The 56,038-nt window shown below is 56.1% G+C and overlaps 2 protein-coding genes and 1 long non-coding RNA gene across 3 annotated transcripts; all 3 read left to right on the forward strand.

Annotated features, from left to right (window-relative positions):
* Positions 1 to 720: 720 nt before the first annotated feature.
* Positions 721 to 2,487, forward strand: LOC142066816 (uncharacterized). The gene is made up of 4 exons (XR_012663793.1): positions 721 to 793; positions 1,476 to 1,597; positions 2,126 to 2,239; positions 2,344 to 2,487. It is a non-coding gene; the product is annotated as an uncharacterized LOC142066816 (long non-coding RNA).
* A 5,025-nt stretch (positions 2,488 to 7,512) lies between these two features.
* On the forward strand, positions 7,513 to 38,730 carry SLC9A1 (solute carrier family 9 member A1). Its single transcript, XM_075114635.1, has 12 exons — positions 7,513 to 7,980; positions 29,657 to 30,117; positions 31,854 to 32,104; positions 32,600 to 32,817; positions 33,192 to 33,394; positions 33,655 to 33,744; positions 34,144 to 34,214; positions 34,661 to 34,834; positions 34,955 to 35,069; positions 35,501 to 35,602; positions 35,945 to 36,017; positions 36,869 to 38,730. The coding sequence occupies exons 1-12, from the start codon at positions 7,641 to 7,643 to the stop codon at positions 37,189 to 37,191; spliced, it is 2,421 nt and encodes an 806-aa protein (XP_074970736.1). The 5' UTR covers positions 7,513 to 7,640; the 3' UTR covers positions 37,192 to 38,730.
* Positions 38,731 to 45,068: 6,338 nt separating this feature from the next.
* Positions 45,069 to 52,137, forward strand: TENT5B (terminal nucleotidyltransferase 5B). The gene is made up of 3 exons (XM_075114505.1): positions 45,069 to 45,536; positions 49,410 to 50,461; positions 50,944 to 52,137. Exons 1-2 carry the CDS (start codon positions 45,363 to 45,365, stop codon positions 50,427 to 50,429), a joined length of 1,194 nt encoding a protein of 397 aa, XP_074970606.1. The 5' UTR covers positions 45,069 to 45,362; the 3' UTR covers positions 50,430 to 50,461; positions 50,944 to 52,137.
* The last annotated feature ends 3,901 nt before the right edge of the window (positions 52,138 to 56,038 follow it).

Raw genomic sequence — 56,038 nt, forward strand, 5'->3', positions numbered from 1 at the left:
ACCCAGGACCCAATCGAGCAGGTTTCTTTAACCTCACAACTTATTTTCCCTATCGCCTTTACCTTGACTTTCAAAGAGGTCACAGATCAAAATAAAATATATACACATAAATAGGCAGATTTTTTTTAACAAACCTAGAGAAACAAGAGGAAATGACCTGGTTAGCAGCACACACCATGTAAAAAGAAGGTTTTGCTACAGCTGAAGGAGTTGCCAGGAGCAGCAGTCGCTCCCCAGGACAGATGGCTCAGAACCCGGAGCCAGCCAACAACAGAGGAAGGAACTGCTTACAACAGGGGTGGACAGGAGAAGAGGTAGGATCTGAGACCTGACAGATCCAGCGCAAGGGGACAGTAGCATCAGGGAAACTTTTGATATGCCCAGTTCCGGTTATAGCTCAGGCAGCAGCTGGCATCCTACCTCTACCCTTCATCCTCCAGCTGACACGGCCATCCACAGGAAGAAAGGGAAGATGCAAGGCAACACCTCAGCCCAGCACAAGTAACAGCCTGATGCCAAGACTCACATGGCCCAGTAGCTCCAGGAAGGAGTTTAACCAGCAGACTCTGGCAGAGGTGGAAAGGCTTATTTCTCCAAGGGAAGGGGCTACAGGACACCCACCAGGGCAGGGGAAAGTTTCATGTGAAGGCTTTAGTAGGGGAAAGGTGAGCAGGAAAGGGAGCAGGGTAGTGTCAGCCCTTGGGAAAGGGGAAAAGAAAGTGAGGAGAGGGCAGTGCCAGCTGTGGGAAGGGGGAAGAGAAGTCAAAAAGCAGGGGCCGAACCTGGCGGGGGGGTAGGTACCAGGCAGAGGATGCAGGTATCAACAGGGCTGGGGGGAAAGAGGTGTGGGGGCACAGACAGAGGGATGGGGAAAATGGGGGATGAGGGGCTGGATAAAGGAGGGCTTCTTAGGAGGGATAGGATCAGGCTCCTGGCAAAGAGGCGGAGGCGGGGTGCCTGGCAGGGCGATAGTGGGGGGGGGGGGCGGGACGGTAGTGGGGTACACACTTGACAGGGCCTGGGGTGGGAGTAACTGACAGAGAAGAGGGGGATAGAAGTGTGGGGGGGGGGGGAACTGTCAGGAGAGGGAGGTAAGGGGCGAGGGGAGGAAGCTGACAGGAAAGGGGGTGCCGGGGGAAAGGGGGTGCCGGGGGAAAGGGCTGACAGGAAAGGGGGTGCCGGGGGGAAGGGCTGACAGGGAGGAGGGGCTGTGGGGGCGGGCGGGGCCCGGCCGGCCGGCGGGACCGTTACCTGTCAGGCCTCCCGGGTGCGGGCGCAGCGGGTACTGGAAGTTGCGAGGCTTCATCCATGCGGGGGGGAGGGATGGGGGAGAGCGGGACCGAGCAGCGTGGGGTGCCAGAGGGGCCCCACAGGCACTGGGCACTGTCCCCGGGGCGCGGGGAGGGCCCTCAGGTGCGGCCCGGCCTAGGCCCCGGCCGTACCCCCCCGCCCCCTCCCCTGTTTACCCCCTCCAGCTGTCCGGGGCTCAGCAGCACCCCCCGCCGCCGCTCTCCCCGCGCAGCTCTGCGCATGCGCCACGCCAACTGCGCCACCACCCCCTTCGCACCCGGAGCAACCCCAACCCCGCGCAAACGGCGTAAGTCGCTTTCGAGAATACTTCTCCCTCCCGCCCTCCCGGCCGTCACCATCTTGTGATTGACAGCTCTCACAGCCAAGGGGAAGGGGCAGAGTGCTGCGTCAGGGCCGGGCAACCGCCGCGAAGGGGATGCTGGGAGTTGTAGTCGATGGAGGGAGGGATGGCCGCCATGCTGGTGGCCTCAGGGCCCGGCCACAGCCCTCTGTCCCTCCCGCCAAGCCGTTCCGCGGCTCCGCTTCCTCCTTCACCAAACCCAGGGGCTGCTTAAAGCAAAGCCTGGCTAGGCCTGGATACCCTCAGCTTGCAGGCCGCAGCGAGGCCTGGGCCCCAGCTGCCTCACGCACTCGCCCTAGGGTGCCCGGGCTGCCCCGCACCGGCCCTCAGACACGGCCTCCATGGGGGGCTTGGGCTTCACGGCCTCCTCTCCTGCGGTCCTCACTGCGGCCGGGAAGCCATCGCGCACGGCTCGCCCCACCGCCGGGGAAGCCTGTGCATCTGCAGGCGTCTCATGGCGTGAAGTCCCCACAGGCAGCGAGTCGTGACTGAGTCCCAGCGGAAAAGCTAATCCCAGCCCGCCAAAGCCTGGTCTTTCCACGAGCAAGTCGTAGAAATGAAGTGCACAGCTCCGCCAGGCAGCACAAAGTTAGGGTTTTTTTTTTTGGGGGGGTGGGGTGGAAATAACTCTGTAGAAAGAGCCAGGGGGTGGCAGTGTTTGCAAAAACCTTCCCTTCTCCTTGTCCTTCCAGCTGCCCCACAGGGCCACCCTGGGGACACTGCCACCAGACCCTGGGGCGAAGGCAAGGCTGGGATCTCTGCTAGTCCTAATTATCTTAACGCACCCGCCTGACAAGGGCGGGGTGGTGTGTGTGTGTGAAATAAATCAAAAGTTATTAATTCATCTCTCTATAATTTATTTCCACAATTAAACATTCCTAGGTCTATTAATAAAGTGTAATGAATAGTTTAAATGTTCATCTAGAACCTAATTCCATGGCTCCTAGATAATCCCAGCTGCACAACAGAAGAAAATTGCTACTTGCCTATTCTGTGTTAGCAGAAGGAGCAAAAAGCCCCTTAAATCAGACGTTATGTGGAAGCATGAGGACTCTCCCATACACCTTCCTACTTATAAACAACAGACCAACCATCAGCTGTAATGATTTGTCTTCATCTCATAACCCATTAACTTATTCAGCAGTTGTAAAAGTTCTTTACGGAAGATAATTGTTAATTGTTGCCTCTGTATCTGTCCAGACTCTTTTAATTAAACAAATAATAATCAGGATCCATCACTATCATCCTTACAACAGGGATTTATCTTCTTTTCTCAGATGCTGTCCTTATGGGGATCTAAAGCCCTACACAGAACTCAGGCAGGCTTCAAATGTCCTTGACATATAAGTATTACTTGCTGACAGAGAGAAAATTGGGGCACAGGAGCTTGATTTTTTTCTGAGCTGGTGACAGACAGACATAACAGTGGCTGAAGCCAAGGAGGACCAGGGGTACTTGCTGCTTCTGACTGTCAGAGCTGAAGTTTCCAGTTCTCAAAGGGAACTGGAGGCACGTTGGGGAATGTAAACAAGGCATTCTCCTCCCAGCACCCAACCTCCTGCAGGATAAACACCTTTGAGAGTATCCTCGTGAAACAGGGCTGGTGGGTTTTCTGTCCAAAGAAAGGTACAGGGAGCACAGAATTAAACTGCCTGGGAGCCGGACTTGCCTGTCTTACAATGTTTGAGAGAAAACAACTCAAGTCATACAGAAGGCATTTTTTAATGCTTTCAGTAAATACCTGTCTCCTATTCTGTCCTCAGTCTATGCTGCGCACAGGGGGAAAAAAAAAGGCAGTTCAGTGTAAAAGAACCACAACATGCACACAGAAGTTGAATTTTACACCCTGTGCCATAGTTTCGAAGTCACAGTGCACAGCAGGTTCAGAGGTACGGAGCTTCAGAGACATAGATCTTAGTCTGCAAGAGAGAAGCAACATGGTTTGTCCTGCAGACACCCGGCCAGTGAGCGCTGGACGTGGACTAGGATTTGTTTGCAGGTTGAAATGGTTAGGCTAGAGCAGTTAAAATAAAATTTAAAGTCATGCATACTTTCCACTTGCCTGTGCTGTTTATTGGGGCAGACCAGAGAAAAATAATTTGACTGAAAGAGAAAGCCTGACCTGCACCCACTTTGCTCAGGCAATTGTGAATTGCAAGTGGGGATGGAGGAACAGGCACAAGGTGTAAACATAGAGAGAGGCGGTGGTGTGAAGTTCATCTTTATCAAATCAATGCACAGAGATTAAGAAGGAAAGAGCTGGGACTAATATAGAAATGGACTATAAACATACAGAAACATTCTTGTAGCCAGCGTGGGCTGCAGCCAGTATGTACAGCAAGGTCTGCGCTCCTGGTTTCTTCAAGGAAATCTGCTGCTGATTCCGTGCACAACTTCAGAAAACACTTCCCTTTTGGCATCTACCTGCGTTTAGCTCCCTTGCAATGTAAATTATATTTACCTTTTGACAATTAACATTTACTGGAAAAATATTTAGACCCTCCGATCAAAGCTACTACAGAATAGCAAAGCTTTGTGGAGAACTTTCTCAATACGAGGGCTGAATTCTGCATGATTTAGATGGGAACACAACTCCGGACATTTGCTGGGTACTGTATTAGTGTGTGCTGGGTTATGAAGTTCTGTGCACGGGCTGGAGGAGCAGGGGGAACGCCGGTGTCTGGGTCAGAGAAGGTGCCCAGCTGCACGGCTGCTCAAAGGCAGGAGCTGTGAAGGATTTCGAGGGGCCAGGAAGATCATTATGAACATAGATACATACACAGGGTCTGATTTTGCTCTCCAAGATACAACAGATAAGCTCTGGTGTATTATAACTTATGTAATTTGTTTGATGGGACATTTTTAATGCTCCATCTGCCCATTCATATGGTTGTATTGCTCTCTCTTTGCAGGCCAAGCAGCTTAATCCTAGTTATTCTCCCACCTGGTGCAAGAGTGGTGGAAGTTCCAGGGATCACAGCGAGCATCTTGGCTGGGCAATGAAAAGCTGGAGGTGACTAGACTACTCTCCTACCACAGGAGACACAAATAACTGAAGAAAGCCCCAAGGCCCTGATGGGGATATTTGCCACTGTCAGAGTGCTGCAGTGCTGATGGATTAACTCGGGAACACAGATTTATTGGATGTCTCCAGGTCTTCGCCTCCCAATCCGGAGGAAGCTGGAATATCTTTCCACTTTGTCAACGATTTGCACCAACTGAAATCCTTCACAGAGTTCCATATGTTGAAAGGCCCTTGACCAGCTGGTATCATTCAGCCTAGCAGGTTGGGAACGTACGCTACTGAAGTAGGAAGAAGTTAATCTGATGCTGCATCCCGCTCTGGCAAATGTACAATAGCCAGGTACTCAGCAGTTCAGTCCCACCCACCACGGCTGCCGACTGATCCAGGCAGGAGGAGGTGGAAAAATCTGACCCAGTTATTTCACGGGAACATTGTACCAGTTTTAGCTTCTCGGAACGGTTTCTGAACTGAAACAGCTCCAGTCTGTTTTCTCCTGAACAAGTCTCTAGTCGTCTGTGTGCTGCCAGCGCACAGTTCTGCTACAGCTGAAACGCGTACCAACTGCCGTCGTCTAGGATCAGACTCCTCACCCAGATATGACTAAGCTCTTTCAAAACGAGGAACGCTCAGGATTTCTTGCTTAATTGCAAAAACAGATTAATTTGACTATCCAGAACATAATCAAGCGGAAGAGAGGAATTGACACACCTAGCTGGTTCCTGCTCAGGCTCATGATTCACTTTAATTGATGGGTCACGTTTGCTGTTGATGACTTCCACCCAGTAGCTGCAGCAAGGCTGCAGTGCTGCCCTCCTGTCTGCCAGGAAGGTGAAGGGCCGCATTCCCTGCAGCCTTCCCCAAGCACGTCCAACCGCCAGCGCTTTGGGAGCTGATGCCATCTTAAAACAAGAATGTAACTGATGCCAAGAGCAAGCGTAACCTTCAAAGCTCAAGTTTTAGCGGCCACACGTCATGTCAAGGGCCCATGCCTTCCCCACACCGAGTGGCCCCCAAGGATTAGGGACTGCATCTTTACCGAAACGCTCATTTGCCCCTGAAGTTGAGCTCATAAATCAGTTCAAAACTCCCGCTGGTTTCAATAGCTCCGGTCACACACGTTACACTCAGGAAGTCGGCAGCTGAGCCAAGAAGTCAGGGTGGCTGAGCCCACGGTGCCAAGCAACCCCTCCCCATGCTACTCCAGTGGTTTTATTAGAGCCTTATCAGATTTCCTGGTGACTGAGACTACACTGGTGACCCAGGCGAGGGGCACAGCCGTACCAACAAGCACAGAAGGAGTTACAGCACCATGTTGGTCCAGAATAGCTGCCAATGCCCACCAGGCCTGTGTCCCTGGAAGTCATCGTCCCCCTCAAAGTCATCGTCCCCCTCAAAGTCATCGCTTTGCAATTCCCACCACCCCAGAGCTCTCCCCAAAGTGGTGCCTCGATGCTGAAGCTAAGCAGACCATGGCTGTCCATCTCCACGCAGCAAACAGAGGAGGCAGGTGGCTGCTCCACTCTCCCCAGCGGCCCAGGGTGCTTTGCCAGTTCTGTGAGCCCCTGCTGCCCCCCTGCCCGGTGCCTGGGCTGTGCACCCACAGTCTCCCTGCCACCCCCACGCTGCTGGGCACAGTGTAGTGCTGCGACACCCCACTGCACCCCTCCAGCAGCAGGCCAGTCCACAGATCCCATTTCCCTCCCTTTCTTTTGCACCCCCATGCCCTTGCATTAGGGCCCCTTTGACCCCTTGCACCCCCCTTGTCTCTCTGCACCCCTCCTTGCATTTTCCCCCCTGTGCCTCTTTGTGCCCCGCCTTGCGTTAGCACCCTCTGCCTCCATGCACGTCCTCTTTGCATGGCACCCCTTGTCTCCCTGCACCCTGCCTTGCATTGAACTTCTGAGCCCTGCACCCTCGTCCATTGCTTGCCTCTCCTCTGTGCACCCCCTTTTCAGTTGGATCCCACCATCCTCCCACTTCTCTGCTCCCCCCTTTGCATTGCACCCCACTTTGCGCTGGTACCCCTCCACCTCCAGGCACCCACTTTGCCATCACACCCGCTTTACCTTGTTCCTTCCTCCCCTCTTTGCGCCCCCACCTTGCTTTGCCCCTCCCACCCCCATGCACCCCTTTTGCCCTGCACCCCCTCTCGCACTAGCACCCCCAGCTCCCACACTCCCCCTTTCCTTCTCCCACCCCGCTCTGCAGCAGCTTTGCAACACACCCTGTCTTCCACTAGCACTCCCCTGCTCCTATGCTCCCCCCTTTGCGCTGCATCCCCCCTCCGTGCACCCCTCCTGCACTAGCACCCCCCAGGCACCCCCTTTCACCCCCCCCACCTGCACCCCCCTTCACACGCCCCCCCCACGCACCCCTCCTTGCAATACACCCCCCCGGCAACCCCTTTACCCCCCCTCCATTCACCCCTCCTGGCAACCCCACACACACCCCCTTTCACCCCCCTCCACGCGCCTCCTTTGCACCTCACCCCTCCACGCACCCCCTTTGCTTCACCCCCAATTCACCCCCCTTCTCCTTCCTCCATGCACCCCTCCTTGCACCGCACCCCCCCAGGCACCCCCTTTGCTTCGCAGCCCCCGCACCTCACCCCCCCGGCACTAGCCCCCCCGCACTATCACCCCCCCGGCACTAGCCCCCCCCGCACTATCACACCCCCCCCCCCCCGCACTATCACCCCCCGCACTAGCCCCTCCGCTCCGCAGCCCCCCCCTCGGCAGAGCACCCCCCCGGCCCCCCCGCCCTCCGCCGCCGCCGCAGGCGCTGCCTCCGCCCCTGCCTCCTCCCCGCGCCGCCCCGGCCGCTCGGTGGGATGTGCCCCGGCGCCGCGGCCGCCCCAGCTCCGCTCCGGCTGTCGGCGGGGCGGCTCCAGCCCCACGCCGCCGGCGGGCCCCGCCGCCCGCCCGAGCCCCCCCCCGGCCCCCGCCGCCCCCCGCGCCCGCCGCCATGGGCGCCGCGGCCCTGCGCGTCCTACCCTGGGCCTTGCTGCTGCTGCTGGGGCCGCTGCTGCCCGGGCAGGGCTTGCAGGCCAACCCCATGCTGGCCTCCGATCCCTCGAAGGGACAGCCGGCCCAGCTGCTGGGGGGCGAGATCGGGGGCTTCACCCCCGCGCCGCCCGCCTCCGCCCAGGAGATCCAGCCGCTGAACAAGCAGCCGGCCAACGGCTCGGGCGAGGGGCACGCCAAGCCCCGCAAAGCCTTCCCCGTCCTGGGCATCGACTATGACCACATCCGCATCCCCTTCGAGATCTCCCTCTGGATCCTCTTGGCCTGCCTCATGAAGCTGGGTAGGTTGGCGGCATCGTGGCGGGGTCCCAGGGGAAGGGGCGCCAGGGAGGGACCCCCGGTTTCATGGGGCAGACCCCCTGAGCACCCCAAGGAGGCACCCCCTGAGCATCCCAGGGTGGGACCCCCCAGCTGAGCAGGACAGGCACCCCTGAGCATCCCCATGTGGGGCCCCCTCGAGTATCCCCAGAAGGGACCTCCTGAGCATCCCAAGGATGGCCCCTGTGGAGCGTCCCAGGGACGGACCCCCCCAGGCAAACGAGGGCAAATTCCCCTGCACATCCTGCGTAACGCCCCCAGGCCAGCCTGGGAGAGGGGTGGGCACCGCTCTCCCCACGACCTTGTGTCTCTGCCGTAGGCCTGGCAGGCAGGCAGCGGCACCCCAGCCCCTCTGCTCAGCGTGGGCTTTCTCATCTCACTGCCCGGGAGCGGGGCTGATGATGCTGCCTGACCCCTGACAGTCCCCTTTTCGGACCAAGTTTGCTTTCTTCCCTTTGGCACTCAGGCAGCAGCAGAAAGGAAGTGTCCAGTTTCTTTCTTTGCTTCCTTTCTCAACCACAGATGCCTTTTGTAACCTTGGAGAAGTCACTTAAAAATATCCCAGTGCTTTAGCCTCCCCTTCCTCTCCTTCCGCAGCAAACCAGGGTGGGCAGCTGCCTCTTGGTGCAAAGCGTTCAGAGGATTCTGCGTTAAAGATAATGAGCATCAGGGCCATAGGGCTGGGAAAAGTCACCCGCTATGATGACCCGCTCTGGGAAAGCATCAGTCTGCCAGGGCGGGGGTTGTTGACAAAGTGGTTTGAAAACTTCTGCAGCTGGGTCGATATCGCCTGAATTACCCCCAAAGCGTGTGACGTGATGTAACTGCTCTGCACCCACCGGCACCGGCGTGCCGGACCTGGCCTCCAGCAGTGCCGAGGTCAAGCTGGCCCTGGTCCCGCTGGTGGTGATAAAGCCAAGAGGTCAGGTGAAATGTTTGCCTCTTCCTGCCTTAGAGCAGGTGACGGGAGGGAGGGGAGCTTTGCGTTTCCTTCATTTTGCTCCTCAGTTACCATCGACGATTTAATAACACTAACAGCAGTGCTCCTCATGGAGCACTCCAGCTTGCTGATTGATAGCTTGCTTTGGGAGCTTTTTTGAGCTGGAAACTGTGCCCTGGCCTGGCCTGGAGGTCCGAGAGACCCCCAGGAGCTCACATACTCCCTGCCCAGCTTTTCCTAAAAATACCTCATCCCTTTCCAAGCCTGCGTGAGCGTGCGTAGCCAGGCAAAGCCCTATTTTCACAATCCCTCCTCAGTGTTTTATTTACGTGTAGGCACAGGAGTGCAAACACTTCAGATCCGGAGGCTTCCTGCCTGGCTGGGAGGCGAGCAGTCGGGGCAGAGTGGAACCAGGCGTGATCCGTGGGGTTTATCCCTTCCCAGCTTTGCCCAAAATGATTTAAGCTAGAAGGTGCCTTGCCATAGGCAACGCGGCTGCAAAATCTCCTTTCCCAGGGCTCACCCAACACACGTTAAGCGACCTCTGCTAGCTGTTCGGGGCTATTGCACTGCATTTTCAGTCCTGTCTCAGAGAGCAAAGAGTGATTAAATCAGAAGTATCTGTACGGAAGCTGGTGGAGAAAGGAGGGGCTAACGGCGCTGGCCTGCCGCCCTGCTCGGGGCGTGCTTGGAGAAACTGCCGCTGGAAAGCACCAGAATGGGTAGTGGAAAACGGTTCCCTGGGGACGTTCGCAGCGGGGGGCACAGGGGCATCGCTGCCCCCCTCCCATGGGCACCCTCCATCACCGGCGCCGCGTTTGGTCACTGCGCAAAGCTGCTCCTGCCGCTCTTGCCTGAAGTTAGGGCTTGTTTTGTGCTGCAGGAAAAGTTATTTCTGGCGGTGCGCTGAGCCCCGTCGGTTCTTACGTGTTAAAAGTATTATGCAAGCCTGCCTATTTAAGGGGTATATTTTAGGAGGAGCCGCCTTGCAAATTTGGCAAGGGCCCTTTGGAGATGGCAGGTGATCTGCAGAGCTCCGGGGATGCTGATTGTGCCAAAACCCATACCTTAGGTTACCTACACCTCTAACAGGGGCTTCAACAGCAGAGCAGTCCTGGGGCATCCTTTTCCTTGGCCTCCTCTCCAGGGTTTTGAAGGGGATAGCGTTGCTTGTTCATGTTGTTGTCTTGGTACATAGTCCCCAGGTTGCTGGTGCAGCTGAATATTCAGGCTTCCTCCACTCACGACCTGCAAAAATGTCTCGCTGCTCAGTGTCTAAATACTGGCCCAGTTGATCCCGCCTTGGATCAGAGAATGTTGTTCAGGAGCAGCAAAATATGCTTTTTTTCACCCAGGGATAGCTCTTACACAATGGGAGCCGCTGCACGCCTGTGCAGTGCAGCCTGTGATGGCAGGATGAGGCACACACACCTCCGGGCTCCCTAAACCGGACAGGGTTTGGAGCATCCAGTTTCCACGTAGAGGGGAAGGGGGATGATGAACAGAACAGGAATTTACAGTGCTTCCTCTCTCCCTCCTCTCCTGTTGGCGTGCATTTATCGATGCATCGGTGTAACCCCGCAAAACCCCGAGGTGCAGGGGACAAACATCTTTTCTCCAAGAGGGGGAATTTGTGCAGCGTAGGCTGTGTGTGACAGCTTGGCATCTCCTGACTTCCCTTCCCTAGCTTCTCCTCCAGCTCTGGATGCCCCTTTGCTGGGTTAGCACTCCTGACTGAGCCACATGTTGCTGCAAAACAGAGTTTTCAACCCTGTGAATGATTTCTGGGTGTCATCCACTGGCGTAGTGCACGGTGACCACGTAAAGGAGCTCAGAAGTGCTTTCAGGGCTCTGCTTTGGGCCAGGAAATACAACCTGACCCTTGTCCTGTTGCTCAGTTTCCCCTCATCGCCCTTGATGCTTCAGACAGATATTCAGGCTTAAATGCGTCGCAGTGTTGTCCCTTCCAGGCAATTTATCCTCTCTCCAGGAGCTCTAACTGTGGATGTGTTTGGAGAATCAAAGATGTGAGCTGAGCCCTTCCCCTCTTGATGCAGTTTTTGTAAAATGACTTAAAGGAGGTTGGATCCCAGTGGGTTCATCTCCAAGGAGGAGATGTCCTCCTTGAGGACAGGTCCCCGCAGGGACTTGTCACCCCAGCGTGTCCTGCAGGCGTGGGCTGTTTCTGCTTTGCTAATCCCAGAAGAGAAGGGGAAGGCTAGTACTGGCTGCTTTACTTAATACTCACATGGTATTTTAAGACTGTGTAGGAGAAGAGGGGGTGAGGGACAGCTCCAGCCATGCCTTTCCGAAGCTCCACCAGCTACGTGCAGACCACATCTGGTGACGGCTTGACTTTGCCGGTAAAAGTGGAGAAGCCTTTGCTGCTTGAGGGTTGCAACTAGACTTTGTCTTAACCTGTTGCGTTGCTGCAGAAGGTCAGACCTTCGTAAAACATCCAAATCAGAGGCCTTCTGTGCCCATCTCCAAGGTTTTGCAAGGATATTGTAGGGGTTTCCTTCGCGCCGTGCCCAAGGAGTGGTAGCGAAGGGCTGGGGGGTCTCTCAGCACAAGAACCTGGTTTCCTGGCTCTGAGGACTGACCTTTTGGCTCACGTGGCTCCAGGAGATGTTTAGGGCAACTCAGGTTCGACTGTAGATATTTTTCTGTTTCAGGGGAAAGGGAAGGAGTGAGTCAGGAATGTAAATAACAGCTTGTGCTTAGTGGTCCCTTTGCTGACTGTGCAGACACAGGCTGGGGCCCGGTGGTCAGAGCTTATTGCAAACCACCAGCTCTTACCCACCTCGGAGAGAGTTAGGGTTACCTGTGTCTCCAAAGCACATCTCAGCCCTGCAGAAAAGCACAGCAGTTGTATTTCCATCTTGCATTAGGAGCCACCTTCAATCGAGGCACGCCCTGTCGTCTGTCTGCAGGGCTGTCTGTCTGCACCAAACGGCTCTTCAGCATCTGAGAGCTTCCCAGCCTCCTTGGAGCATCCTGGCCATTCCACCTCACAGCTCAAGTGCGTAGTGAGGACTTGATTTCCTATATGTCCATGCTGGAGGCTGCTGCGGAGGGTCCCTGTGAAGCACTACCTCAAGGCTGAGCTCTCTTATCCTGCTTTTGTTCGCTGGTGCACGCTAGACGCTAGCTCACTGCCTGATGCGGCGCTCTGGTTGGGGTTGGAGCCTGTAGCAATCACTGAGTCATTGTTCTGTCTCTTCTTCCCCCTTCACAGCACTCGGGTTTTATGTGTGACTGGGTCTGGGGTGTTCCTCCTCCCTCCAGACCGTCTGACAGCAGCCAGCGCCAACCTGGTACTTGCAGAAAAATCACCACTGTATGATTGTCAGGCTGGTGTAAAGTGAGCCGGGGAGAGAGTCTGTGCTAAGCAGGCAGAAAGGGAGCCCAGAGTGTTGTGTGGGGACACTCTGCTGCTTGGGGGTTGTTTGGTGACCCATTTCAGCCCAGTTTACCGGGCATGGGGCACCCCGGCGTCAGGCTCTGGAGTTCAGTGCCGCTCCTGTGGCAGTGGTTGCCTTTGGCTAGTACCAACTGTCCTCATCGCTGCTGGAGTCTCGGGCAGAACAAGATTAAGGAAGTTCCCAGTGCCTGCAGGCTGGTGATTAGGAGCTGAGAAAAGAAGAGCAAAACGTGATGGATACAAGCGGGGCCGTGGAGCCTCACAGGGGCTCTGGGCATGGTGGGGTGGCTTCTGCATAAGAAGCAGCAAGGACAATTTCAAAATTGCCAGAGGAACGTTTTTAGAGGCTGGCAGCTGGTGGCTGGCAGTGAGATTTGGGTGCTAAAACACTTGGGTGCTTTTCAAATGCTTTTAGCAGCCCACATCCCTTCCCTGAAACTGGGGCTTTTGGAGCGGCCATAGAGACCTGTGAATCAGGGACTTGAGGATTTGCCTGGGTGAGGGGTGATAAGTGGGGTAAGAAACCTGTTGCGGTGGTGGCACAGGGTGCAGGGGCTGGATCTGGAGACCAGAAACACCCTGGAGCAAAGCCGCTGGTGTGGGGACACGAGTGCCACCTGCAAGGCTTGAAAAGGGGACAGCAAAGAAGCGTTTGAAGAGGTGCGTCACCCCAGCCTTCGTCATTGTGTTGGAAATACGTGTGTCTGACGTATGGGGTGAGCGTGCTGGAGGTTATCTCTGTTCCCCTTCTGCCGCCACGAGGTTGGTTTCTCCTGGGTGCCGGGCAGGGCTGGGCCAGGCAGGATTCGCTGTGACACCCATCGGCAAAGCCAGTGGGAAGGGCTTCCAGAGGTTTCGTGGGATGTTTCAGCTGGATCTGTGGGACTGGTTGATGCGGATTCCCTCGCTGAGCCGGAGGGAAATGTTTATCTTAAAACCTGCACGCTCACAAGCAGCAGCCCCGGCTTATTTCATGTGTGGGCTGCAGAAACCAAGGTGGTGTGTAGTCTGAGATCACCCCAAGTGTTCCCCCTTTTGTACAGGTGAGCTGGTCGCTGTTCTTCAGGGGAATTGAGGCTTGATGAATAACTGTCAAGAAAGGATTTTGAAATACTGGTGCAGCTGGTGCCACAGTGTAAATTGTCATGATAATGAATTTAAACAGCTTCTTCTAACACAGACTTGTTGCATTCCCACTTCTTTGTTGGGGAATGATCCCAATGAATGGTGTTGTTTCCTCTCTCTCTGCTTTGCCATCTCAGAAAGAACAGCCATGGCATTTTTATTCCTCCCTGGTCTGCCCGTTACTGGTGTCTGAGCTAAAAAACATCCAAACAGTTCCCTCCACAGATCTGAGAAAACCATTAGATTAATTAGGGCTGGAAGATTGAAAGGTTCCCGCTGTGAAATATGGGATGGTGATGGAGCGGGAAAAGCTGGACCTGCCTGTAATCACAGCCCATACCTCCCCGGTGAGCCCAATGTCCATTAAAGCAGAATTACGCTCGGTTTGCAGTCATGGCTTTGCCCCCCGCAGGGACCCTGTCACCCGCAGCGGTGCCCGGTCACCTCTCTGCTTTCCAGACCTTGAGGCCATTCAGGAACCGAAGCTGTTGTGTCATCCCATTTATTAATGAAGGTTTGGACACCTCATGCTGGGGTTGGGGGTGGCTGGCTTCCCTCACAGTCTGCAGGTGGAATTTGGGATGTGAGTGTTGACTCGCTGAGTCCTGCAATGGCCAGAGCCCAGACGGGTGCTGACCCAGCTTTTGGGGAGATGCCATGAAGTTGTTGTTCCCCTGAGACCTCCAACAGAGCTGGGGTGGTTTTGGGGGTAGGAGCAGAATGTGCCAATATTCGGCCTATTTGGTTCATGTCCTCCATCCCAAATTGCCCAGGCACCCAGCCGTGGCTTATCCACAATACCCAAAGGTTCTGGAGTTGTCTTGGGAGTTAGTGGGATGGAGAGCAAGTCTTTTCCCCGCAATTAGCATGGCTAAATAGAGCCTTTCGTGGTTTGAGAATTACATGTGGGAGAAGGGGAAACCGGGCAGTGATGGAGGGAAGGCAAGAGGATCGTTCTTTGGGTTATGAGCTTATAAACATGTGGCACCGAGGGACTGGAGCCCCTCTTCCACAGAAGAGAGACAGACATCTCAATGACACTTGTATAAACCAGAAGCTCACTAGGAGTATTTCGTTAACATAATCCTTTCCCTTTTCCTTCCTGCAAGACCTGGGTTTTGGCTGTAGACTGCAGAGATGATGGGGGCCGTAGAGACTGTCCCAGGGTCATGCAGGAGCATCGTTGGAGCCATTGGTACCGAGAGGGGAAACTTTAAAAGCAAGCAATAATGAGGATGAATTACTGCAGCTGCCTCATAAACATTTTATTTCTTTTTCTTTTTCCTCTTTTGAGTCCCCAAGGCTTAATTTGTTCAGATAAAAACTGAAATCCATCTGGAATACTCTGTGAAAACACAGCCTTGCTGAGCGGAGGTGGAGCTGGGTTACACTTCTCCCCTGCACTGGCCTCGCTGGGCTGTCTGGGTCATCAGTGGTTTCTTCTCGCTCGTCGGGGCTCAAAGCTGCCAGTGTAGGTTTGATAACACCCGAGGCTTGATAACAGCGTCGGTGTTTTGAAATCTCGGCTGGCCGGCTTCAAAGGGAACAGCAGAGGAGCAGGGAGGTTGTTGGGATGGCTTGACTTGGACCGAGTATCGACGCTTGATCCTCTTGCTTCCCGGTGCCGGCCGATACGCCACCTTAGGCAAGCTGTATGATCGCCACCTATTCTACATAGCGCTTGATATCTTGCTTATCTCTCTAATTTTCCAATGTCATCCAGTTGTCTGTGAATTGAGGGATGGCTATCTTGTCATGTTTTGTTCTGCTCTTTCCTCAGGCAGAAGAACATGTATGTTTCTGCTTGGGAAGGAAAAAATCAAATTAAAAGCTCTACAGGCGGGCATGCACACACACGTTGCTGTGTGTTTGTCAGAAAAGGCGAGATCAAAGACTGATCATTGCTTGGAGTGGCGTAGTGAGAACAAATATGGTGGTGTGTCACCTTTGGTGGTGTGTCACCCCACGGCTTGGGGTTCCTTCCCAAGGGAGCTTGACCCACGTGCGTGATAGATTTGATAGGGATGGGAGTGACCAAAGGCTTCTTTGAAGTTGGGGTGACGTTTCGAGATCTCTGAGCAGAAAGTTGGAGAATGCAAAGTACTTCTTGTAATCAGAAGAGAACAAATGCGTTTCCTTACGTTGCCCAGGAGTGACTCATAAACATCACAGTATCAATGGGTTTTGTCTCCAGAAAGTCGCAATACAATCAACCTCGAGGGACAGCTCTTAAATTCCGCTTAACAGAGGGTGCTGCTAAGGAAATTCCCTCTCTCTGTCAAGCCTGCAGGATGCACTTTGGCAGAAGCAGACTCCCTTTTGCAGATTGGCAGTGGGGATTTTTTCAGTGCTTGAAATTATTCTGCATTTTGGAGTCACAACATGCTAAATCTTAATGATGTATTTGGAGAGAAGGCAGCTTCTCACCTTGGTGCTGGAGTTTTTAACAGCACAAATGCCACAGGCACAGACTTCAGTACGTACAGGCCTTTAAAGAGAAGAGCTGGCGTATCCAGCCCTGCTAGTGCCTCGGTCTCCTTTGGGAGCGCTTTTCCCACAGCAGTCTCAGTCCCTGGGGGCTGTGTTTTGCAACATACGGACCCCTCTCATGTCTGTGAAGTGCCACGTAGAGGAGAGAGCATCTGCTCCCAGGAGCGCTTCTGTTAGCTTGGTTGGGTGTGAAATAACATCGCCTGCATCCCGGCTGCGGGGGGCATGCGGGAAGGTTGAAATGGCATCTGACAGGGACGGCTCTCCAGTCCTCAGGTCTCGGCAGTGTGGGCTCAGCGTGGGGTCTCCGCGTGCCAGCAGCTCCCGCCGAAAGCTGGGGAAGAGGCAAAGGTGACTGGGTGCTTGCGTTGGCTCTCGACTCGCCGCTGGCGTGTGCTGCAAGTGGCGTTGCTTTGTCTGGGTTTGCAAAGCCCGGTAGTAATCAGTGATAATTGCAATTACCTCTTCCCTCCCGTCAGAGTGGAGACCAACAGGTTATTTCCTGAAAAGCTTTTGTTTGTCTTTCCTGCCCATGTTCCCAGTAGGAAATCTGCCCTTCCTGGGAAGGGCGATTGGCATTGCTCTGCCTTGGGAGCTTGTCCGTGGTCACCTTGGGCTGGCTCAGCTTTAACTCTTCGCGAGGCTTTGAGGGCCAGCAGAAACCGTGTATTAAACGCTGCACCATGTGGTTGAGGGCAAGGAGCTGGGAGAGCGACCATGGTCTTATTTGGGGTGACCAGATTATAGCCTTACTTTGGGTGACCAGGTACTGTCACCTTGAGTACCTTCTGCTCCAGAGCAATTCAATATCTGCATTAAACAGCGTGAAGTGTCGCTTTGCACCATGCAGAAAGTAACTGGGAGGGTTTTGTTGTAGAAATCCCCCAGCTTCAGGCAGACCTGCTGTGCTGACCCCTCCTAGCCCAGCTATTCATGGCATCCAGTGCATCTTGTGGCAGTTGAAGCAATCTGGGAAGAGCGTGGCTGATGAGGGGTTATGTTTAGCTCCTGACCCCTCTCCCTGGAGCATAAGCAGTTTTTATAGACTTTCTTTTATTAGGCCTCCTCAAAATGCTCAAGTCCAGCTGCGGTCACTGTTCTGATGCTTTTGAAGGATAAAAACCTGGACGAGGATGCCTTTGCCCTGTAGAAAACTCAGTTTTCTGGTGTAAACGATCTGTGCCAGGGAGAGCCCAGCCTTGCTGGCTTGGCTGTGTGATGCACCCATCCAGAGGTGGTGGAGAGGAGTTAAAATGAGTCTTGGAGCAGCAACAGCAGAAATTGGCATGGCAGTTTGTCCCTGTGCACCTCTGTACCTGCATGCCCTGCTCCTGTTGGATGAATGCCACGAGCTGGTAAAGATTCATACAGTCCCACCTTAGAAAAGCTGTGCATGGAGCACGCCTGAAGGCTTTAAACAGGTTTGCTAATCTCGGTCTGTCGTTCGGGAGCGGCCTTGTAACGTGCCCGTTAGAGGAATGTAGTCAGAGTGATCGAGGTTACCGGAGTACCCTTGAGTCACCGGAGACATTTAATAGCCAGCTTGGCACGTAGCGCCAAACCCTCAGCTGGCTTCTCAGAGCTCTTCTGGAGGAGAAGGTTGGGTTTGCAGCACCTTGTTGTGGGGCAGCTCTGGAGCTAGAGAGAGGTGGAGGAGAGCTGCTCTGCTCACAGCTGGATCTGGAAGAGGTTTCTTCAAGATGCAATGGAATCAAGCCTTGAAGCTTCCCAAGCCATCACAGCTTGCTCCAGCAGCATCTCCAGCTGGCTTTGTGTTTTCCCCCCTATTTGAAATTCTGTAGCTGTTGGGTGACAGTCCAGGGCACCGTGGGTTTCTCACTTTAATAGCAATTAGGTCTTTCTTAATATCTGCTTTTCTTGCAGAGTGTCCTTGGCTTTTCTTCTGGTTTGAAGGAGAAGCATTATCTAAACATAGGACTGGAAATTGGGAGCTGCTGGATTCTCACTCCAGCTCTCACGCTGTTCACTTGGGGACTTGGGCAACTCCATTTAACGTCTTTTGTCTCTCATTTCCTTTTTACAGATGGGAGGAAATTAATACCAGCTATATAAAAGACTCCCAATTGATCTGTTAATTTCTTGTGAGTGCTTTGGAGATAAAATGAGGGTACGTGCCTTTGCTGCATCGGTTCTCCCTGCTCTCAGAAAAAACCCCAACGTATTCAAGTGTTTCTACTAAACGCCTCTGTCCGTGGATTGCCATCCCGGTGCGCCACGGCGGTGCCTGGGCACCTTCCCCTCCCGGGAGGCTGATGCTGTCCTCCCTGGTGTTTTCACCAGCACTTCCTCGACCCAGCCAAGGTGCTGTTGGGCAAGCGGCGGGGTGTGGTCTGTCCCATCCTGGTCGGAGGGGGACATTGGTCCCAAAACGCAGCTGTTGTGATGATCATTTCCCGGGGTGTGAGCCCCTGGGGATAGCTGCCTGCTGTGCTGCCGCTTTCCGTGATGCGTGGGGCCATGCAGCCATCCTGGTGTGAAGTGGGTGGGGGGAAAAATTGGGCTTTTTAGGGCTTGCCTGTGAGTCGCCAGCTGAACCAGGGGTGGGTGAGTCAGGGAGGCAGCGATCACCCCTGCCCTGCCTGCGAGCGCAGCTGCAGCCTGGCACTTCTCTGCCTGTTTTAGAGAGGTTTCCTGGATGTGGGTCTCCCCCAAACGTGGCTCTTGCAGCAGCTGCCCCAGCTCTGTGGGGAGGCACTGGCTGGGCTAGAACCCTGGGTAGACTGGTTCCTAAACCTAAGCCTAACCTAAACATAAGCCTAAGGCAAGTGAAAGCACAGGTTGGAGCAGCACAGACGGGGAGCAGGATGAGTCCCTTTCCCGATGACGGACGCAAGTGCCACAATTAGAGTTTGCTGCAAGCTGCTCCACGCAGCACAGTGGAGCCAACTGTTTAGTTTGGGTTGATCTTAATTAGTGTATCTTTTAGAATTGGAAGGGGGAGGATTAGAGAGTGCTTGGGCTGTCATTGGCTCGCCCGACTGACCAGACCTTCTGGGTCAGGGCAGCAAGGTTTAATTGGGAGGAATTGCTGCTGGCTGTTTGGCTCTTGTCTGTGAAGTTGCAGGCTTGGTGGCCAAACGTTTGCTGTCTGGTTTGCAGAGCTGCAGGGAATGCCAGGTGTTGGACCATGCAAAGGTCTTGGCGGGCTTCCCTGAGCTGTCCCATGCTGGGTGCAGGGGAAGAGAGAGGCACAGCCCCTTCGGTTGGGGGAATAGCTGAGCGGACAAACTGCAAACCAAGGAGCAGCCCCCCGTCCCCAGCTTTGTGCTGGAGAGGAGCAAGTTGGTGCTGAGCCTGGATGGGGCCCCAAGGAAGAGATCTCCCTTATTTATTGTTGAAGTTCTCTTAGTCTGCGTAAACAGCTTGTTTGTAAGTGTATACAGAGGCTTTCTGCAAGGGGGGGTCCGCCCATCCTGGCAGGCTGATATCCAGGGTGCCTGCAGATGATTCACAGCTCTCCTGCGTGCCTGGGATCGTTGCATCCTCCTCCTGCTTTGCAGCACTGCAGCGCTGCCATCGAGGTCCCGCAACACCCGGGTTTCGCTTGTCTGCAGCGCAGTATTCTCCTCCCCTGTGACCTTCCAGCAGGGCCCTGGGCAGAGAAAATGAGATTTCCCTTGCCAAGGGGAGTGTTTTGCTTCTGCGGGGGGTGTCAGGGCAGACAGGGAGCTGGGCTTATCTGCATGCAGCTCGTGACTCCAGCTGCTGCAGGGTGCAGTGACGCCTTTGGTTGTGTTCCCCAGGCTGCTCATCATTTTGGGACCTTTCTGTGTCTCCAAATCCAGCCCTACACTAAAGGAACAACCTTGGGGTTTCCTGGTAGTGTTGTCACCATCCATGGGTATTTCTCTACTGATGTTGCCCATGGCTGGGAGGGGGCTGCGTTGACAGGGTGTGAAGACTGGCACCCCTGCCTCCCTTCGGAGCTAGGCGATGCCTGCCATGGCTGGTACAGCGCTGGGCGGAGCTAGCAGCCCTGGGGGGGGGCTCAGCAGGTGGTCCCAGTGGAAGGCAAGGCCCTGGCACGATGGTGAGGATTAGAGGCGCATTCCTACGTGATGTTGCTGCAGGCACTGAGTTACCAGAAGAGGCTTCGCCCTTGTCCTGCCACGGCTACTGCTGCCTGCACGGGGGCTTGTGGGCAGCATAGCTCGGCTCCGGGCCCTCTGCGCTCCCAGCTGTGGCGTGGCAGCAGCCGGCATGGGATGGGGAGGAGCAGTACCTGCCAGCTCACCCTCCCCTCCGTGCCCTGCCGTAAGGGCTAGTCCAACAGCATGCCAGACCCATTCCTGCTATCGCCAGTCCGCATGGCTGTTGCTTATCCTAGCAGCTAAAATGCATGAAATGGCTCTAAGTAACTGCTCTCTGAAAGGCTCCAGGCTTGAAATATCACAGCCTTGCACCCCAGACCAGCTCTGAACTGCCCTCTCCTTGGCCCCTTGACCTTGCAGAGTGCCTGACCAGCATCACTGGCCCTGGCATCCACCCTCCATGTGCACAGGACATGGGGAGCTCTCAGCATCCTCCTGAGGAGGAAGGCTTTGACTTTTTCTCTGTTTATCCTGTTCTGGGGCATGGGCTTTGCACCCCGAAGGTCCAGAGGGGACAGTGAGAGCTGGGAAAGGCAAGTGCGTGTCTGCTCCCTCTGGCTGTCTCAGGGGTGCAGGGTGTCTAGAGTTGTCACCCCTCCCATCAGAGGATTTGTTCGTGGCCCACCAGTGGGAACTGGCTGCAAACTGCTACTGCAGGAGGATGGTGCAACTGGGAGACTGTCAGACATCGCAGCCCTGCTGCAAGCCCCCGCCAGCACTTCCTGACAACAGGGATGTGGGGAAGCTGTCTGCCCTTTACCTGGGATGAAGGTCTCTTCCCTGATGCTGTGATGCTGCACTAGTGGGGCCGCCTGCTTTCCCTAACATGGCTGTACTTTAAGAGCTTGACTGAGCCGGTTTGCACGAGTCCTTACAAGGTCTGCAAGGGCCAGGTGGTGTAAGTTACCGGTTGCTGGGCCTGACTGGCTAAGCTGCAGCAAGGCTGTTGCATGCTGGTACCTGACAGTGTCTGCTTTTTGTTCCGTACCTTTCAGGTTTTGACTCATTCGTGGGCTGGCCCGATGCTATCAACACTATTCTTATCTTCTGCAAAGCAGGCAGGGTCCAGGCAGGTCACCTTCTCATGCACGCTTGCCTCGCCGTAGGCGATAGGGCTGAATACACGGGATTGAGTGAGCTGAAGGCTGTACCAGGCGGCTCTTGGTCTCCTATCGCAGGAAACACTTTCCGTTTGCCCCCAGTTTATTTGCAGTAGGGGGGAAGAGAGGGAAAACAAGGGGCAATTCAGCAGCTGCGAGGTGGGACCCAGGTGTTTGAGCAAGGTCTGTAGGCAAGGGGGTAACGTCACACGGGGAGAAAATAAAATCATACCTTCGGCAACTAGCAACGGGTCATTATGGCTATTGACTGCAGCAACGCGACTTGTAGGGACGTTGTGTGCAAGCCAGCTCAGAACTGAGGTCTGGGAGTTGGCCGCAGTTGCAGCCGAGCTGTGCTGGGCACCTTGTGTTAGGGTGGACAGACCCTGTGGGGACCCAGCCTGGGCACAGCGGGGCCAGCGGCGATAGCCTTGGTGGGTCTGAGCTGGCAGAGCTTTGCGGTGCAGCACGGGGCTTCATCTCCCTCCCTGCATCCTGTGCCCTGCTTAAAGCAGACAAAATGGTTGCACTCAATCCCCACTTCTTGCAGGCTGAAAACGTCTGGATGCTGCAATGCAGTGCTGCATGCTTGTGGATTTTAACCCAAGTCCTGAGCATCAGGCTGGTCACAGCCCCCTCCCTGCGGGTGGCTGGGGTGCAGAAGAGTGTTCCCCGCAATTAGGGCTGGATGGCTTGCTTTTCCCTTCTCTCCCTGTGCTTAATTTGCACACCAAGCCCGTGGTGAAGGTTTAGGAGGGTGCCGGCTGAGTGGCCCCTGTGTGGTATCTGCATTAACTCAGTGAGTCACAAAAAGCAGTATAAATTAATTACCTTCCTGGTTCTTTGCTTTTCTTCATAATTAGCAACAAGAAAATAATGAGGCTTGAATGAAACATTTGGTTTGATCTGGAGGAAATTGTTTTGCTTAGGAGATCTTTCTGTACCTATATTTTAAGGAAAAAAAAATAAAGTTAACCTCTAAACACAACATGTCATTTTTGGGTGCAAAATCCAAGCTTTTCCATTCTGGACACTGAGGCTTCTCTTAAAGGTTGCCCCAAGCAACCCAAATTGCTAAAACCAGCCCAAAGAAAGCTGCTGGAGAGCACGCGGGAGACCCAGACCTGCATTAAAACCCTGCTCCGTGGTGAAGCAGAAGAGGGTTTGGCAAAGCCGAGGGGCTGTTTGTTTCCCATGGGTCTGCGGTGGGGTCCCGTGTGTGCCGTCCCAGCGGAGTGGCTGCTGGAGTGAGCCATGTTGGTGCTCGGTAGGGCTGAAGGTTCAGGGCAGGTGGTGACGTTGGAGCTTGCGAAACGCAATGGATGTAATTTAAGTATCATAGTTTTACCTCCTCCCCTTGCAGGGTGACATGAGCCCTGGCTTTGCTCTATTTTTAGGTGTAATTCACCAGCCGTTTAATTCCTTTCTAGCAAGTTAAATTTTCATCCCCTTCCCTCGAGGCTTCCCCATTATATCTGGTATCCATGCTGGTGCCAGGCGCATGCAGCTCTCTCTCCATGCCTTTCCCCTGGCTCCTCACTCCTTGTCTTTGCACACAGGTCGATGGATCCAGCTCCATTTTACAAGGGAAGCTGCACAGCAGGGCTGAGACATGCTTCCAGCAGCTACTAGACATCCCACAAGGCTTGTGCTGGAGGCCATCAACAAAGCTTGGCTCATCTTTGGGCAATCGCAGCAGCAGCCCTTCATCGGGTGGGGAAATAGAGAAATCCAGCACCTTTTTTGGGAGGAAAGGGGATAAATGGAGAGAAGCTGCGGCCAGAGTCGGGAGCATGAGATGGGTTTTCCCCCAGGAGCTGGTTGCAAAACGTGGCCTGGGTGGGGTCGGGAGCAGAACGCAGCCCTCAGCACGTCCTGCACGGGCCCCAATGGACCTGGGGGTGAGGAGGGCCTGTGGAGAGGGAGGGAGCGTGGTGCCTCGCAAGCGTGAGGGATCTGATTTAGGAAACCCTTGGCCGGTAAAGCCAGGGCACATGGGATACCAGCATGGCAGGAGAGCTGGAAGCAGGGTTTTCTGTTCATGCATGGCTTTAACCCTGTCTGGGGCTTAACCCCACATCCTCGTCCCTTTACCACCGCTAAATACAGAGCATGAAAGCCAGGTCAGGGTGGTCTCGGTGCTTTTTTGCAGACCCTGGAGCCCAGCCCCAGCCCTCCTCCCTGCCGCACTGTTTCTTCTAAGCGGAGAAAAAAGAAGGGGACAGTTCTGGGTAATGCCTTTGAAGATGATAGTGCCCTTCACATCACACATCAGTGACTTTGTGGTTCATCCAGCAAAGCATCCATGTGTCAGGATTCTCCATGGTCCCCATGTCCCATGGGAGCATGGGAAGGTGTCCGCACCTTCCTGCATCCCTTGCCACCTGGTCGATGGGTTTGCTGGTGGTACAGGGCTGCTGTGTCTCTGTATGGCCCACCTCGACCCTGCCAGCCTGGTGTCCCCAAGGGTTAAAGTGGCCTTTGGAGATGCCCTGGTGCTGCTGAGACACGTGTGTCTCATCCAGCCAGTGCTCTCTGCAGTGTCCTTCAGAAGGGCAGCCCTTCTGAGCATGCCTGCTCCCCCTCGCCGCCTCCTTTCCGACCCTGTGCCTTCTCCTGGGGCTTTTCCAGCACCGCAGCACACTCAGCATCCAAGCCATGCCGCGGCTCTGTCCTACCCTGCAGCCCGAACAAGCACCCATGGGTCCCCAGGGCTGCAGCGAACATCATCTGGGGGGCTTCAGCACCCCCTTACCCAGACTAACCCCCCATCTACCTCCTTTCACAAAAAATAATCCAGGGGGTAGAAGAGCTGTCTAATCCCCAGTTAATAATTGTGTAATTTCTCTCTTGGGGCTGCTGCCTGCCTGCTGGAGCCTGCAGCCGCTCTAATAAATTTCTGAAGCCTGGGAGGATGGGGTGTTTTTGTAACCGTTCTCATTTCTTGTGCCTCCTCTTAGCTAAGAGGCATCTTCCTGGAAGCAGCCTGGCTTTTCCGCAATGCTCCCATGTGTGGGCGCTTGGGAAGCCGGGGTGAAGCCGCAGGAGCATCCCGCTTAACCGTGAACGTGCCGAGCCCTCCCAGCCATGCCGCGTGCTCCCTTCCCTCCTTCCTCCCCGTTTACCAGGCTCCAACTCAAACACTGACCAAGCCGAGTGTGTGAAGTGGGTTTTCTTCCCTCCTCCTTCATGTTTCTTTTCCTCCTGTGAAAGGAGGAGACGTCAGCCCCAGCCAAATTCAACCTGCAGCTCTAGGAGGATGTGATGGCTGATGGCAATCCCATCTGCAGGGACTGGCTCATGGGGATGAGCGCGTGGTGGCTCAGGGAGCTGGAGGGACCCCGTAGTGCTTGTCCCCAGGGCTGGCATGCTGTCTCATGGTGCAGGCTGCCTCTGGCATCAGCTTTATATATATAAATATTTTTAAAATTTTGTTTTATTTTTCATTTATTACCTCTGAACACCAGTATTTCTTAGGACCATGGGGATCGCTCTTACAGCCCCAGCTCCAACAATGTCCCTGCGGTGGGAGATGGGGTGGGAGATGTAAATGTTTCCCAGACCTGGCCTGGAGCAGGGAAGTGCATGAAGGCTTCACCCTCTTTCTTTCACCATAAGTGTTCTTTTGAAGTGTTTGGTTAAAATGTTATTAAAATGTTCTTTCTGCACTGCTTTAAGAGAGGTCCTTAAAATTAGGGGAGCGCTGCCAGAGCTCTGACTAAGCCTGATCTCGGGTCCCATGCCATATGGAGTGGTATTGCAGCAGCCGGGGTGATGGGAAGGGAGAGAAGTCCTGCTGGGTGGGGTGGGGAAATGCTGTCAGGCAGGGACGGGTGGACCTTACAGATGCTGTAGGAAATGGTGCCTGTGGTCCTCAGGCCCTTTCTGCTGTGTGATGAGGCTGGGCTGAGCAAAGGGGGATGCTCCCTGCTCCCTTCTGCTGTGGGTTCCCAGCACCAGAGCCGCATCGAGAGCTGCTGTTGGTTTGAGAGCTGCAAATCATCCCCATCTGGCCTTGAGAGAGGGTTTCCAAATAGCTAGAGCAGCTCGGAGAATGGAGATCGCCTCTGTTTTAGCTGCAGTGCAAGAAGCATTGCCTCAGGCAAATGCTTTTGTGGGACCTGGCTCATGTTGACAGCAGCGCTTACTCAGGGTGGGGATGCTGGGCCTGGGTTGGGTGCCCAGCACCCTTCCCTCCATGTTCCTTCCCTCTGTATCCCTTCAGGCTCTTCCTACCTAAGCTGGACGGAGCTTATACAGCACCAAGCGTAGCATCCGGCCCATGCGTCGGGGCTGCAGTAACCCAGATACAGCTGAGGAAGGAGAACAACACACATAGGTCAGAGTCTCTCCCAGGCTCTTTGGTTGGGAGTAAATATTTACATGGCACTGTATCCACCAGCAGCCAGGCCCCTGAGAAAAGCAGCCCGGGTCCCCCTTGGAAGGATGACGATGAGCAGCTGAAATGGGAGCCCTCGTGTTTGCTGGGGCAAGGACCGGCCCTTGCAAAGCCTGGAGACCAAAGGCAGCTCACCGTGCTGGGGCCGCGCTCAGGTGTCTTCGTTCAGCTTCCACAGCCTCCAAAATACAAGCCTGCTTTATGCTCCTAGGGGAAAAATAATCTGCCTTGCTGCACAATCCAACAGACACTGGTGGTTCTTGCCACCGCTGAAGTCAGTGGAAGAAAATTCCTGATGTTGCCCTCGATTGCCTGCACCTGGGGAGAAACGGCCCCGTGCAAGTCTGCTAACACCAAAATGAAGGCAACTGGTGTTCAGAAGCTGCAGAGCAAACTTTTGCAGCACAAACATCACCTGGCAACAGCTTTACTTGCCCAAAACCTCTTTAATTTGAAGGATGGTGATTTCCTCCTGTCCTTCAAGTGCTTAGACTGCGGTTAAAACTGGAAAGCCAGTCCCTAGCTCCTTTCTGCCCCAACCCGAGGAAGAGCTGACCACCAGCAGAAGACAATCCCTGTGTTCGCCTTGCTGGGCACATGCAAGCTGGGGTGCATGATATGGGCAAGGAACTGTTTTAATAGGAACTATTAACCTCTGGATTTCCTTTTCCTTGTTTGCTCAAGCTCTCAGGGTTGATGTTTACTCAGCTGTTCTTGCTTTTAATAGTTTTGGTGGTGTTTAATGCTGTTGATAGGGGAACTGCTCCCATGGAGTTTGTTTTCCAAAGGAAGTAACTTGGGTGATTGTGCGTGCGCCGTGCTAGTGATTTGGGGATTGTGGATGCTCTCAGGGAAGTGGGATCTCAGGGAACTTCCCTCCTGGTGGGGTTCAAGAAGACCAGCAGGAACCCAGTGGGTGATTCTCCGCAGGAAAAGCTGCTCTGTGTGCTCGCCTGCCTGCTCCTACGCAGCCCTGCTTGTCCTCCTGACGTGGATGTGCCAGAGACCGGCTGCCTCATCCCCTCTGCTCCCACGTCACTTGTTTATTCGGGGTGTGCTGGCGGCAGCGTGCTGGGAGTCTCATACGCCTGGTGCAGGCGCTGCCTCTCCGTTAGCGCTCCTGGCTCCTTAGGGAAGCGCTGCCCGTGCAGCTGGCGCGAATCATGTGAAGCCCTCCCAGCCAGGGGGGCTTCTCAGATGCCGGCTCCTGCCCTTCTGCTGTGGCAAAAAGCACTTGCTGCTTAACAGAGGAAAATGAAGGGTCGTGCTGTGCTCTCTCTGCCTCCTGGTTCGTCCCGGGTTTGTGCTGGGAGCAGAGGATTTGCAGCGCCCGCTGTGGTAGATAAATCCCTGTTTGCAGCAGGGCCACCGCATTTGGGGACAGGTGGGTGGCAGCAGTAGGTACCCAGGCATGCAAGCGGCACAGGCAACTGCTGTGCAAATAACCTTTTACCAAAGCAGCCAGGAACAGGAGCCTGGGGATTATTAAGGCTTATTATTATTATTATTATTAAGGCTATTATCAAGACTTATTCCCCTTCCCTGGCTGCTCCTGGATGTGCCCATGGCTGAACAGCCTCATTGCCCAGCATCCTGCTGCAGCCTTCCTCTTCCATCAGGAGAGAAATTCAGCCACAGAGCTGGGATCAGGCTGGTTCACCCCTGCCCGGCATCACCCCCGCAGCGAGAGCATTTCTTCCCATTAATCAGCCCCAGCCCGAAGCGGGATGCCGACCCGGCACTCAGAGCAGGATCCCAGCAGGATCCCAGCAACAGATTGGTACCAATGAGCTTTTGAGTGCTCTAAAAATACTAAGCGGAGAAAGCGGGGAGCAAAAAATGGCTGAGATTCAGTGAAATCAAAGGCATAATTAACATGCAACCCATGTGAGTGTATTTTTAGGGCCCTACAAAAAGGCTGTAAAACATTGAATTCACATCAGCACGCGAATGTTCCAGTTTAATGGGATCCTGGGGCCTGTGGGGAAGAAGTGAGAGATGCTTAATTGTCAGTGTTTGTGTTTTATTCATGATTCAACATACTTAGCAAGCAAAAACTGATTTGCTGAGGGCTTCTCGCTGCTTGTGTGGCTTTAAACCTTATTCTGGCCAGGGCTGGTATATGCTGAGATGGGCAATTGCCCAATGTGCTGGAAGGGCCAGTTGTTCCTGGTGTTTGCATGAGCTGTGCTTGGAAAAGGGATTATTGCCTCCCCTCCCATGGGGAGCTCCCTGCCAGGGCTGCCTTGTGGTGCTCAGCACTTGCATGGGCTCCAGGCGGGATCAGAGACAGAAGAAAAATCCCATGGACATAAATCAGGAACCACATCTAGACCAGAAGGACCCTGGATGCAGGTGGCCGGACACTGGGAGATCATTGAGAGAGAGCTCGGATGCTCCCCATCCCCTCCCAGCTTCCCCTCCTGCCCAAGCGCAAGGGCCACGGGGTCGTTTGCTCAGAGATCGACTCATTCCCACATCGCTCCGGCACCTGAGACCCACTGGAACTACCCAGACGCTGCCGAAACGGTGTGGCCAGACTCGCATGGAGTCTTGGGTGTGATGAATCCTCCAGCCTCTCTGATACCGGGCTCGCCCACGCCGGCAGCAGTGCCTGCAGCTCAGGTAGCAATCTGAGGTCTAATCCTGCCCTCGGGGGCCTGCGCGTGGCCGTGGCCGTAGCCGGTAGCTGACTCACTGCCCATCCTTAGGGGGGGATTGTGGAAGCAACTGCTTTTCCCATCGGAGATGGATTCGTGCAGCACCTTCCCTGCTTGGCTGCGCAGGTGGAGGAGGGATGAGCCGGCACCGTGGCGCAGATGTGGTCCCTGCAGGCTCGGTGGGGGGGGGACGGAGGGGCTCGCCCCAGCACAGACCGGCTCTGGATCATCACCAGGATGGTGGCTTGTTAGGGAGGAGTTTTTTTTTTAATCTGTTGTGAAACGATGTGCAGATGGCACAGCCACCCAGCCGGAAGGAATGGAGGAACGCGGGATGCCAAGGCAGGGTTCCTTATTTTAAACCACTTCCCTTGCCAGGGAACAAATGTGCTGCACTTCAAAATAATAATTATAAAACCTGGGAGAGGATCCAGGGAACCCAAAATCCTTCTGTGGGTATTGGTGTGTTGGCTGAAGCGCTGCTTCGGTTGGCATCGTGCTGCCTGCCCAGCCCAGCAGGCAGATGCCCACGTTGCCAAGGCTGTGGTTGGTAGATGGATGTCGTCCCAGCCGGTCACGGCTGGCTCAGAAACCTGCATCTGGGGTCATGCCATGATTCAAAAAAGGGAAAACCGGTTCCCTCTTACCTCGCACCCAAAGAATAGCCCTGCACCGCGAGGATATGTCCGGTCCCTGCTCCATGCCCAGGAGCAGCCCTGCCTGCAGAGAAGGCAGGCATTTCTGCAACTGGCCTTATAAAACCTCCCAGCTCATTACTGAAGCTGCAGGAGGGGGAACAAGGAGCCGCTCCAACTGCATCCACTGGGCACCAGCTCCTCCCCCCTGTGTCAGGGACAGACGGGGACGGGCACCGCGCTGCTGCCTCCTGCCAGAGCCCGGCACGCGGCGGGTAACGGCGCTGGGTGGGCAGGCTGCCGTCTGACGGGAGGTAAATGCCAGTGCCTACGTGTGCCCGGGTTTAGTAGCTGTGACGGGAAGAGCTGGAGCCAGCGACAGCTTGTGTTGTGAGAACAGCCTGTGCCACAGACGGCTGTCATGGGGGCCTGGGGGTCCCCTCAGACACCTCAGGGTGCCCAGAGGGTGGCTGCTGCCTGTTGAACGGGGACTTGCCATTGTTTTCTGGCCTGAGATGAAGCGATGCCAGGGTATGTGGACCTGGTTAAGCTGCACTTTCCACTTTACAGCTCGGGAGCATGGGCAAGAAGTGGGTTAGGAGGGGAAACTGAGGCACGCAAAGAGCAAATGATCCTGAAGAGTGCAGGGAGGGCTGGGAACTGGTCCCCAGCTCCCACAGGGGTGTCCTCCTGTAAAGAGCATCCTCCAGTCATGTAGCCAACATGTCTCTTGCTCTCTCCTCCTCCTCTACAGGATTCCACGTGATCCCCTCAGTGTCCAGCATCGTTCCTGAGAGCTGCCTGCTCATCGTGGTGGGCCTTTTGGTTGGGGGGCTCATCAAAGGGGTGGGTGAAAAGCCCCCCATCCTCAGGTCGGACATCTTCTTCCTCTTCCTCCTCCCACCCATCATCTTGGATGCTGGCTATTTCCTCCCTTTGCGCCAATTCACTGAGAATCTGGGCACCATCCTCATCTTCGCCGTGGTGGGGACGCTCTGGAATGCCTTCTTCTTGGGTGGCTTGATGTACGCCGTATGCCAGCTCGGCGGCACCGGCCTGAACCACATCGGCCTCTTGGCCAACCTGCTTTTCGGCAGCATCATCTCAGCCGTGGACCCGGTGGCTGTGCTGGCTGTCTTTGAGGAGATCCACATCAATGAGCTGCTCCACATCTTGGTCTTCGGGGAGTCCCTTCTGAATGACGCTGTCACAGTCGTAAGTGGATGAGGGGGATCAGCCAAGGGGATGGGGTTCGCTTTGGTGGAGCACTTCTGGGTGGTGGCACCAGGATGGGCAGCTGTCAATCAAGCCCTGCGAGCAGAACCATAGCCTGGGCCATTGCAAGCTGCCAGATGCCTCCTGCCAGCTGAGCTGACGCAGCTCCGCTTGCTCCTAACCTTTTGCAGGTGCAAAGCTAAATATAGTGGCTTAAAACACCACAGAGGTGGGTTAAGGTGAAGCATTTCACTTGGCAGTTTGAGGAGGCTGAGACCACATCACCAGCCAGCTACCACCTCTTGGCAAAGAGCAGGACTGTGCCCAGCACGTTGGTCTCCTGGGGAATCTGCTCTCCTGGGTGAAATTTCTGCCTGCTGCCATGCTCATGCCTGTTCTCCCAGGGAAGGCGAGCAGGAGCACGGAGGGGCTGGCACTGAGTCAGGCAGCGCTGCCGTGTAGCTGCTGCTCCCTCCTGTCTCCTTCCTCATGGTCTCTGATGTGGTCTTCCTTGCTGTCTCCCAGCTGTAGCACCAAGGAGGTGTGAGGACATGACAAGGCCAGCCATGGCAAGGGGAGAGCTGTGGGAGCCTGCAGCCAGGCTGGTATCCCGCATGGGTCACCCCTCAGCCCCAAAATTTTTGAGCAGCAGCTTTGCAGGTACTGTTGGGAAGTTTGGAGGCCAGGCCATTTCCAAAGGACATCTGTGTCCAGGTGCTGGCTTGGCTGTCAGCGCAGTGTCCTCCTCTGCAGAGCTGACCTCTAAATTTGCTTCTAACCCACTGCTTATTCCTGGCTCTTCTCCCATATCCCAGCTGTCCACTTCAGAGCTGGCTGCTCAGCATGCTGCAAAGGCTGACGAGGAGCATACTGTCCCACCACAGGGCTTTTCCCAGGCGCTTCTCCCCAACTTTTGGCTGGAGGGGCTCCCTGCAGGGTCTGTGTCCCTGCTCCCATCCCTGGAGAATGCTTTTGCCTTCTGCTGTCATGTCTGTCCCTGACCATATCCCAGGAGCCAGTGCTGGCCAGCAGGAGCTGGCGCCTCGCCCTCTCTCTGCTTGCAAGCGCTGCCATCCCTGCAGGATGCCCTGAAGCCCATTTCCCATCCTGACACGGCTGCATCAGCTTCTGCTTTAAAATTTCTTCAGTAAATATGTCTGGGGGTAGGGAAGGTGATGGAGCCCAGGGTGGGCTCCTCGTCGAGGTTGCCCTTTTGGCTACAAAACGGCATAAGGGTTTGGATTGTTCTCTGGGCTGAGCAGGGCAGGTGTTGGCTTTTCTCTCCACATGGCTGTTGGGGTGTCCCGCAGCCTGGATCTGCCCTGACCTGCTCGTAGGGAAGCAGGAACAGCCTCTGGCTGGTTCAGACCTTGACCAAAGCCCTTCCTGGGACAGTGGTCGGGGCTGTGTTGGAGAGCAGAGCTGTCCCAGACACATCTCCAATGGCACCATGTCCCGGTGAGCCACAGAGGATGGGGAGCTGGTCTCTACAGGTCTCTCTCTTGCACAGCAAAGCACCACTGCATTTTTATGGCATGAGGCTTGGTCAAGCACAGGACCCAGCTCAGGCCACCAAGCACTGGCACACCTCATCTCAGGTGTGCCGTGCCAGGTACCTACCTGGCTCCCTTTGCTGCTGCTCTCCCAAGGAAGGTCCCCGAGCAGGTCTCCTCCAAGGTGAGGCTGTCTCTTGCCACTGGGGCAGTTTGAACCCCCCTCTCCCTTCTCCCTCCCAGGTCCTCTACCACCTCTTTGAGGAGTTTGCCAACTTCGAGCAGGTGACGATTATCGATATCATCCTTGGCTTCCTCAGCTTCTTCGTGGTGTCACTGGGCGGTGTATTCGTGGGCGTCATTTATGGGGTGATCGCTGCCTTCACGTCCCGCTTCACCTCCCATATCCGAGTCATCGAGCCCCTCTTCGTCTTCCTCTACAGCTACATGGCGTATCTCTCTGCCGAGCTCTTCCACCTCTCCGGCATCATGGCGTGAGTTGGGCATGGGTGGGGATGAGATGCCCTCCTGTTCCCAGGACCATTTGGAGGATTTGCTCTGGTGTAACCACAGCCCTCTGGCTGTCCCAGCATGGCCAGTACATGCTCAGTGAGGGCCAGAGGTGTGTTTGGGCTGGGATATGCAGGGAGGCAGATGAGGGAAGTGACTCCCTTCAGTTGTCCCACAGATCCCAGGGCACTGACAGCCCATTGCTTGTTCTCCAGGGCACACAGTAGCAGGCAGGGCCTGCTGAACACTCGAGGCGACATGGTTTTGTGCTGCCTGGCTCCAGCGCTCACTCCTGCCCTGCCAGGGGAAGGAGAAACCTTGTGTAGCTTTCTCTGGAGGCCTTGAATAATTGCTGGTGCCTCACAAGCCCTGTCCTGCTCTGGGGTTTGGTATAAGAGCACAAAATGCTGCTGCAAGGCCAGTGGTTGGGGCTGTTCCTGTGTCCCCATGGCTGCTGAGTGCCCCAACCTTGCCCCTAGGCTCATCGCCTCTGGCGTGGTCATGCGCCCTTATGTGGAAGCCAACATCTCCCATAAGTCCCACACCACCATCAAGTATTTCCTTAAGATGTGGAGCAGCGTGAGCGAGACCCTCATCTTCATCTTCCTGGGCGTCTCTACCGTAGCTGGCACCCACTACTGGAACTGGACCTTTGTCATCAGCACGCTGCTCTTCTGCCTCATTGCAAGAGTTTTAGGTGAGGTGCCAGTGTGGTGGCAAAGTCCTTGGGGACAGTCCTGGGTGATGGCCGAGTCTCAGGGCCATGAGGCCCAAGTTTGCCTTGCTGGGGAGACTGGAGCTGACTGGGTGGCGCTGCTCCACTGTGGGCATCAGCCTTGTTGGTGGTTGGCTTTGTGGGGAGATGGGGTTGAGGCCAAGTTTGTGCTAGACGTGGGGTTGAAGCTGGTGAGGGGTATTGGAATGAGTCAGCAGGGCAGCGCTCACCTGCACCCATGGCCCCCAGGGGGTGACACTGCACTGGGCTGCAAGCCGGGCTCCTGGGGGGGATCTTCAGGGCTGGAGGGCATCCTTCACCATCCACTCACACGAGGCCCCGCCTCACTCCCCCAGGTGTCCTGGTCCTCACCTGGTTCATTAACAAGTTCCGAATTGTGAAGCTGACGCCGAAGGACCAGTTCATCATCGCCTACGGGGGCCTGCGGGGAGCCATCGCCTTCTCCCTCTGTTACCTGCTGGACTATAAGCATTTTGGCATGAGGGACATGTTCCTTACAGCCATCATCACGGTCATCTTCTTCACAGTCTTTGTGCAGGTTGGTGGCACGCAGGTGGTCACAGTGCGGTTTCAGAGGGAAAGGGGGTTATTCAGTGAGCCTCCTGTGTGTGTGGAGAGTGAGGAGTATGTCCCCAGCCTCCACCCCTGACCCTGTCACTGTCCCCCTTCTCCAAAAGCTCCTGAGGCTGCCAAGTGACACCAGCAGTGCAGAGCCCCGTGGTTCGGCTGTGCTGACCCTATCCCGCTCCCACCGCTGTGCCTTGGGGAGAGGTCTAACCCACCCTCCCCGTTCCCTAGGGCATGACCATCCGGCCCTTGGTGGACCTGCTGGCCGTGAAGAAGAAGCAAGAGACAAAGCGCTCCATCAATGAAGAGATCCACACGCAGGTAACCCGCTGCGCCCGGCCAGCCCTTCCCGCACGCTTCTCTTCGTCACCTTAGCCCTCTTCTCTCTCTGCTTCTGCCACCTCCACCGCTGTAACCAGGCGGGTTTACAGAGCGGGAGCTGCCCTTAAATCAGTGCCCAAGGTAAGGGGGGATGGAGTGAGGGCTCTTCCCTGTCTGTGTCGTCCAGTGCCCGCTCTGACCCAGACCTCCCCTGTGCCTGGTTGAGCAGCAGCCTGTTTGCGTAGGTCCGTGCTGCCCTCCTGAGGCCCGTCCTGGACCCACAGCCCTGCTTTTGCACCCCCTGAGTGCCCTCACCCCTGTGTCAGCGTGGGTTTCAGGGTGGGGAGAGGGTGGGCAACAGCCCTGCGAGCTGCCTACGCCTTGGACCTTCTCTTCCAGTTCTTGGATCACCTTCTGACGGGGATCGAGGATATCTGTGGTCACTACGGGCATCACCACTGGAAGGACAAGTGAGTGTGAAGGTTTGGTGACTGGGGGGACCTGTGGGGAAGATGGAGAAGGGTATGAATCACTACCTGGCAGGTTTCTCAGCCCTGTGCCAGATTTTTTTCCCTGGGCTGTAATAGCCACACACACACTCTCGATGAATTACGGCCGTGGGTTGGTTGTGAGTGGCCGTACTCCTTCACCACGCCGCCCACGGCATGCCCGCAGCAGTGTGGGAGCTGCCAGTGGCTGGTCCCTGCAGAAGGTCAGGACCGTCGTTGTGGATATGAGCAGCTGCTGGGTGTTTCAGGGGCTGCCTTGCTCAGGAGGCAGTCAGGGGAGCCTGTCCTGACCTGCCCTGGTGGGAACTGAACCATTCTCTGCTGGCCTGGGCCAGGGGTGGGAAGCAGGGAGTGGATGCCGAGGTCTGACGTATTGCTGCTCCTCCTTTCCCCACATTCTCGGGAAGGCTGAATCGCTTCAACAAGAAGTACGTGAAGAAGTGCCTGATTGCGGGAGAGCGGTCCAAGGAGCCCCAGCTCATCGCTTTCTATCACAAGATGGAGATGAAGCAGGCAATCGAGCTGGTGGAGAGTGGGGGTATAGGCAAGATCCCCTCTGCTGTCTCCACTGTCTCCATCCAGTGAGTTCCCTGGCCCTGGCGTTAGGCTGAGCACTCCCTGCTAGTGGCCTCAGGGCAAGCAGCCATTCGGTCCTGCCATGGCCATCACAGTGGCCGTCTGAATCCTGTCTGTCCACGCAGGAATATCAATCCCAAGACCCTCCCTGTGGAGCGCATCCTTCCGGCCCTGTCCAAGGACAAGGAGGAGGAGATCCGGAAAATCCTTCGCAACAACCTGCAGAAAACCAGGCAGAGGGTAAGGTGTCCCCTGGCACCGTGCGTGTCCCCTTTGCTTCCCTGGGGGTGGCCAGGACCACTTCCCACCAGAAGCCAACAGGGCCAGCTGGACCCTTCACCCCCAGTGTCCCCTGCCCTTGTGTTCCTGGCCTGGCTCTCCCTCCCCAGGAGGCTTTTCCTCCTGGGATGATGCTGGGATAGTGCTGAGGGGGAGGCTGGCTCTGTCGGTGGCTGAGCACAGCATTTAAACTCTTGCTGGGCCAAGGAAGGTCAAGATTAGGCATCCCATGGTAGCAAGCACACAAGGGACGAGCCACCAGCTTGCCTGGATGTGGTCTGCCCACTGGAGGCTGTTTCATCCATCTCCAAGGGAAACGGTGCTGTGACCTTCCTTTGCCTTTCTGTGTGTGTTTTTTTAACCCCTCTCCTTTTCTTGGGGCCTTTTCCCAGTTGCGGTCCTACAACCGGCACACGCTTGTGGCTGACCCCTACGAGGAAGCCTGGAACCAGATGCTCCTACGACGGCAGAAGGCCCGGCAGCTGGAACAGAAGGTGTCAAGGGGACGCTGGAGCAGGGGTGCTGCCGCAGGCTGGGGAGGACGGGAGGCCAAGGCGGGCTTCCCAGCCTGGGAAGGACTTCGGTGTCCTGCATGGGGAGGGGGCTGAGGTTCAGATGACAGTGGGTGACCCCAAGCCTTGGGGGTCCTCTGATTGCCCCAGGCTCTGAGCAAGCCCTTGCAGCACGGCTGGGAGGATGCATGCACGTGTCCTCTGCATCCCACTGCTGCTTCTTGCTTGTCCCCATGGCCTGGGGTCAGTTCCCTGCCTCCCCTTCCCCATTTACCCCCAGCCACTCCCATAGACACAGTCCTTCATGCTGCCATCCAATTCCAGATGAACAACTACCTGACGGTGCCGGCTCACAAGCTCGATTCGCCCACTATGTCCCGGGCTCGCATAGGCTCAGGTAGGTGGGACTGAGCTGCTGGGGGAGCGCCACTGCCGGCATCTCGCTGGGCATTGCCAGCACTTCGGGGCTGATGCACTCGGGGATTGTGTTGTCCTGCACCCCCTCAGCTCCTCTGCCCGCTCTCCAGCCCCAATCGCCCCCGTCCCACTCCCCTGCGTGCGGTGCAGCCAAGCCCCAGGGGTTTGCTGTTCTCGATCCCGAGCTCGGCTGCGTGTAGCCCGGGCGTGTGGTGGGCTCTGCCTGAGCAGAAGCACCCGGCTGGCTTCCCAGCACTGTTCCCACCAGGAGATGAGCCTGGCCGGTCGGTAGATCTGTCCGGAGCTCAGCTCGCTCCATCCACACAGCCACATTTCTGGCCGTGCCTCTGGCTGCTCTCTGCAGGGGAGAGAACCAGGAGCGCTCAGCCCTGAGACCTGCCCCTGGACTCCCGGCTTCTCCAGCACACATGTGCTCTGCCATCTTTGGTTCCTCCTGTCCTCCGTGTCCTTTCCTGCTTTGGGGACAGTGTGACAGGGCGTGACGGGGCGTGATGCTGCTGCCGGCGCTTGCGGAGCCGGCAGTTAATCAGCAGAGGGCAGCTTCGCCCTTGCAGACGGCGCAGTCCTGGGAAGCAGGGCTGGGCTGCCTGGAGCAGCTCCAGATGGGGTGTGGAGATGAAAAAAAAAGGAATTAAACAGCAGACTTGGAAATTAGAGAGAGAATGAGCCCAGGCATCCCAGCCCCAAACATCTGGGATGCATTAGCTGGGGATCTCTGAGACCCCCCCTTCCCTTCCCTAGTTTATCCTGACCCAGTTTGTTCATGATACCGTGAGACAGGCCCTGCCTGACGCCTCTCTGCCTCCCCAGACCCGCTGGCCTACGAACCCAAGGCGGACTCGGAGAATCTGCCCATCATCACCATCGACCCAGCCTCCCCGCAGTCCCCCGAGTCCGTGGACCTGATGAGCGAGGAGCCCAAGGGCTGCGGCGGCCTCCCGCCCTCGCCCGAGGAGGACGAGGAGGGGCTGGTGATGCGGGTGAAGGAGCCTTCCTCCCCAGGTACCGACGACGTCTTCACCCCAGGGACCGGCGACAGCCCCAGCAACCAGCGGATGCTGCGATGCCTGAGCGACCCGGGGCCTCGGCCAGAGCCGGAGGAGGGGGAACCCTTCATCCCCAAGGGGCAGTAGCAGCTGACATGCGAAGCCTCACACGATGCTCCATTCGGTTTCCCTGTCTCTTCATTTATTCTTCTTTCTCTGCTCTCCTTTTTGGTTTCCTCTGTCACTACACACCGGGTTTGGGAAGGGGAGACTGTCCTGGATGGACTGGGATTGCCCCGACAGCCCTGCCCAGCAGCCCTGGGCTGGCCCCGAGGAGCCAGGAAGGAGCCCCCAGGACGCACTGGGCTCCTCAGCCTGGGGGTGATGGACAATTTACTGCCCAGCGCTGGGATTTGCAGGTGCCTCGTAGTCCCGGCAGGGCTTCTCCAGAGGCTGCCCACCCACTCAAGACCTGCGAGCAGCTTCTCAGCACAGCTGTGGCCGGCGTAGGGTGTGCTCTGCCCCAGGAGCTGGGGGTGTCTGCGGAGGCTGCCCCACAGCACCGCTTCGCCTCTCCCCAGCTTGCGTTTTACCGGCCCCCTCGCCTTGCTCTGGAGCGGAGAGTTGGGAAGACGGGAGCCAGGCTCTGCGCCGGGGCTGGCGCACCCACCACCTCACCCGGCACCCTCCAAGGGACCTCGGGCTCGTGCTGCTGCTCCCTGCCTTGGCTGCTTCCCCCGCAGGGCTGGCTGCCGCCCGGGAACCTCTTCTCCAGCCCTGCACTTCACGCCAGGTCTTGTTAAATAAATATCCTATAGCCATGCAAGGGGGGAGCTGGGTCCCCCCTCGCTTTGAGCGGCCCTGCAAGCCTGGGCCTCTCTGTCCCTCCTGGAACCGCTACCTGTCACCCGTCCCTGTGGGACCCTCGGCCCCTCGCCCCGTGCCTGCCCAGCAGCGGCACCGGCTGCTCCTTAACCAAAGACGGCGTCCGGGCTCCCCGGGCACGGGGACGGGGCGTGCAGGGGGTTGCATTTGCTACATGGCGGGGATTATTCTTTCTCTGCAACCCAGAGGAGCTGGGGAAGAGCCGGGGCCCAGCTCATCCTGCGTGGGGACATGTTGGGGCAGGGAGGTTGGCAGGAGGAGGATGGCTGGGGGTGTTGGGGGTCCTGAGCTTGGAAGGACCCGTCTTTTCCCCAAGGCTTGGCTGGGAGGGAGCGCTGGGTGTTAAGGTCACTTGCAGCCCTCCCCTGGGCTCAGAGTGTCCTGCATCGTGCTCGAGCCTGTCACCCTGTCCCCCACATGCCACCCTTCACCATGGGTGCTGCCTCCCCCCTGCCGTGCGGGGTGCTTGTCGCCCCCTCCCTGGGGAGCCCAGGCTGCTCCCCTCTCCTCTCCCCGTGCCGTGCCTTGCCACCCATCGTCTGCCCCGCTGCCTTGGTGCGCGCCCGTCCCGCGCGCCCACCCGCTCCACGTCTCAACCGGGACCCCGGGGACCGGCGTCCGCGCGGCTTCGTCACGCCGGGGCGAGAGCCCAGCCTGCGCCTGCCTGCCTGCCCTGCTCTGTCTCCAGGAGGAAAAAAAGCAATGAAAATTCTCTTGTATAAAAAGGAAAAAAAAAAAACACATGTAAAGAGAATCTTGGTTTTTATCATGGATATTCTAATAAATTAATGTTAATTTTTAGTGGGTTTTTTTTCCGGCTGTTCAGGCTCCTACCCCTGCTGCAGAGTCCCAGATATCCCAGGTGAGTGAGGCGGCTGCGAGATCTCGTCCCCATCGCTGTCAGGATGGAGGGTTCATCCCACGTCTTCCCACTGTGGCTTGGGGAGACGGGGGGCCCCGGCCAGGGCGGGACTTCTTAAGCCATTCCCAAGTTTGGCAAGGACGGAGGCTCTGCAGAGCCTGGACTCCCGCATCCCTCCCCGGGGCTGTGCCGGCAGGAGGGTGTGTTGGGATGGGAAGGGCTGTTTTTCTCACTTTGCAGGGGGAAGGCGGCAAAAGGCAGGTCCTCTGCAGAAGCCCAAGTCGCCCCATCGCAGCCCTGAGGTGCCGGCCGGGCGTCCCGGGCAGCTCTGCCCACCCTGAGCCCGGTGTGTTGCCCTGGGAGGACGGGGCAGGCGTCCTGCTGCTGGCAGCTCCTGCCTGTCCCGGATCCCCACCTGCCCTGCGGTGGGGTTTTGGGGGGCTGGTGGCTCCATCCCCAGGGGAGGGGGCCCAGGGACACTCGAGTCCTGTGATTTTTTTCCCTGGGTTCCCCCAGGAGCTGAGGCTGAAGCCAAGCCCTTGGAGAGGGGCTGGCTCGCACCGGCATCCCACAGCTGGAGAGAGGGGAGAGGCTCAAGGCAGTGCCCGGGTGAGGGGCTGCACTCCGACCCAAAAATGCCCCAGGAAAGACCAAGTGCAGCAGCGTTTGCACCTTCTCCCCCCTCCAGAGCCCCCCCAGGGCCGCGGGTGCCCCGGGGTGGCCGGAGTTCCTCACTTTTGGGCAATTGCAATGGGAGCGTGTTTCATCGCTGCAAATTAAATCTCTGATTCAATGAGGCCGTGACTCATCCACTCACCATCCAGCAGGCGCGTAATGGCTGGTGTTGCTCATGTGCTTAAAATACCTGAAGCCCAGGGTCCCCCATGGCCTGGGGCTGGGACTTGGCCTGGCCACTGCATCCCTGGGGTTCCCCCCTTGCTGAGGGGTCCCTGGGCAGGAAGAGGTGGCGGGGGATGTGGGGCAGGCAATGCCATGGGGCCCCGTGGGGCACGCAATGCCATGGGGCCCACGGGGCACGCAATGCCGTGGGGCCCGTGGGGCAGGCGATGCCATGGGGCCCACTGCAGTGCTGGTTCAGTGGGTGCCATCCTTGCACCCCGAGCGGGGTCCAGGGTGGTTCACCCCCGGGGCAGCAGGAACGGTGGGGGGACCCTGAAGCAGGAGGGTTTAGCAGGAATGGCAAAGCCAGGCCTTGGCTCCATCCTCGCTGGAAGGAAGCCGCAGTTTTGTCATCCCAGCCCAAAGGGTGGGAGTGCTGAGAGGTGCCGGCTGCAGCCCAGGGGCCGGGTGATGGTCACCCATCCCGGGCACGGAGGGGAAAGCAGGAGCACACGGCAGCCTCGGGCTGCCCGAGCACCTCACCCACCCCACATGCCAGGGAGCGTCACGTGCAGCCGCCCTCTTGATTTCAGTCATACCTTTAATGCGAGAACTCACCAAACCGAGGCATTTCCAGGATATTCTTGTTTCTGTCTTAAGGTGTGAGTAACTTTTTTAACGAGGGAAGACTAATAACCCCTCCAGGGATGGGCTGTCACCGCTGAGCAACTGCCAAAGCACACGCAGTGCTGAGGCCGGGGGGGTGGATGGGCCCTGGCACGAGCCCCCAGCCCTGCAGCCCTGGCAGTGATGCCTTTTCCCTGTGTGTAGGCCCCCCATGTCCCACCCCAGCCCCCCCAACTCCCTCCCAAATCACACTGGGGCTGTGGTGGCAGCACCAAAGACAGGGAGAACAGAGGGACTCTGGAGGGGACAACCTTGTCCCTGCACATGCAGGTGCTGAGGCGTTTATCCCCCTTCCCATAACCCCCATCCATGGGGAATAAAGAGCTCCTGTCTCTGCAGCTGCAGGAACCTGCCCTGGCCAGGATGGCTGGGCTTCCCCATGCCTCGGTTTCCCTCTGAGTGGTCCAGCACGAAGCCCAGGCTTGCAGCGAGGGGTGGGGGAGAGCAAACGCAGCCCCGCACCGCTGCACAAGCAGCAAGGACCGAGACCCCCTCGGGAAGGGCCACGAAGTCACCCCCGGCGTCACCGGCTCTGGGCTCAGCAGCCACCCAAAGCAGAGCTCCCGCTGGCTCCCAGCTTTCCCGAGAGGAGCATTAGCGGGGCGGCTGGCACGGCGATGCCGAGCAGCTGGCGGGCAATGGGACGGGGTGTGCTGGAGCTGCCACCACCCGCAGCCACGCCAGGGCCCCAAAACCCAAAGTGAAGGCACCAGCTGCATTGTCTGCTAGGCTCAAATTAGTGACATTAAGATGGGTCGTCCCTTGCCACGGCTTTAAAAGCACACATCAGGCCAAGCAAAACAGCACGTGGTGTCACCGAGAAGCCACCAAGGCCGTGACACGCGGGTCACTGTCCATGCCACGGAGGGACCAGGGAGTGAGACCTTCCCGGCTGGTGACATCCTGGGCAGCTCCGAGGGGGCAGCTCGGTCCCTGCCCTGTTCCGGGGGCAGGTCAGTGCCGTGTCCCTCTCCCTGTGCCCCGGCGATGCCGTGTCCCCCTCCGCGCTCCCCGGGCAGTATTTTGCAGCAGCCGGGGGAGGTGACGGGTGCCATTCCCCAGCTCTGTGTCATCCGCAGTAATAACACCCTGCACTGCCTTTCATCTCAGGGCCTCCAAGGTAGCCCTCTCCAGGGCGAGGGTGTCCTGGCGTCATCACTTATTATTAATTCCAGGAGGCAGCTGTGGATGTGGTGGGGTCTGGGGGTCCCGGCCGGTGAAACAGGGACCCTGGGCTGAGAGTGGAGCCGTGACACCCCTCATGCTGGGCAGTGAACACAGGTGGTCACCATGCAGTTGCACTGCCGGCGACACCAAATTTGGCCTTGCTGTGGCCTCTCGGGGCCACGGAGGCAGCTAGTGGCACAGCCCCGGGGCCACAGCATCCTGGCAAAGAGGGTCCAGGGGCTGGAAGTGGTGGTGACACCTCTGGGAGCGAGCAGGGCTGGACCTGGATGCGAGTGACTGGGAAGTGTCTGGGAGCTGAGCTTGCTGGAGGAGGCTTTGGGCACAGCCAAGGAGAAGGGCTCCATCTCCTAAACCCACAACGGACATGGGGAGGTGGGCATGTGCATGGGGGTGGCAGCACGTGAATGGGGACGGCAGCACGTGCATGGGGACAGTGGCGTGTGCATGGGGACAGTGGTGTGTGCATGGGGACAGCAGCACGTGTGCATGGGATGGGGGGCATTTGCATGGAGATGGTGACATGGGTGCATGGGGATAGCAGGCGAATCCACAGGGATGGCTGGCATCTGCGTGGGGACAGCTTGTGTCTGCGTGGAGGTGGCTGGTGTGTGTGCATGGAGCAGCCTGGGCGTGCACAGAGATGGCTGGTGCATGCACGGGACAGTGGGTGCATGCGCGGGGACAGTTGCCATGGGCACAGGGACAGCCAGGGTGTGCACAGTGACAGCCTGGGACATGGCTGGCATGTGCACGGTGGCGATGCTGGGGCGGCTGCCGTGGGAGCAGGGCAGGAGGAATGCCCCCGCCCTGACGGCGAGCGTTGCTGCTCCCCCGGGGCAACTCTGGGTGACGTTGGTGGCTCTTGGAGAAGGGCTTGGTCCCTCCTGCTTGCTCAGGGAGTTGGCACACACCCTGCTTAATGGTGGGTGGGACAGAGCCGGTCCCACGCAGGTCAGGGAGTCCCCAAGATCTCTTCACCTCCAGGTTGGGCTTTCACCCCCTGCACTGGTACCTGAGCTCCTCCAGCCCTTTCCCCCCATCTCTCCCACTGAGCATCCCACGATGGGTGCTTGGGGTGGTGAAAGCTCCCCAACACACCAGGGGGCTCTGCTTGGATGGGGGGGTCCACCTCCACCCCCCCAGCCACCCTCCCGGCAGCCCCTGCCCCTCTCCATCCCTCCTGGGCAGTGGGGTGCCCTATTCCTCCCTCCACACACGCCAGGGCACATCCCAGCTCCTACCCAGGTGATTTCCCGGCAGGGCGAAGCCCCGAGCAGGACCGGGATGCTGCCAACCCCGGATCCATGGATGGCCGGGGTCACAGCATCCCCAAGACACCCTTGCCCTGCCCAGCGCCTGGCCCACCCTCACACGACCAAAGGGCCTTTGCAACCCTCGTGCCATCACCCTTGAGGCAGGATCTGCCCGCGTTTCACCCCAAGACAGTGATTATTCCTTAATTGCCAGCAAAACAAACAAATAAAGCCCAGGTTGGTCCTTGCTGAGCTGGAAGGAAACAGCCTCGGTGCCATTCCCGGACCTGAGTTCGCTGCCGGCAGCTCTTTGGGATAATCGTTTGGTGATGGATGTTAACGAGCGGCTCAGCCAGTCCAGTCAGAGCGCATCAGCTCTTTTTAATGGGCTGTTGTTTTCTCCCGAGCCATCAGCACGCCTGTCGCTCTCGGCCCGGGCAGCACCAGCGTGTATCTCCCGGCTCATCACCAGGCTGCCAGCTCGTCCCCCAAGGATCTCCCAGCCTCATTCATCCCATCAGCTCCGCAGCTACATCCTGCCCCACCACCCATGGGCGTCGTGGCTGGTGGGGTCCCCCAAACCATCCTGCCTTTGGGTGCTCAGCACCCAGCCAGCTATTCCTCCCATGCCTGAATCCCCCCGGCTGGACCTCCCCAGACAGGCTGACAGGGCGGATCCTGATCCCTAAAGCCATTTGGCCCCTCTCAGCCTCTTGGGAAACTCTTCCTGATCCATCTCTTTTGCTGTCAGGATCAAAGGTATTTTGCAACCAGACGCGGCTGCCTGATTTTTTATCAAGTTCCTTGGAAAATCACTTTCCGACAGGGCTTCCCTCCTCCCACACCCCAATTCGGAGCCTCGTGGGGTGTAACCAGGACCAGGATTTAATCCCGGCGGAGATGCCTGGTGGAGCTGCACAATGATGCTGGCGGGAGTTGGAGAGCAAAACACCATGGCAAAAGGAGCATCCCCACACGGGGACCCTGGCAGAGGGGACTCCAGCACCCCATGGGGACCCCTCAAGCTGTCAGTGCATCAGAGGGTGGAGAGGATTTCAGAGGGGACCAGGGGCTCGAGGCACCCCCTTGCCCTCCCTCCCCTCAAACCCCAGCTGTGGGTGTTCCTAAACACCCCATTTCCCCCCAAATCCAAATCCCCTCATCACTCAGTTACCCCTTCCACACCTGGCTCCAGCTTCCAGCAGCAGACCCCTGGGATATGGGAGAGGACAACCGGCTGCCATCAAGCCCTGGCTTCGCAGATGGACTTTGCAGGTTGGCAGAGCTCCGCACCAGTCCCCATGAGACGAAATGCCCCAAGTTGGGGGTTCGGGTGTTTTCAGGAGTCCTCTTACAGTTGCAAAGAGCCTTTTGCATTGTTTTTGCAAAATTGCAAAAACCCTGCGAGGATGTAAAGTTAAATCCGTGCTGGCTCATCTCCCAACAGGGCTCGCGGCTTTTAAGGATGGATCCCAGCTCCGAGGAGGAACAGGGGAAATGGGAGTGGCGGCTGCAGATGCGGAGCCTGGAGTGGTGCCCGTCGGTCCGCGGGACCGCGGGGCATCGGGCACTGGCTCGGCGGGGAGGCGCCTCCTGCAAATGTCTACAGGGTTAAATGCCGCGGGGAAATGAGCTCTTTAAAGTGATGGGAATTCTCGGGATGAAAGGAAATGGGCTGCTGGTGGCTTGGGACACGGCTGGCCTGAGGAGGAGGAGGTGGCTTGCCAGCAGCGGGGCCACGCTGTGGGTTTTAGGGGCTGGGGTTGAGCTCCTGGGGCTGGGAGCGCCCAGAGCTGGTGGGGTCCGTCACCCCAGGGTGTCACCCCGTGGTGTCCCCCTGTGTCTCCCGGGTGCCAGAGCTCCCTGCAGCCGGTGGGTCACTGGGAACGCTGCTGGGAAGGGCGAGAGGGCCCTGGGGTGGGGGGTGCCGGGCTGGGGGGCACCAGGCCGTGGTGTATCAATGGGGTACCAGGCTATGGGGAGCAGTGGGGTGACAGGTCATTGAGTATCACTGGGGCATCAATGGGGCGCCCCTTTAACCCGCGCCCCGTCCCGACCAATCACCGCCGGGATTCCCGCACGCAGCGGGCGCTGCTGGAGGGGCGGGGCTCCACCGACTTGTCCCGCCCTTCTCCCCGCCTCTTTCCCTATTTTCCTTCTCTGATTGGCGTCCAGTCCAGCCCCAACCTTCACCCGGACCTATGAAAATCCCGGAGAGGCGGCGCGGCCGGGCGGCGATTGGCGGCGGGGCCGGGCCAATGGGGGGGGCGCGGCCGGGAGCTATATAAGGCAGCGGCGGGGCACGGGGGAGCGCAGTGCTCAGCGTCGCCGGCGGCGGGCGGGGAGCGGCGCGGCCCGGTTCGGTCCCGTTCGTTGCAGCGTCCCTTCCGGGTACCGACCGCGCCTCCCCGCCTCCGCCCCGCGGGGACAGCCCTCGGAAACACCCATTTTTGTTTGTGTTTTTTTTTTTTTGTTATTTCTAAAATTTTCCTCGCTTCCCCCCCCCCCCCCCCCTTTAACCCGGCACTTCCGGCTGGTTTCCGGGCCGTTTCCGGGTACTTCGAGCTCCTCTTCCCTGTGGCGTTTCGGTTGAAGGGAGGGCGATGCTGGCGGCGGCAGGGCCCGCTCCGGGCTCCTCGGAGCAACGCGGGAGCCGTTTCAGCGTCCTGGCCTGGGAGCAGGTGCAGCGGCTGGACCAGATCCTGGGGGAGGCCGTGCCCATCCACGGCCGCGGGAACTTCCCCACGCTCTCGGTGCGGCCCCGCACCATCGTCCAGGTGAGGCGGGGGGGGGGGGGGGGGCCGGGGAGGCTCCGGGGGGGGGTCGGTTTGGCGGAGGAAGGTGGGGGGGTGCAGGCCGTGCTCCCGGCTCGTTGGACTCTGCCCCGTCGCCGCGGGGGTCAGGGAGAAAATAAAACTGCTGAGGCGGCAGTAAATGCCCCGCCGGGCCCCGGGCCAGCCCCGCCGGGCCCCCCCGGCCTCCCCCCGCCGGGCCCAGGGCAGAGCTGCCGGCCCGCCGTGGGGGGGAGCGGGCGGGGGGGGGTGGAGTGGGACGGCGGGGTAAAAACTGGGTGGGGAACCCCCCCCCCCCATCGCCGCGGGGGTGCTGGGCTGGCCCCACTTCCCGGTGCTGGAGGTCTCGGGGGGGCCGGGGGGAGCTGTCGGCCCTGTTCTGGTAGTAGAAATGCGTACCGCTGGGAGGAACCCCCTGGAAACCGCCTTTTTGCACAAAAAAAAAAAAAAATCACATGTGCTTGACAGCCCGATCCCTGGAGCTGGTGCAGGTTGTGCCATAGATCCCGCATTGCTTCTTCCTCCCATGCCCTCTTCCTCCTCCTCTTCTTGAGCTGGTTTGGTGCCTGAAAAGCTGCAAAATGTGGGTGGCCAAGGCAAAGAAAGTGTCTTTTTTGGAGCTGCTGCCATGAAATGGCTTCGTGCTGGTGGACATGTTGGGCTTGCGCGCAGTGAGAGGCAGTTATTAATTTAAACGCTTGCTCCAATGTCAGTGTCCTTTGATTCTTGTCACGCTGGCTGTATCCTCCAGAGCCTGCCGGAGCCCTCGTCTTGTTAAAGAGTTCCTGTTAGTTTAACCATAAAGTAATAACTGTGTTTAATATTAAACGAACAATGTAGTTCAAATAAGCTGATGCATATTCATGTTTGGGAGGCAACTTCATTCCTCAGTAATGACTCATCAAATGTAAAATCGGGCATGTTAGCTTCTAATTAAAAAAACTATTCACAAAGCTAAAACCATCCTGGCTTTCACAATAAACTAATCGCTAGGGTTTTGAAGCCTCAGCTGCTTGAGAAATATTCCTACTTAAGCCTGGAAAATGGGAAGGTGACATTTGAAAGGCGCTCTGCCGCACGAAAGCCTCGGCCGATTCCAAATTCCTCGAGTTCCTGCCGCATCTGTTGAGGGCCGAAGTGCTAAATCTTGGCTGCGAAAGCTTTTAAACTGAATGAGACGTGAGAGCTACTGTCAGGACGCTGCCCTTGGGTTGTGCAAGGCCAGTGAAGCTTGGCGCTGTTGGAAGCCCGGCGCAGCATCAAATGTTCCACTGGTTATTACTGCTTAGTTCCACAAAACTGAAGCGATTTGGTGTCGGAGCTGCTGAAAAGGATGTTGCCACTAGCAACTTCAAACACTAAATAACTGAGGGCTGTAATTCTGACCAACCGTGCTGGCAGACCCTGTACTTAGGGCTGACTAATCTGAAACAAGTAACCTAAAAGGCAGTTATTTATTGCATGCTCTTGTTGTTGTGGGAGGTGGGAAGCGGCAGGTCAGGACGCAGGCAGGGTTTGCTCGTGCCTGGCTGTCAGAGTCAATTATCTGAACCACATGTAATGTGAGGTGCTGTTTTGGGAAGCAGGTCAGCAGCTGCCTAACCCTCTAAATATCCAACCCTCTGGGGAAAACGCATACCTGAGCCCACCGGCTGCAGCCGGGGCGACGTGCTTCGGGTCGAGACTGGTAGGCTGAAGCCTCCTCGGAAGTGCAAGGCGCTTGGCTCCCTGGTGCTCAGCAGGTTGGGGGTTTTTGGGGTGATTTGGGAGGACACTGACTTGAACAGCTGGATTTCTCCCCCCTTCCTGAATACATCTTGCATGGGTGGACCTGTAAACCTGGGGAGCTCCAGTAAGCTTGTAGGTCTGAAATGCTGTGAGTGCTGAGCCATGCCCGGAAAGGGGTTAAGCAGATGTTCTTTTGGGGCTAGGAAATTAATCTGGAATGAGATCTTCTCCAAGCACTGGTCCTAGCTCTGCATCTAACACTTTTGTGACCTATATCTTGCCTCTCTAAGCCTAATAGAGCAAAACTCTTAACTCCACAAGTAGTGCTGGAGCTGTGCCTCGGGTGAGTGACTCCAGTGACTGAGCGGTTGGCAACAGCTGCACACCAGGAACTCCCTGGGATCAACTGCCTGACACTTGTTCTATGTGGGGGAATAATCCAGTGCCTCTTTTTAGGAGTAAATTCAGTTTTGGGGCTGTCTCCCTTTGAGAACAGCAGCGTTCATGGCTGGATTGGATGTGCTGGTGGGGACTTGGGACTTCCGATGGTGAATAGCTCACTGGTTAACTGTTGCCTGACATGTGACTGTCACCATTTGGTTGGCAAGGAGCCCAGGCAGGCACACTTCTAGCCAGTGGCTCATGTCGGGGAGTAATAGGGGGGAAACACCAGCAGAGAAGCTGCATCGTGAGATTTAACAAGCTCCAAGTTAAAAAAGGTTCATCGAATTTTTTTGTACCAAGATATCTTCTGCTTGCAAGGGCACCTCGGCGTGGCAGGAGCTCGCTGGCCTCTTGGCTTTGTCACCAAGAGGTCTGTGGCATGCGAAGGGTCGCACACTGCAGTCCTTCACCTTTATGTACTGTTTCTTCTAAACCAAACTTGTGGAGGGGTGGTTTTACAGCTGCTGAGACTCACGGAAGCTGCAAAGCTCTGGTGTCCCCAGAACCGTCTGCTCTGGGCCGTGCCAACCAAGCAGGGGTTTGGCCCCTCTGGTGAAATTTGGAATTTTAGCAGTGCCTCTCTTGAACCAGGATGGCCTTGCAGGGCTGAGAAGCCCAGCCAGTCTGGCTTCTAGTGATAAAACTTGTCCATTTGTATCCCAAGCTTTGGCTCTTTCAAGCTTTAGCCTCGCTTCAAGCACCGGGGGGAGCAGGCTGGCTAGCTGGGGCTCACAGGACAGTGGGTAATTGCTAGAGAAACATGAAAGCAGGACGAGAGATGGGAAGAGCTTCTGGTGGAAGATGTGAACTTAATCTTCCTGGGATCTTTGTGCTCAGTTAAACTCAAATTATAAGCTGGTGTCCAGATAGTTTATTTTTATGGTTTTGGGGTTGTTTCAGCCTCCTGCATGTTAAGTAATCAGGCAAGTGATTCAGCTTCGCTCTAAATGAACAAAGCTTTGGAGGTACCGGTGGGTGTGCCAGGACTGAGCAGGCAGCATTAAAATCACTGGAGTAACACCCGTAAAGATGAAAGCTGCCTCTTGTGCTTGATAGCATGCCAAGTTCAGCACAAAGCTCTGACACACTGGAAATTGTTAGGATACACTTACTAGTTAGGACATGAACTCGCATATGCCTGGCTGGGGCTTTTGAGCAGTTCGCCAGATCTTGATTTGCCTTTAATGAATCTTGACAGGCAAAGGGGATGGCCGAAAGGAGGGAACCACCCTGATTAAATCAACAAGGACTGCTGCAGACTGTGCTGCCGCCTTGTATTTGGAGGCCTTTTTGGAACGGCTGGTTGTGGCTTGGTGGCTGGAAAAGGCTGGCTGCGACCATGGGGGAATGAAGGGTGCAGAGACCACCCCAAAGAACGGGTTCATGTAACAACTGCTTTGGGGAGGGGAAGGAAGGGAGGAGCAGACAGCTGTACTGGAAGCAGAAACAGCTGTTCATGTGCACTAAGAGCCCTCTAATGCAAGGGAATAAGTAAAGGAAAGCCACCCCCAGCTGCTGGCAAGATTCTGGATGCTTTCCAAAGTGACCTATTTCTAATGGATTAGCTTTTTATTTCACTGTCTTGCACTGGTGTGACCCATATAAGCACAGGGAGTGAATCCTCCTGCTGTAACCAGGCTGTTCCAAGAATGCTTTCTTGCTTCTCACTGACTCTTTCTATCCCAGGTTGTCCGTAGTCGCCTGGAGAAGAAAGGAATCACAGTCCATAATGTAAGGTTGAATGGCTCAGCAGCTAGTCACGTTCTACATCAAGACAGTGGCTTGGGGTACAAGGATCTAGATCTCATCTTCGGTGTAGATCTGAAGACTGAAGATGTCTTCCAGCTTGTTAAAGATGTGGTCATGGACTGCCTTCTTGACTTCCTCCCAGAAGGTGTCAACAAAGACAAGATCACCCCCATGACTCTGAAGGAGGCGTACGTGCAGAAGCTGGTGAAGGTATGCAATGAAACCGACCGCTGGAGCCTCATATCGCTCTCCAACAACAGCGGGAAGAACGTGGAACTCAAATTCGTGGACTCTCTCAGACGGCAGTTCGAGTTCAGCGTGGACTCCTTCCAGATCATCCTGGATTCGCTTCTGCTGTTTGGGGAGTGTTCAGAGAACCCCATGGATGAGGACTTCCACCCCACGGTCACCGGGGAGAGCATGTACGGGGACTTCGAGGAGGCAATGGACCATCTCCGGAACAGGGTCATCGCCACGAGGAACCCAGAGGAGATCAGAGGTGGGGGGCTTCTGAAATATTGCAACCTCTTGGTGAGGGGGTTTAAGCCCAAATCGGAAGTGGATATGAAGGCACTACAGAGATACATGTGCTCCAGGTTTTTCATAGACTTCTCTGACATCGGTGAGCAGCAGAGGAAGCTGGAGTGCTACCTCCAGAGCCACTTTGTTGGGATGGAGAGCAAAAGATATGACTATTTGATGACCCTCCACAGGGTGGTCAATGAGAGCACGGTCTGCCTTATGGGACATGAAAGGAGGCAGACCCTGAACCTCATTGCCATGCTGGCTGTGAGAGTCCTGGCTGAGCAGAACATCATCCCCACGGTCACAAACGTTACCTGCTACTACCAGCCAGCTCCTTATGTCAGTGAAATAAACTTCAACTACTATGTCACCCACGTGCAGCCCTTCCTGCCTTGCAATCAGTCTTACCCAACGTGGCTTCCCTGTAACTGAGCCAGGACTAACTTCAGGGTCTGTCCTCCAAGGTACTTCCTTGCCTTGGGGAGTGGGGAGGGGGGGTGAGGAAAAAAAAAAAACAACAAACCTTTCTTAGAACTGCAACAAAAGGAAACTTCCTGGACTCTTGCTTGAGTGTCTTGTTCCTGGGATTGTTGGAACGAGGCCTGTCTGCTGTACACTGATGGGAAGTGCAGTGTTATGGAAACTAGATGACTTGGATGTTTACGGGAAGACTTGGTCGCTTATTGAATTCTGGAGGCAATGGGGGAGGGTGGGGTGTGTGAGGGGAGATTGTAGAATTACGCTAAGGTAGAGCTGCACTGCCCTGAAATGGATCTGAATTGGTTTTTTTTTAGTGCAGGAGGTGTTATGGGTGTGCAGACTTGTGGTTTCTGACGATAGAAGCCAGAGTGGCTAATTCCTTTGAAGGACCAAAGAATCCTGTTTAAGTGCCTGTAACAATATAAACACAACTGTACTGTAAACCTTATTTTTTTTTTTTTTGCAGGGGCTGACATCCCAAGAGCTTGAGTGGGGATGTCCAAAGAGAAAAGTTTCTGTTGTGGTGTGGGAGGGTCGTAAGATCATTTCTAGTAACCTCGCTGAAGCAAGAATGGGATTGCAGGTTACGTGTCGCTGAGGTTTTTTGGCATGGCTTGCTGCCTGTGAAGGACCAGCTGTAGCGAATAGCTGTCAAAGCGGAGTTGCATAAACAGGGGTGGGCTCTGAACGACTACTTGTAAATGCCTAAAACTGGGGACACTGGGTGGGGGGGAGTGCATGGTGGAAAATGCTGTGCGGAGCTTTATGGAGAAAAGGCAGCAGGGATCTACATATGAATTTACTCAAGCTCCCGAGTCTGCAGTGCCAAAATATAATCATGTACATAAATGATGAGGCAGAAGATCTGTCCAGGAGCCTGCCCCAGGCTACCGTACCTAATTGTGTATTTTCTAGGGGAATTTGAAATGCTGCTTGTTTTTTTGTTTTGGCATGCAAGTATGGTTTTAATGCACAAAGCCAGAGGCCGGCTGGGTTATCTGGGAAGATGAGGCTTGTCCTTTGAAGCACAAACCAACTAGTTCACTAGTCAGTTATCTCCAGCTGTTGCTGTGATGGGGGCTGGAGCCTGTGTCCTAGGAGATGGGCAGACCTCTTCCAGACTCTAGCCTCCTATGGCTGGAGATCTTCCCTCTGCCCTCGGGCAGGTCCTGTCTTCAAAAGCAGCCTATTTCCAGCTGTGTGATTCTGCATGTGAGCCACTGATAGCGTTTGAAATTCATTCTCTAGCTAGAAATGGAGCTTGGGGGCGGCGGGTTGTGAGAAAGTCAGTTGGCCTTAGGAAAAAAGTATGTCTTCTCTAAACAAACCCTCTTGTGTCTTGAGGGTTTGGCTCTGTTGGTCAAATGTGGCTTTGAAGTTGTTGGGTGTCTAGAGCACAAACAGTCTTTTCACTGAGGGGCCTGGATTGCCATGCCCGTCCTCGTGAAACATCATCTCAGACTTAACTATGCACGGATGGAGAGGTGGGCGAGCGAGCAGGCGCTCTCTCGAGATGCTGCTCTGGGAACACCGTGGCTTCATGGTGCTTCCTCCGAGGCTGACGTACTTGAGTATCTTTAACTTGTTTTTGTTTTTGTGACAAAACTGTAATAGTTGGGCAGATTGAACGCTCTAATAAAGACTAGATCCTTGGAATGTGTATAGCCAGATTGCTACCTTTTTTGGGGTAGGGGCGATGTGGAGTGGGCCTAAGGGGTGGGGGGGGAGTGATTTGGGGGCTCTTGCACTTAACATGAACTAACCAGTTTGAAATTGGCCCAGCTTTGCTTCCTACCCAGTCAGAGCTGAAGAAGTGTCACTAATGATGTAGTTATTACAGGTTTAACTGCCTTCCTGTAGAACAGCTTTGCCTTCACGGACAAGGCTGGCGTGTAGACTCTGCCACAGCCCGGTAACTCCCTGGTGCCCAGAGCCTAATCCCTGTGGTGAGAGCTTGAGATTTTTCCAGTGCAAGGTAAAACTGGTTTAAGGGCTGCTTTTGAGATCCTAAGTATGCCACCTTCATGGCTTCGAGGGAAGATATTTTTTTCTTGCATTTTAAACTTCAGATGAACATAGATGACATGTAGCATGCTTTTTTTTACAGGCTGCTTACCCTCTACCCACAGACGCGTAGACGCACTAAACTGAGATTCCCTCCTTCCCTTTAAGATGTCAGAAAAGATTCCCTAAAGCCAACAGCTTGACAGGGCAACTTACATTGAGATTGCACTTTTGATTTACAGAGTGTGTGTGATGGGACTCTTGTGAATGGGTTGAATCTGAATTTTTCTAGACCTTGCAGTGATACTGTGCTGCCTCCTGTGAGGGGGGGCAATTGGAAGATTCCAGTAGCTTGAATGGCACTTGGTTTTGTTTTAAATGTCTTTTTTTTTTTCCCTTCACCTGTATCACTTGTCATGCGATGGGCTTGACATAGACTCACTAGATTCTTTAGAATCTGTTACAAATAAATACAGTGTATTCAAATTTGTTGGATTTTTTTTATTTGCTTGTCCACCCGGGTAGCGTGGCATTGAGATGGCTGACCCTACTCCCACCAAGAACCAGCTCCTGAACCAACTGGAGCGAGCAGAGATCCTGGTTCTGGACCTGGCCGAATGCTACTTGTAGGTCAGGTTGCTTAGTCCCTCCAGCTGAAGCAGCTATGGGGCCTGGGAAGCACGTAGCTGTTGGCAGGTCACTGCAGCGGCTGAGGGAGGTTTCTATTTTTATCACTGTTCTTTAGTGTTGTGCATCTTCCCTTTTCCTGGTGGCTCCTCAAGTTGCTGGTGGGGGAGGGTGGCCCAATGCGACAGCCTGCTCGGGGTCGGTGGTGATCTCTGAGGTCCCTTGTCTTGGGGACAGTGCTGGGAGACTCGCTGCTGCTGCTGGCTTTCCATGGCTCCATTCTCGTCTGCTGATGGTCATGAATAAGTAAAAGGTTGCTTGAGTAATTAAAACTTGCTGATTTTGTGTAGCTGACCCACCTGCAGAGTGGTTCCTCTTGGAAAGGGGAGGGTGAGAGGTTCTGAAAGTTTTTAATCTCCCAAAAAAGCTACGATCTGCTGATGCTCAGGCCAGATTCCCGTGTGACGGCTGGAAGCTGGCTGCCTGTAGCTGGGTGCAAGCTCCTCCAACTCTGGCTGCCCTCCAGCCTAAGATGAAGTTTCACTTCCCCTTGTCAAGCTACAGGCAGTTCTGGTTCCACTGCAACAATCAAGCTGATGACATGCCAGTCCCTCTTCGGGACAAACTTGCTGGCTCTGCATCTCCAATTTTTTTACAGTCCAGGGTCAGGCTTCCCTCTGACCCAGGTCTGGGTTGTTCTTGCTGGGTTGGCACCATGTAAGACTGTCCCTATCGCCTGCTCGAGTAGGACTCTGCTCTTGCAGGCCTGATTTCTCTCTAAACCTGTTGGCAGCAAGATGGGATGCTTCCCTCTTGCTGGCACGCAACCCAGGACGAAGCTCCGGCCTTCCCTGAGCGGCTCTAAAATATCTGCTTAGTTTGTCAGCTGTCTTCTCAGTGCCAGTGGTCGGTCCTGCCGATGGCGGCTGATGCTTTGGTGAATAAGCTGCCTCTTTTTTTGTGACCCTGAGCAGAGCAGCAAAAGCCCTGACAGAGACGGCTTGTCATTGTTGGAGCGGATCAGACTATACAAAAGGATGTTCGTGGAAAGTACTAGTTGTGATCAGAAAGGAGCTATCAATGTTTACAACAGATTTGGATCCCTCTTTTGTTAATTGTCAAATAAAAAAGACCAACATATATTTTCTCACAGCCTGTAGTCTGTCATTATTTTCCTCTTTGAACAGAGGGAGAGGGACAAGTCAGGATGTGCCCGAGTATCTGGTGGATGAGATTTGGACTCCAGAGCTGGGTGTGTTGGTGCATGCTGGGTGCCTGAGTGCTGCTTTCAGCCTGGGCTCTAGAGCTTTGCCGCTAGGAAAGATGCGTGTTGGGGTGGCTCTGACTCTGCAATTCCCTATTTTTAGACCCACTGGTGTTATGCCCATGGCAGACTGGGCTGGGTTATGCTGGCAGTGCCCAGCTCAGACGACTGAAGTCAGGAGTGGAGAAGCCCACGCCGCAGCCTGCGTGTGAGCACGGCGGTACAGTACGGCATGTGCCCTGCAGCACCTCTGCAAAGGGCTGGTTGGGTAATCGATGCCTTGAGATGCATCCAAAAATAATCTGTTTTGTTTCAGCTAGATCATTTCCAGGGCTTGCGCTGCAGGGTTTACAACTGCAGACCTGCCCACAGCAGCCTCTCTCCTGGGAGGATATCTGGCTGAGCTCCAAAATCACTGAAACGGGAGGAATTCGTCTTGAATCTCCAGCATGCAAGAAGCATCTTGCTCCAACCTTCCTGCTTTCAGCTGTCCTTAATCTGTCAGCTCAAGGCTGAGGGTGGCACCATCCGTATGCAGGCGGGTAGCTAGACCCAGCATGGCATTCAAATTGCATCTCAGTCTCTCTAATTAGCCTCCCTCGTGTAGTACGCCAGCGTTTCTTCCCGGCTGCCCTCCTCCTCGGTAGCCGTTCGGGCAGTGTGGGTGTTAACTCTGCTATTTGAGAATATGCAGAATGAGAGAACAGTCTGTCTGTGCGGCTTCTCTTTCCATTTATAGCTGTGTTTAGGCGATCCAGCACGCGGACCCTTGTGCTCTGACGCCTGGTGCCAAGCACGAGACAAATGCTTCATTGATATGTACATACCGGGAGGGCAGTTTGCTCCCTGCGGGCCGCGGCAGCGGGGCTGGGACGGAGCTGAGCTGCCGGAGGATGGCACGAACGCGGTCCCCTTTGCCGCCGTCCCCAGGCTGGGGAGCAGCTGAGCCTTGGCGGGGTGAAGGCTGATAGTGAGAAACGTGCGGCGTGCAGTTTGTGCTCTGTCATTGAACCTTCCTATCTTATCTTCTGGCCCTGTCTGCTGGAGGTTCTGATTTAGGCTCTTGTATTACAGATGGGATTTTGGCTTATGTTAGAGCTGGTTTGGAGGCAGAGGAGCATTTAAAAGGTGCTTTTTTTCTTTTTTTTTTTTTTTTTTTTTTGTCCTGTGCATGGGGTGTTTGCACTGCTCGGCTCCAAATGCAGTTTGCTGCAGACCTTTCAGCTAGCAGCAGGGAGGCACAGCGGGAAGCTCCGTGAATCCCCTGGGTCGACCACCCTCCCCCACCGCTGACTTCTTGCATCTAACCTCGCATCGGAAGCTCAGGCCGTTGCAAGAAGAGGTCGGCTCATGCTGCTCCACCTAGGAGAGCAGTCCAGCTCCCCAAAACCCCCACGTACTTCTGCGAGAGCCAAGGCCGGCTCACCGGCTGCCTGCTCTTCCCTGCTCCTTCCCTTCTAGCAGCCCCTGCTTTGGTGGAGCGAGCCGCGGCGCCGCCGTAGCAGCGGGAGCCGCGTGCGTGCCGAGCTGCTGGTTGGCCTGGAAGCCATGGTCGCTTTGCTGCTCCCTCCTCTGGGTGGATCCCTGTGCCCGGCCACCTATTTCAGCTTGTAGAAACTTGATGGCTCTGGCAAATTTGATTGAAATCATCTGCTGGCATCCCAAG

Source organism: Phalacrocorax aristotelis, chromosome 20, assembly GCF_949628215.1.
Source record: "Phalacrocorax aristotelis chromosome 20, bGulAri2.1, whole genome shotgun sequence".
Classification (NCBI taxonomy): Eukaryota; Metazoa; Chordata; class Aves; order Suliformes; family Phalacrocoracidae; genus Phalacrocorax; species Phalacrocorax aristotelis.

Coding starts and splice junctions, on each gene's coding strand:
- TENT5B (XM_075114505.1), top strand. CDS start 45,363: ATGCTGGCGGCGGCAGGGCCCGCTCCGGGCTCCTCGGAGCAACGCGGG. Junction 45,537..49,409: donor GGCCCCGCACCATCGTCCAG/GTGAGGCGGGGG, acceptor TTTCTATCCCAG/GTTGTCCGTAGTCGCCTGGA.
- SLC9A1 (XM_075114635.1), top strand. CDS start 7,641: ATGGGCGCCGCGGCCCTGCGCGTCCTACCCTGGGCCTTGCTGCTGCTG. Junction 32,818..33,191: donor CCTCATTGCAAGAGTTTTAG/GTGAGGTGCCAG, acceptor TCACTCCCCCAG/GTGTCCTGGTCCTCACCTGG. Junction 33,745..34,143: donor ATGAAGAGATCCACACGCAG/GTAACCCGCTGC, acceptor CTTCTCTTCCAG/TTCTTGGATCACCTTCTGAC.